Source organism: Aquarana catesbeiana, linkage group LG02 (assembly GCF_042186555.1).
Source record: "Aquarana catesbeiana isolate 2022-GZ linkage group LG02, ASM4218655v1, whole genome shotgun sequence".
In the NCBI taxonomy this organism is placed as follows: domain Eukaryota; kingdom Metazoa; phylum Chordata; class Amphibia; order Anura; family Ranidae; genus Aquarana; species Aquarana catesbeiana.
Window position 1 is genome coordinate 170,149,042 of NC_133325.1, and position 72,089 is coordinate 170,221,130.

A 72,089-nucleotide genomic window follows, 5' to 3' on the forward strand; every position below is an offset into this window, starting at 1 on the left:
ACTCATGGAAGGGGACAGAGTCTACCAACTGAAAAGGCAGCAGTTGAAGTGCTAGCAATTTTGCCAAGCTAGCATTCAACCGATGGGCATGTGGATGTCTGGGAGTGAACTTCTTTCGGCGGTGCAGCAGCTGGGGCAGGGAAATTTGCCTGGTACAATCTGACGTCGGTGTACCGAAAGCAGATTGCCCACAAGTACTTGGCTGTGACACACCTAATTCTACACTTTCATTCCTCTCAGTGCAGGTCTCAGAGAGGACTGAAGGTATAGTGGGGTTGGAGATCTCAGCTTCTGAGGAGCAAGGAGAGGTCCTCTTTGTTCTTTGGTGTGGGTCTTTTAGATACGCTTGCCAACGAAATGCATGGCAGGTCAACATATGTCTGGTCAAGCATGTGGTGCCCAAGCGGGAGATGTTTTGGCCACGCGAGATACGCTTGAGACATATGTTGCAAATAGCAGCGGTGCGATCTGATGCACTTGTCTCAAAAAAGGCCCACACCAAAGAACTTTTGGAATAACGCGCAGAGACAGCAGCGCCCTGCACATGCGGAGCTTTGGGGTGTGATGCAGTCAGTGTGCTGCCCTTAGGCTGGCCCCTGGAGGGCATCCTGCCTCGTTGGTGATGTGCCTCCTCCTCCTCCTCCTCTCTCCTATCAGGCACCCACGTTGAGTCAGTTACCTCATCATCCCCTCCCTCCTTATCACTGGAGCATACCTGGCAGTATGCTGCAGCAGGGGGAGCATGACTGCCAGATTGCTGTCCTTCTTGGGCACCCCCTCTGTCCGTGCTCATGTTACTGCCTTCATCTAGCTCAGTATCCTCATCAGAGCCTTCTAAATGCTGGGCATCCTCCTGGAGCATGTACCCAACACTGTGGTCAAACAGTTTGAGGGACTCCTCAGGAGGACATGATGGGGCTAGGGAAGGAGTCACTGATGCCATTGAGCCGAGGCAAGAGGTCGCATTGGCAGCTGCTTTGCCAGACAAAGTACCCTGAGCATGGGTGAGAGAGGTTGAGGAGGATGAGGACGGCTTGGTCATCCACTTGACCAAGTCTTCCGCATGTTGCGGCTCAACATGGCCAGCTGCCGAAAAAAAGGCCAAGCATGTCCCACGGCTACGTGCTGATGAGGATGCACCGTCTCCACGACCAGCACTGTTGCCTCTAGACACAGAGCCTGCTTGCCCTCTTTTATTGGCTTGTGACTGTCTGCCTCTCCTTGTTGGCCTTCCAGACATACTAATGGCCTGTAGCTGCACTAAGCTGGGATATATATATATATATATATATATATATATATATATATATATATACATACTGATACTGTAGCAAAATCAACTGCCTGCCTTTAGTATGAGAACACCACCAACCTTCTACAGGTAGCTTTAGCTGAACACTGTGCAGAGCTCGCAAAAAACCAACTTGTAGCTTATTTAGCTGCCTGCGGTAGTGATAGGATCAGGAAAACACCACCAACCTTCTACAGGTAGCTTTAGGTGAACACTGTGCAGAGCTCGCAAAAAACTAACTTGTAGCTTATTTAGCTGCCTGCGGTAGTGATAGGATCAGGAAAACACCACCAACCTTCTACAGGTAGCTTTAGCTGAACAATGTGCAGAGCTTGCACTACACTAACTTGTAGTTTTAGCTGAACACTGTGAGGAGGACGCACTACACTAACTTGTAGCTTTAGCTGAACACTGTGCAGAGGTCGCACTACGCTAACTTGGAGCTTTAGCTGAACACTGTGAGGAGGACGCACTACACTAACTTGTAGCGTTAGCTGAACACTGTGAAGAGGACGCACTACCCTAACTTGTAGCTTTAGCTGAATACTGTGCAGAGGTCACACTAAACTAACTTGTAGCTTTAACTGAACACTGTGAGGAGGACATACTACACTAACTGTAAATAGTCTAGCTGCCTGACTGTGGTACGAATAGGATCAAAAGAACACCGGCAATTTTCTTCAGGTAGCTGTAAATACTGTAACAAGACAAGCCTGCCTGTCAGTAGGAAGATAACAGGAACGGATCTAGCTAAACTGAATACAGTGTGTATATGTATGTATATATATATATATATATATATATATATATTCAACACCTAGGATACATATATATATACACAATACACTGTAAGTGCAGCTAACTCACTGACTGTCCTGCCTAATCTATCTAACTTAAATCAAATGACACTGTCTCTCTGTCTATCTCTTTCAACGCCGGAACACACACTACACAGGGCCGCCGTGCAGGCGGCCTTATATAGTGTGGGGCGTGTACTAAATCCCCTGAGCCATAATTGGCCAAAGCCTCCTTGGCTTTGGCCAATTACGGCTCTCTGTTCAGACAGCGCTGTGATTGGCCAAGCATGCGGGTCATAGTGCATGCTTGGCCAATCATCAGCCAGCAATGCACTGCAATGCCGCAGTGAATTATGGGCTGTGACGCGCCACACGAATTTGGCGTGAACGGCCCATATCGTTCGCAATTCGGCAAACGGGCCAACAGACAATGTTCGAGTCGAACATGGGTTCGACTCGAACACGAAGCTCATCCATAAGTGGTAACAAAGGAGATGGGGATTCTCCTCCCATGGTTCCCCATGCTGCATGTTGGAATACACCTGCGTACTACCTGGAATGAGAAGAGGGGCGCTCCAAAACTATAGCTACACTAACAATGCAACTCCCCCCCCGAGCGCTGTACATTTCCAGCGTGATAAGTGGGGAAGACAAAGAACAGTTTAAAACCTTCTCGCTGAATGTTATTCCTACGTATCATCATAAGTTCTACAGTATATATTGACAGTCGTCCCCCCCCTTTCTTTTTTCTTCTTTTTTTTTCTCCCTTTCTCTTTAGTTTTTTCGGTTCAGGTTTGACCATACTATATAAATCTAATATGAGGATGATAATACATAAAACCTCACATAAATATAAGATAATTTGTGATGCAACCGAATCATAATCGATTTGTTAAATGTACAATTACTTCCTACTAGGATGGTAAATGTTGATCTTGTACTTGTTAAAAAAATTTCTGAATAAAAATATTAGAAAAGAAATGTGATTAGTTGGGTTATGGTGTGTTTGTTTATTTTATGTTGAAAAACGCCTTGTTTGTGTTTGTTGACCCATTTAGAGGCAAAGCCCATATCATGTGCATATTTGTCCCATGAATATTTATTTTCTTTATTGTTTATGATGTTGATCGTGTATTTTTCAGTGTGTTCCTTTACTTTGCATTCCTTGCGAGTAAAGGAAGGAAGTGATGTTAGTGTTCAGTATTCCAATTACCAATTTGTTCATCCACCTCAGAAAGTTCAGCCCCATACTGATAACACAGTAAGGACATAATTTCCGAGGAGCATGATTGTAAGTTTGATTCCCATTTGTTTTTAAGATTATCATCTATCTTTTTGAGATTAGGGAAAATCTGAATCCTCAAACCTCATGACGATAGTTTGGTTTCAATGTATTTCTCAAAGTATTTTTTTGTGCCAAAAAACTCTAACCTTCTTTTCCAACAAATGTTGAAGTTTGACAAAAGATTTGTGCAAATTGACCTCCTTAACCCCTGAGGGATCGTGTGATGTATGAATTTTGGTCATGAAACCCTCCCATTCCTCCCCGCAAAATTTGGCCATAGTGGAGAAGTTATAATAGAAAAATGAAATGAAGTAATCAATAAACAATACTATCAATATAGTTTATATAACAATATATACAATGATTCAAAATTATTGTATAGGATAAACTGTTTAAAAGCTGCTATTTTATTTAAAGAAGGTAGAAATTCTCCAAAGCAAAATGGTGTGGTAAAACACCCAATAAAGGAAAAAAATCAGCTTCTGGACAATATACCAACAGTATAGTTTGTATATTGAAGATTTGTGGGATTTTTAAGGTGCATATGAAATCAATAGAAAAAAAAATATTAAAAAGTGTAAATTTTATTAATGCATAAAAACAATGCAGTTGCATGAGAAAAGACTCATACAGTACAATCCTTAACCTGCTCCTGACCAACTGTAGCAGAATGGCACAGGCAGGCGAATCGCCGTTATGTTACAGCAGCTGCGACAATCAGATTCGATCCATAACTGATCAGTCCCCAGGCACAGGCTAATGAAATATGGCCTGGACCTGGTGATCGCTCCTGGCGAATGAGATCCTTCCCCTGCATGTGTAAGTGTAAACACAGCAGAGGAAGTGATGTCATCTCTCCTCGTGTCGGTCTTTTCCATTCCAGACCGAGGAGAGAGAGCATCTCAGAGTAAGTGCACCAACACCACACTAACACCAGTTCACGTAGGCACACATTTCACCCCCCATTAACCCCTTCACCCGCTGTCACTGTGTCACCCAGTGCAGCATTCAGATTTTTTTTTTATCGCTGTACTGCTGTCATTAGTGACACTAATCAGTGTTAGGGTAATTAGTGGTAGGCCCAGATAGATCTAGGGACCCCCCCTAACCCCCCCAATATAGGTTTAACCCCTTGATCACCCCCCTGTCACAGTGATGACTGTATAAGTGTCACGGTTGACGCAGGTTAGCTAGATTTTTTTTTTATAGCATCAGAGTACCCGCTGTATTTTACCCAATAAAGGTTTAACCCCCTGATCACCCGGCAGGTGATCAAAGTTAGGTTTTAGTGTCAGATAGGGTCTGCGTCGCCCCAGGCAGCGTCAGATTAGTGCCAGTAGCGCTATCACCCTCGCACGCACCATACGCCTCCCTTAGTAGTATAGTGTCTGAACAGATCAATATCTGATCTGATCAGAACTATATTAGCGTCCCCAGCAGTTTATGGTTCTCAAAAACACAGTGTTAGCGGGATTAGCCCAGCTAACTTCTAGCACCTGCGTTTAGCCCCTCCGCCCAGCCCAGCCCAGCCAAGTGCAGATCAATTGATCATTGTCACTTACAAAAACACAACACACATAACTGCAGCATTCGTAGAGTCAGGCCTGATCCCTGTGATCGCTAACAGTTGTTTTGGTAGCGTTTGAATCAGTTGCTGACAGTCAGGTGCTTTTTTTCTTGTGAATCTCACTACTGTACCAGTAAATTTGGAGACCAAAATGTCAAATCGAAGGTACAGTAGTGAAGAGGCCTACATGTTCCTGAGCATGACAGATAGTGAAGAGGAAGTCACTCATCTGTCAGATTCAGGTTCAGAATACCAACCTGTAGACAGCAGCGGCACCCTGACAGATAGCTCTGATGACGGAGTTGTGGTCCCTGCCAAGGTCAGGCTTACCGGACCCCGTTCTTGTGCTGTCATTGAGGTGCAAAGACCACAGGGCTCTTCTATGGAGCAGAGAGCCAGGACTAGTGCTGCTCATCCTTCTGGTGAACTGGCAAGCACCAGCGGCCTAGTACATCTTGGTCATACATCCAGCACTGCAGTATCACGTGGTGACATGGCGAGTCCCATAAGTGCAGTTCAAGCTGGCGAGGTTTTAGTGGTGTCCCGCTGCCACCAAGAAGAAGACAAAGACAGGCCGGTCAAGCCCATAGTGCCCTTCCTGCTGCATTTGCCAATCCTAATTGGGAGCCCACCACTTCTGCAGCACCTGTACTTCCCACATTCACTGGCCAACCCAGAATTCAGGTGAAAACAGTTCATTTTACGTCACTTGATTTTTATTCACTGTTTTTCACCAAAGATCTCTATAGATCTATTGTAACCAAAGCAATTTATATGCTGGTCAGTTCATCACGGCTAATCCCCAGCTGACCCTTGCCAGAGATTGGAAACCAATTACGGTTTCCAAATTTAAGACCTTCCTGGGCCTATCCCTCCTCATGGGCATAACTAAAAAGTGAGTTGCGGTCATATTGGTCCACTGACCCAATTCGCCATATGCCCGTGTTCTCTGCCTCCATGACCAGGACACGATACGAGCAGATCTTGCAGTTCATGCACTTCGATAATGAACTCCGTCGTGCTCGGGGTGACCCTGAATTTGATCGGCTCTACGAAATTCGGCCCCTCGTAAACTACTTCAACCAACGCTTTGCAGCTTTTACTCCCCATCAAGTTGTCTGCGTTGATGAGTCCCTGATTACGTTTTCTAGCTGCTTGTCATTCAAACAGTATCTTCCCAGCAAGCGTGCCAGATATGGGGTCAAGTTGTATAAGCTCTGTGACAGGAACACAGGCTATACTATTGTTTTATGGTTTATGAGGGAAGAGATAGTTATATAGAGCAGGAGAACTGCCCAGACTACATAGGGAGCGCTGGTAAGATTGTGTGGGACTTGGTATCACCCTTGTTCGGAAAGGGGTATCACTTGTATGTGGACAATTATTACACAAGCGTGCCACTTTTTAGTCACTTGTTTGATCACCAAATTGGAGCATGTGGCACTGTGCAATCTAATCACTGGGGCTTTCCTCAGCGCCTTGTAGATTCCCATCTTATGCTGGGGGAGAGAGCTGCTTGAGATGTAATAATTTGCTCGCTGTGAAGTGGAGGGATAATAAGAATGTTTTCGTTCTGTCCTCCCTTCACACAGAAACGACGGTCCAAATTCCTACGGCGACTGGTGTTGTGGAGAAACCCCTCTATGTCCATGAATATAATCTTAATATGGGAGGGGTGGACCTCAATGACCAGTTGTTGGCACCGTATCTAATTGCCGTAAGGCCAGACGCTGGTACAAAAAAGTGTCTGTATACTTATTTGAATTGGCTCTGCTGAATGCTTTTGTGCTAGGCTCCCAAAAAGTCTCACACGTGTGGTATCCCCGTACGCAGGAGAAACAGTAGAATGTATTTTGGGATGTAATTTCACATTTGCCCATGGCATGTTTGAGCAATAGATCATTTAGTGACAACTTTGTGCAAAAAAAATGTTATTTAATTTTCCCGCAAAATTTGTGGCAAAATATAAAATATTCCATGGACTCAACATGCCTAGCGGCAAATAGCTTGGGGTGTCTACTTTCCAAAATGGGGTCATTTGGGGGGTTTTGTGCTATGTTGGCATTTTATGGCCTTCATAACTGTGATAGGCAGTGAGGAGTGAAATCAAAAATTTATACCCTTCGAAATCCTGAAGGCGGTGCTTGGTTTTCGGGGTCCTGTACGCTGCTAGGCTCCCAAAAAGTCTCACACATGAGGTATCCCCATACTCGGGAGAAGCAGTGGAATGGATTTTGGGGTGTAATTCCACATAACCATGGCATGTGTGAGCAATATTATTTTTTGTCATTTTTCAATCACTTGTGACAAAAAAATTAAATATTCAATGGGCTCAAAATGCCTCTCAGCAATTTCCTTGGGGTGTCTACTTTCCAAAATGGGGTCATTTGGGGGGGGGGGGGTTGTGCTACCCTGCCATTTTAGCACCTCAAGAAATGAGATAGGTAGTCATAAACTAAAAGCTGCGTAAATTCCAGAAAATGTACCCTAGTTTGTAGACGCTATAACTTTTGCGCAAACCAATAAATATACACTTATTGACATTTTTTTTACCAAGGACATGTGGCTGAATACATTTTGGCCTAAATTTATGACTAAAATTGAGTTTATTACATTTTTTTATAACAAAAAGTAGAAAATATCATTTTTTTCAAAATTTTCAGTCTTTTTCTGTTTATATCGCAAAAAATAGAAATCACAGAGGCAATCAAATACCATCAAAAGAAATCTCTATTTGTGGGAGAAAAAGGACGCAAATTTGGTTTGGGTACAGCATTGCATGACCGCACAATTACCAGTTAAAGCAGCTCAGTGCCAAATTGTAAAAAGTGCTCCGGTCATTGAGCAGCCAAATCCTTCGGGGCTGAAGTGGTTAAAGGTACAGCACGATCGTGTAGGTCCCAACATGTTTCACCCTATTATCACAGGTTTATAGTTAAAATATCTAGTTTATTCAATATTTATCATGTGTGATACATATCTCAAAAATGTTCCCACTTACCCCAAGATATATTGCAATTGATAATGGTTCAGGGGGTCAGGTGAGTTCCCTACAACCTCCCACAATGTCCACCCCTCCACCATTCCCCCAACCTCCCACAGTGTCCAACACCCCTCCACCGTTCCCCCAACCTCCCACAGTGTCCATAGTTCCTCCAACCTCCCAACAGTGTCCAACTCCCCTCACTATTCCCCGAACCTCCCACATTGTCCAACACTCCTCCACCATTCTCCCAACCGCACACAGTGAACCTCTCACACACACAGTTGTATCTCTGTTAGGACTGATTCACAATATCACACTGCAGCAATGCATGTTATGTACAGTATGTAGTATTGTAGTATGCTCTGTGGTGCAATTGATTTTGAATGGTATCCTCATGCTTCAAGCCACAACTGTGCTGCCATGCATTGCATTCCAGAAAAATGTGTGGTTTTGCTTGTGATGGGTTGAATTGGCAGCACATTTAAAATGAATGTAAGGAAAAAAGAGGGAGGGGGGGCACCGACCTGAGTGTAGTATTAAAATGATGACTTTAATAGGATAATATTAAAAACACTTACAAGATGATAGAAGATGCATGCTCGTCAAAGTAAAGTGCAGTCCTGGCATTCCACATGGTTTCCTGTTCCACGGTCCACGCTGGTCACTGTTGAGCTTCCTGGTTCCTTGCCTCTTGGAAAAACACTGTGATCCATTCCAGCCAGCTGCCCAATCCTTTCCAGCTATCCAGAACAGCAGTAAGACCCGCAGAGCCATGTGGAATGCCAGGACTGCACTTTATTTATTTATTGCAAGCGTGTAAAATCAATGCGTTTTGCTGTATTAGCTTCCTCAGGATTTACGCTTGAAGATGGCAACTGAAAAGATAAAGAAAAACTGGTTGACGACAAAATCCTGCTTGCAGAATGTGGCTGCCTTGGAAACTACTTACAAGGTACTCACTTGGTGGTACTTGATCCCAGCTAGGTGTGCCAAATTTGTCTCCAACTATATAACCACATACTTCTGGGGCTGCAGCAGTATACGCACTCATCTCTTAATGTGATGGATTTGCTAGGCAATTAGTAAGTACTGGCCAAATTATTTTACTACTCTTTCCAAATTAATTAGCATCATTATTCCCCCAACCCAATGATAGCACCCCTGAATAAGTGCATCACCAATGCCCAGGTTAAGTTCCTGTTACAAGTCACAGATGCCTGTAAACAAACTGTAGACAAGGCCTGGAAAACCCTTAGGCTTAGTCTTACCGAAACCAAAAATAAAATCACTCAAGCTATGATTCATGGAAAAACTGAAGCCACATTGAAGGATAAACTCCCCAAATACATCAAAATATGGCAACTTTGGATGGACAACTTTCTTTGCCTCTTTGCATTTAGAACCCTGACAAGGCCCACTATTACAGTTCTCCATTGCAAAGCTGACAGTCCACAACCTTCTTGAACCCCACTTTACCACCCATCCCCACCATCACATACCCAGCATTTCTTCCTTTCCCTACCAAGGCATGCTACCTTTTTATTTCAAAACCATACATTTGTGCAGGTTTACATACAGTATATACAACTTTCATCTGTGAATCTCCACTCAAAATGTTACAATCTACAGTATGTTCATACATGCTTCATAATAACCTACTGAATTATTTTTGTCTGTACTATATGACTTGAGTTGTACCTGCTAACAATTTTCAATAAAATATTGAACAAAATGCTTTAATGCAATTTGCATACCTATAGGCCATTTTCTCAATTAGTAAAGCCTGCCCCAAAACCTCCTAAAAGTTTTCCAAGCTCTATTCTTTCCTGTTTTTTGGTATTTAAGGACTGTGTGTTCTTTTTTTATATAAAAGTGAATCAACCCTTTAAAGCAGGGGTGTCCAAACTTTTTTCAAAGAGGGCCAGATTTGATGAAGAGAACATGCTTGAGGGCCGACCATTTTGCCTGACATTCTTTAAACCATTAAAATTTGGTCTAAGTGTGTTCGTCCGAGCGCTAATACACGGCTCAACAAGAATTCTCTTGCCTTGCTGTGCTGTGTGTGGTGAATAGATGAGCACGGGCGTGCTATTTGGATATACCGTATTTAATCGGCTTATAACACGCACCTTCACTTTAAAAAGGAAGTTTCAGGAAAAAAATCTTAAATTTTAAATAAAAAACTGTGAAGCAAAATAAGGGTCAGTGCCCATCAATGCAGCCTAATCAGTGCCCATCTGCAGCCCCCACTACATTGCCATGAATGCAGCCCCCCACCGTATTGCCATGAATGCAGCCCCCATCCTATTGTCATGAATGCAGCCCCCATTGTATTGACATGAATGCAGCCCCCATTGTATTGACATGAATGCAGCCCCCACCATATTGACATGAATGCAGCCCCCACCGTATTGACATGAATGCAGCCCCCACCGTATTGACATGAATGCAGCCCCCACCGTATTGACATGAATGCAGCCCCCACCGTATTGACATGAATGCAGCCCCCACCGTATTGACATGAATGCAGCCCCCACCGTATTGACATGAATGCAGCCCCCACCGTATTGACATGAATGCAGCCCCCACTGTATTGACATGAATGCAGCCCCCACATTGACATGAATGCAGACTCACCATTGCCATCAGTGCAGCCTGATTCATGTCCATCTGCAGCCTTGGAGGAGACAGGGAGGGGGCGGGACGAGCGCCAACAGACATACAGGAGAAACTCTGTTTTTTATCGTCAGCCTCTTTAATTGAAAGTCCCGCCTCCTATGATGGACAAAACAATTGTCCAATGGCAGCGCAGGAGACGGGACTTCCTTTTACACAGGACGCTGTGTAAACAGGAAATTCTCCTGTACGGCGCTTGTCCCGCCCCCTCCAAGGCAGCCAGCATATCTATCTTTTGTGGCCCCCAGCGCTCGGGGATTCGTTGGGGGCCACAAAAGATATATATGTCAAAATTACCAGGCGGGCCGTGCGAAACCGGACCGCGGGCCAGACTTTGGACATGTCTGCTTTAAAGTAAACAAAGATCAAGTGCCTTGAAAAAGGATAGCAGGTTCAGCTGAGGTGCCTTCTACTGTGAACTTTGAGGATTAATTTCTCCAAGTGCATGCAGCTGCAGAGGTCAGTGAGAGCTTGTTTTAAAGCTCATTTACTGCTTAATAAGAATATGTAAATTCCTGAATGTCCGTAGCCTGGCCACAGCTTCCCGTTACATTACTTAGTTAATGTGGTTGAAAAAAGACCACCCGGGGGGCTGGAGGCGGAGCCTAGCGGAGCAGACATGCATTGTTAGAGCTCCACACCGCTGAGGAGAGAAGAGAAGGACAAAGCGGAGCCTGCAGGCTCAAAAGGTATCCATTTGAACCTTTTTGCCCCTGGGAACAAACTGTGAAAGTTTGGGCAGGAAATATGGTACTGGGAGGAAACCGTGGCAGAAATAAAAATCACCTCACAAAGAGCTCACAGGCACTCACTGCAGCTGAAGCAGCTCTAGTCACCTCACAAGATACAGCATCAGGGCGCTCTCACAGACAGAAAATGTCACAGCAAGACTCTCCTTTGAGTCAGATACAGAACAAATCCTCTCACAAACTTCTCCACAAGCCTCCTCAGCATCCCCAGTAATATTATTACAATTTGAAAAGATGCTTCATAAGGCTTTAAAACAAACCACAGACCAAATAACAAAAAGCCTAACCAAAGAAATAAGAGAGCTGGGAAACCGCACCGCAGCCCTAGAAATAAAAATGGATGAAATTGAAATTACAACCCAAGAAAATATAACAGAATTGGAACAATTAAAAAAAGAGAATTTAATACTTCAAACTAAGCTCGAAGATTACGAAAATAGAGCCAGACATTCAAACTTGCGCATAAGGGGAATACCTGAAACTGTGACAGACCTGCAATCTACTATTACTGCTCTATTACAAGAACTAAAGCCAGATATCCCTATTGAACGTTTAGAACTGGACAGAGTACACAGAGCCCTCACAGCCAAAAAGAAAGATGGACCCCCACGTGATATAATCACAAAATTTCATTATTACAGAACGAAAGAACAAATACTAATTGCTGCAAGAGAAAAAAAGGAACTTAATTTTCAAGGACACAATTATCAAATTTTTGCTGACCTATCCCAACTTACTATTACTAAAAGACGATCCATGAAACCCCAACTAATGGAACTGCAACGCCACAACATTATGTATCAATGGGGCTTCCCCTTTTCAGTCAGATTTTACTACCAAGGTACAATTTACAGAAGCAGATCAGCAGATGAACTACAACAAACCCTTTTAAAATTAAATCTGACAGAACCCACAGGCAGCAACTCTCCCACACGCAGAAGAATGGCATCATCTTCACCTTCAGGCAGCACCCAGAAAATTTCAGAACAAAATGGGAATCATCATTCTCACAAAAGAGGCCTTTATGCCACATCATCCATGGACCAAGAAGATTCAATGGACTGACATCCTAATTCCTGATATCTCTTCATTTATTATACTAAGAGATGGTTCTCTATAAAAAAAACCTATATTTATAACTGAATGTAACTGCATTCTGATAGTCACACACTGTGTGGGATCATGTTACATTCCAGTTATATTTCTTATTACTTCTGATTCATATAGCCTTAGAATATATAAGTGAAATAAGGAAATTCTTGTTCAGTTATATATTATCAGGTAATAACAATAGATTTATTACTTTTTAGGACAAATATGTTCAATAATCCAGAAGTAATGGAAGCTTTTTCTTTCTTTTCTTAAAACAAATATATTATTACCTAACTAGTTCCTAGAATTATGTTTTTGTTTATTCTAATCTGAAGCAATACAACCTCAATTTTATGAGTTAACATATCTAAACAGTTGCATAGGAATAAAATATGTAATTGTTTACTCTAAAAGGGTTAAAATCCCAAAATAATTCAAACTATCTTCATCAATACCAAAGTTATTAACAGTACCTTTCTAACTGAATTATTTAGCCTAGGGCAAGACTAACCATATACAACCACCCTGGAATAAATAATTTCAACAAAAACAATATTCTGCACTCCAATTAATGAAACATCATTTTGATGTCTTTTGACATAGCACTTCTCTCCTGTAAGCGGAAGATCCGTGTACCCCCATTAGCCCTCCTCATTCTCCCAACCATATTATGTGGGAGTGTGATGAAGGCACTTATTCTCCTGAGAGAGATATTTATTCTCTTTCACGGGTAAATTGTGATTACTTGCAAAAAATAATTTATACAATGTATCATCTAATCTCATATGTTTTTTGTTTACTCTTTACTCCAGAATTCACTGGTTTCTTTTCTATCTATTCATCTCTTCAGTCCACACAGGTTGATCTGCGCAGTCAGCTCTGCATAACAAAAAGTAAGTCAAAACTATTTGATCTATTGCCATGGCACCACTGAATATACTTTCCCTGAATGTTCAGGGAATAAATGTCCCTCAAAAAAGGACCAAAGCCTTCCGTACTTTCCATAACAAGAAGGCTCACATAGTATGCCTCCAAGAAACACACTTCACCAAAGATTCTACTCCAAAATATATTTCTCCTTTTTATCAACAAATTTACACGGCTTCTGCCTGTACCAAGCAAAGGGGAACTCTAATTGCATTTCACCGATCCACACCATTCACCTTATCATCAGAAATTAAAGACCCAGAAGGTAGATACCTGATACTCATGGGTTATATAATGGATACAGCAATCACGGTGATTTCCTACTACGCTCCTAACAAACAACCTACACCATTCCTCTCACATATATTACAAGTGATTAATACACACAAAATAGGAACAGTGATAATGTGTGGGGATTCGAACCAGGTCCTCCTCCCATTTCTAGATAAATCACCTTTTACACCATCCAAAATAACCTCTAGATTACCTTTTTCTCAACTTCTTTCCAAATACAATCTGGTAGATTCGTGGAGAGAAAGTAACCCAATCAACCTTCTCGCACCCTCATCAAACCTTCACCAGAATAGATCATATTTTTCTAACAATAGGAATGATACCAGAAATTATTGCATCAGATATAATTCCGATTCCGTGGTCTGACCATAATGCAGTATACACTACTATAGCCTCAGCCATACCAAAAGCGCATGACCCAACGTGGTACTTACCGGACATAATGCTCAAACACCCACTACATCAGATGGCCATTGAACAAGCTTTAAAGGAATACATATCAATTAATAATACAACAGACATCTCCCCAATAACACTGTGGGAAGCTCATAAGCCTGTCTTGCGTGGTACAATACAAAGACAAATGGCACTATTTTAACGGGAACGCAAAAATCTAGCAAAAAAACTAGAACTCAATTTTAATGCAGCCTACATATCATTTCAAGATAATCCATCTCAGAGTACAAAATCTCATCTGGAAAAATCTAGATTGGAATACGATCTATTTCTCACTGAGTCAGTTGATAAATCCCTCAAACGCTCCAAACACAATTTCTACATGAATACAAACAAACCAGGTACATATTTGGCTCGGGCATTAAATTCAACTAACAAATCTTTCAAACCAATACGTTTGAAATTATCAAAAAATGTTTACACTTGTAATCCAGTTAAAATAGTCCATAAATTTCACTCACATCTCGCAACTTTATATAAGACAAACAATGAATTTAATCCTACAGAGGCTGAATCCTTCTTCTCAAAAATAACCTTACCTGAGTTATCTCAGAATCAAAAAAGCAGTTTGGATGAGCCTATAACTATAGATGAAGTTGCTAACGCCATAAAAGACCTAAAACTTAACAAAAGACCAGGCCCAGATGGCTACTCGGCTTTATACTATAAAACATTCTCAGAAATACTCTCTCCCATTCTCACTGAAACGTTTAACAAACTTCTAGATGGACATTCTTTTCGGCAAGAAACACTAATGGCAATTGTTTGTATGATCCCAAAACCCCTTTCTGATGATACTTCCTGTGTGAATTATCGGCCTATCTCTCTGTTAAACCTCGATATTAAATTATTAGCAAAAATAATAGCAAAACGCCTTAATAGCTTTATAGGAAAATTAATACATAGAGATCAAGTAGGCTTCATGCCAAATAGACAGGCAGGCGATAATATACGCAGGGCAGTGTTATTGGCACATATTGCTAAAAAACGGAAAATCCCTTTATGTTTTCTATCTCTCGATATTAAGAGGGCATTTGACACAGTATCCTGGCAATATATGCAATATTCATTACAAAAATGGGGTTTTGGACCCCACTTTTTAACATGGATCAAAGCATTATATAATAAACCCAAAGCCTATATAAAATATGCTGGATACAAATCTGAAGCCTTTAATATCGAAAGAGGTACCCGACAGGGTTGCCCATTATCTCCCTTATTATTTGCCCTTATACTCGAACCCATGGCCCAATACATCAGAACAAACCAAACTATAACTGGCATTGAAGTAGGAGGTATTACACACAAATTATGTATATTTGCAGACGATATATTACTTTTTCTATCATCACCACAGGTCTCTGGTCCTAACTTAATACCAGCTCTTGATGGATTTGCAGCCCTATCCGGCCTTATGATTAATCCTAAGAAATGCCTAATGCTTAATATTTCACTCACAAACATGGAATTGATCCCGGCTAGGGCTGCACTCCCATTCACATGGGCAGAAAAATCAATCCCATATCTTGGAATTCATTTAACAGCATCTCATTCTGACTTATTCTCAACCAATTATCCTCCTGTATTAAGACAGATCACAAATCTAATAAAACAATGGTCGCAACTTCCTTTATCCTGGATAGGGAAGATTAATGCAATCAAAATGACTATTCTACCCAAATTGCTTTATCTATTCAGAGTCCTCCCTATTCCAATTCCTTCCTATTTTTTGAGAATAGTACAAAAAAGAGCAACTTCGTTTATATGGGGCTCTTCTAAACCACGTATACCTATACACACACTACATCTTCCCAAAAATAAAGGAGGCCTGGGATACCCTAATTTTACTAACTACTATAGAGCAGCACATTTGGCCAGTCTGTCCAAATACCATGCAAAACAGGAAATCCCATTATGGGTATTTATAGAGGCTTCAGAAAATGACCCACTATTAATATCAAATTTATTATGGCTTGATCCTAAAGACCGCTTTAAAATTCATAATCCCATAACTAAACACTTCTTATCTCTCTGGGATAAACTAAAAACCAAATATCAGTTACAATCTCCACACAATCCTCTCCTTTCTTTTATCAGAAATCCGGCCTTTTATCCGGCATGGATCTACCCAAATTCTTTTAAAGCTTGGACAACATCAGGCATTCAGACACTAAATGACTTCATAGCATCTAAATCATTCCTTTCATTCTCATCGCTTAGAGAAAAATATGATCTACCAAACTCTGAGATATTTAGATATCTCCAAATCAAAAATTTCTATACACCATTCCTAAAGGGGGATACACCATTATCCCAATTATCCATTTTTGAATCAATCTGTACAAAAGATCCATTTGCTAAAGGTACAATTTCATCACTTTATAATCAATTATATGGAGTAGCAAATCTTAATAGACCCTCTTACGTTCAGAGGTGGGAGGAGGACCTGGGACGAACTTTAGAAGACACAGACTGGTCTAACATATGGCTCACATCTAAGTCATCTTCACCCAACATCTTAGCACTGGAGACAAATTATAAAGTCCTAACTCGCTGGTACCTTGTACCCGTTAGAGTGGCAAAATATTCACCTAATACCTCAGCTCTTTGTTTTCGAGGATGCCCAGAAATAGGCACATATTTACACATATGGTGGACGTGCCCAGTAATCCAAACCTTCTGGAAGGAAGTCTTCGTGATTGCATCTAAAATATTTAAAAAAATAATACAACCAGATCCATATTTAACTTTACTTAATCTAAAACCGGAATGGTTAACACTCTCTCAATTCAAACTTATGATCCAACTAATAACGGCTGCAAAACTACATTGGTACTAGCAGAAACAATTCACAGAATGAATAATACAATGTCCCATGCTAAGATGGTAGCCATCGATCAAAATCAAATTCCAAAATTTGAAAAACTTTGGCATCCTTGGATAAAACAACAGTTCCTGTCAAACTTCAATGACTCTGTCCTGTTGCTATGGTAACAGATTAAATGACTTACAGAGACACCCATTCTAAGGCTTCAAAGAGAACTAAAAAGAATAATAAACTGACGAGCGGGACAACCTTGTGGACCATACCTCTACCTTTCAACCCTTTTTCTTCTTTTTCTTTCCTTTTCTCCACCTTACGATTAAAGCTCATTATCAGAATTTATTTGACCTATATACACTCTACTTGTAAACAATATGTATAGTAGGTATAAATCATTTAAATACCTACAAAAGTAACTAAGGAAATGATATATATCTTTAATTTAGGTTTACGTAAACCCAATGTTTAATATTTGAAATTTCATTATATTTACCTATAGAAACCCTACTGTAAAACAATGAGCTTACTTTATAGATCCTTGTAAACTTACTTTATGTATCTTTATAACATTGTATACTCAATAAACTTCTTTTGACAAGGAAAAAAGACCACCCAGTTCAACCAAGAGACCAACTCATGAAATTATAATGTTTACATCTAAAATAACTCTTCCACATACTGTTACATTCTATAGGGGCCTCTTTATGATCCTAAGAGGCCTTTTGCTAAGAAGTTTGAAGATGAATTACTCCAAGTGCATGCAGCTGCATTGGTCAGTTACGTTTACTGTCATGCCTTCGGCCTATAAAGGAAAAATGATATCTTCTGGACTTGCAATATCAACATTGCCCACTAGATGCCACTCTCAACAAAGGACTATTGATGGGTAGTGTTCTATGGTCAATAGACATTTCCTGTCATGACACTAAACTAGCCCACTCTTTCATCTTCACCATGAGGAGAACAGACAGCAATGGAGCCAGCTAAGCCTGTACTGCATGTTCTTAGAGTTCCTAACCCTTCTAGGGCACCATCGCTGGTATGCTAAAGACTGTTTATTTGTATATCTAGTAGACATTTGTTATGTTCATGTAATTCTTATATATGTTCATTGTCTGTTTATTCTTAGTTTAACCGTGTGTACCACATGTGTACATCCTATTCTTATATGACCACCACCTGTTCATCGTAATAAAGATCCAAAGTTACAGACAGTCTGGTTATTGTAGGATTCAAGGTTTAAACTGTATGTTGAGCTACATACATGCCAGGGGCAAACGTGTAGCGAGAACAGAACATTTACTAAGGTGTAGCTTCCAATGTCACTCCTTTCAGCTCGACCAATGGATTTCAATCAATAAGGTATCTGTAAACGCAGTCAAACATGGTTTAACTATTGACTAATGACTATGAAGACTGAAAAGTTTTGCAACCAACAAAGTTTGTTTCTGTTTTCTTAATAAACCTGTGTTTAAAATTGAAATAATAATTTGTACCTTCAAAATATTGGTGTAAATGAAGTGGTAAAAAAGCAAAATAAATCAATTTAAATATCTTGTAACACTACCATATGTTGAAAAGTCCAAGCTGAATATGCAAGCTGCTGTATATGTCTGTATAGATATTTATACTGGACTGTCAGGATAACTAACCAGTTACACGTACTCTGGAACTTTATTTATGTATGTTACAGGCAATGTGTGAAATTAGGCATTCTATAGAATGCCTCGGAAATCTTTAGAATACTGTACTGGTTATATACTTTGAGCTCCCCCTGGTGGCAATTTTCTTTATTGCAGCACCACATCAGTTGCATTTTTTTTTGTAGTTAGGAAATAATAATGGGTAATATTATTATTATGATGCCAACGGACTGAGATACATCTATGTGTAGTGAAGGGATGTAGTTGGTTACTTGGTGTTACGTTTGAAGGTTCATATTTTGTAATATTTCCCTGTCATACCCTATGTACCCTAATATACTTGAAACTATCTGTGGCATTTTCGCTGTAAATCCTAGAGATACAATTCCTTTTCTTTTTAAGCAGCCTTCCTATGGAGAAAGAGTAATAGAATTGTTGTCAGCATCTCAAAAAGGAACTGATCTCCTTGCTTCTCTTTATTCTTCAGTTTGCCCCCTTACATATACAACAAGCTATTAGCTATTGAAGTTGTTAAAACGCAATTTGGTGAATTAAAAAAAAAATCACCTTTGCAGTAGGCTCTTCTGCACTGCAAGAGTTAAATGATCATTATGTCAAGAGTTGCACCGTGCAGGTCCTATCACTTACCTTATACTCCGCTCCAGCCTTCTCTAGCGCCCTCTTTCTTCCCCCAAAACTTCAGTCTGTGGGCACAGCATCAGCTTCATTTGTAATATTGGGGCATTAACCTTGTATTGTACTTTGCGGAGGCAGCAGTGCGACTGGAGCCGGTCCCAGATTACAGGCTGCAGGGGGGGTGGGGGGGGGAGAAGTGGTACTCCCTTTTTCTGCATCTCTTGATATATAATAAGCATATAAATGCAGTGCAGGAGAGGGGGGATTTAGGGGGTTATACTGCAATAGTGAATTTTTTTAGGTTAGGCATTTAAAGAATTGTATGCCTCCTTATTTCCTTGCACAGAAAGTTAGCAGAAGTTTGCTCCTTACAGGGTAGGTGCACATTTAGGAAGATGTTACGGTGTAACCTGTAACTGGGGATGGGAGAATGGTTCGGCGTGAGCATAAGTTCCACGAACACCGAACAATATGCGGTGTTTGGGGCAAATTCGAAAGCTGCCGGAACACCGTTAAAGTCTATGGCACATTAACATGAAAAATCAAAAGTGCTCATTTTAAAGGCTTATATGCAAGTTATTGTCATAAAAAGTGTTTGGGGACCCGGGTCCTGCCCCAGGGAACATGTATCAATGCAAAATATTTTTTTAAAAACTGCAGTTTTTTTGGGAGCAGTGATTTTTTTAATGCTTAAAGTGAAACAATAAAAATTAACTATTTCTTTAAATATTGTGCCTGGGGGGTGTCTATAGTATGCCTGTAAAGTGGCGCGTTTTTCCTGTGTATAGAACTGTACCACAGCAAAATGACATTTCTAAAGTAAAAATTGTAGTTCAAAACTGATTGAGGCTGTAATGAATTGTCGGCAATATAGTTAAAACTCATTGAAAAAAAGGGCATGGGTTCCCCCCAGTCCATCACCAGGCCCTTTGGGTCTGGTATGAATATTAAAGGGGACCCCGAACCAAAACTTTTTTAAAAAATTGCGTGGGGATCCCCCCAAAATCCATACCAGGCCCTTCAGATCTGGTGTGGATTTTAAGGGGAACCCTGCACCAAAATTTAAAAAAAAATGGTGTAGGGGTCCCCCTAAAATCCATACCAGACCCTTATCCAAGCACGCAACCTGACAGGCCGCAGGAAAAGAGGTGGGGATGAGGAAGCGCCCCCCTCCTGAACTATACCAGGCCACATGCCCTCAAGATGGGGAGGTTGCTTTGGAGTAGCCCCCCAAAGCACCTTGTCCCCATGTTGATGGGGACAAGGGCCTCATCTCCACAACCCTTGCCCAGTGGTTGTGGGGGTATGCAGGCGAGGGGCTTATCGAAATCTGGAAGCCCCCTTTAACAAGGGGACCCCCAGATCCCGGCCCCCCCTATGTGAATTGGTAACGGGGTATTGTACATTGTACTCCTACCATTGTAACCCTACCATTTCACAATGGCGTCAGAGGGGGGTGGGGTCACCCATTTACGTCACCGGGTGGCGTGAATTTACATTGCTGGACATTTTTTTTTTTAATAAAAGACTTGTCCCAAGCTGCCTCTTGTCTTTTTTACCATTTTTGAAACTTTTTTTTGTGAAATGGTAGGGGTACAATGTATCCTGTTACCAATTCACATACGGGGGGCCGGGATCTGGGGGTCCCCTTGTTAAAGGGGGCTTCCAGATTCCGATAAGCACCCCCACAACCACTGGGCAAGGGTTGTGGGGATGAGGCCCTTGTCCCCATCAACATGGGGACAAGGTGCTTTGTGGGGCTACTCCAAAGCACCCTCCCCATGTTGAGGGCATGTGGCTTGGTACGGTTTAGGAGGGGGGTGCTCTCGCGTCCCCCCTCTTTTTCTGTGGCCTGCCAGGTTGCGTGCTCGGATAAGGGTCTGGTATGGATTGTGGGGGGGGCCCTACGCCATTTTATTTTTAAATTTGGCACAGGGTTCCCTTTAATTTCCATATCAGACCTGAAGGGCCTGGTATGGATTCTAGGGGGACCCCCACGCAATTTATTTTTAATTTGGATTCGGGGTTCCCCTTAATATTCATACCAGACCCAAAGGGCCTGGTAATGGACGGGGGGGGGGAACCCATGCCCTTTTTTTCAATGAGTTTTATCTATATTGCCAAGACCCGACAATTCATTACAGTCGCAATCAGTTTTGAATGACAATTTTTCCTTTAGAAATGTCATTTTGCTGTGGTACTGTTCTAAACACGGGAAAAATGTGCCACTTTACAGGCATACTATAGACACCCCCAGGCACGACATTTAAAGTAATATTTAATTTATATTGTTTCACTTTAGGCATTAAAAAAATCACTGCTCACAAAAAAACGGCCTTTTTAAAAAAAAAAATTGCATTGATACATGTCCCCTGGGGCCCCAAACACTTTTTATGACAATAACTTGCATATAAGCCTTTAAAATGAGCACTTTTAATTTTTCAAGTTCGTTTCCCATAGACTTTAACGGTGTTCGTGTGTTCTTCCGAATTTTTTGCCTGTTCGGGGGGTGTTCGGCTCATCCCTACCTGTAACATAACATGTTCCTAAGCACTATCCCCCCTCACCCCCTGTGCCCCCCCCCCCAACCCGTGGAAGTAGTTGGGGGTTTTTAGCCATTGTCACATTTAAAATTGGTGTGGCTGTGCAGGGCCGAGATTTGTAGATTAAAGAAATTCCCTTTGCCACTGTGGCAGCCAGACTTGTAGTTTTCCATAGACTATTCACTCCTCCCACTTTCTAATTGTAAAAGCCCATACAGAGATAGGGGCAGAGAGTTGGAGGGAGACTATGCAGAAGCCTGACATTGCACCTGCCCTCCACTGATCACAGGTGCAATGCTTTGCAGGCTCCTGTAAAAGAAAAACTTAATATTAATAAATGCACATTTTTTTTACCTGCAAAATCATGTGTTTTTATTGTTCTTTATTAAAGTGCAAAGAACACTGTGAAAGTGTGTACAAAATTATATGAGCATCAAATACCCTAGGGGATATTGTCTTAGATAACGCAATATAAAACACTGTGTTGCACCTAAAAGTAAAAATGCTGTGCTGTGTGCAGAAGAGGTGTGCAGGGACAGTCTTCCAGGCTCCTAACAGCCCCGCCCTCCAGATACTTGTATATTGTTCCACTGGGCAAAGGTTAGACAGGAGCTGTACAGTAGTGAGACCACATTGTTATTTAAATTATTTTGCACTATGCATTATAAGGGTATTTTACCTGCAATTACTTGCAGTAGCAACTGTTAGTAGTGTGTTAATGTTATTCCCTTTAACTTGCCTAGTGAATTCTTGCAGGGCCATTTCACAGGCAGCAATAGGCAGCAAACAGTGCTAAACTTGTTGCATTTGTCGTGCTCTCTTGTGTACATAGTTTGCTAGTGTAGAAAGAGGCTTGTTAGCAGCCTGGGTGTTAGTCAGAGGGTTTACTTTAGGTCAGGCTAGAGGACTCTACAAGGCAGGCCTCTGTTGCCTCCCCCTGATTCTAGAAGCTTGGAGAAGTTTCTAGAGACTAGTGGGCGGAGGCCAGAAGGTGCTGAGCTGAATATTTAGGGCCTGGCAGGGTGGCTGAACCAGCCCATAAATATTGTGGAGCCTGGTCAGTAGGGGAGTCGGGTGGAAGATTACTGAAGTGCTGCTCTGTGTAACTGGGGAGGAGGCCCCAAAAAAGGGGGGTCTGTCTTCAGGCTGGAGGAAGGAAGCTGAAAAATGGATCTTCACTGAACTGCAGTCCACCAGGGAAGGACAGCCTGGGTAGCCAGGAAAGAAACTAGCCCAGCGAAAGGCCTGAAAGCAGTTTCACCTACAGCTACAGGACAAAGACAATGTGAGTATTTCTACACCCCCAGGGCCTACAAGGGAGAGGGCTGCTAGGTGCTATACCCAACCAGTTCTCCCTGGGTAGTGCTGAAAAACACGTCTGCCTTACTCTGGGATACTCTTTAAGAGAGCCAGGTGGATGGGTAGTTTCTAGCTGGGGTCTGAACAATGTTCATTTAAAGGGGATCAAATGCTCCTTACAAAAACTGTGTTACTGATCCATTAGAGTGTAGAAAGTCCAGGATCCATTTTTGTGTTTTAAGTCAAGTTGGGCATCTTATATACCCTTAAGCCCTATCCAAGTTGTTTACACAAAAAAAAAAACAACAGGCCCATGGACTGATTACTGACTTTGGATACAAGTTGCAAAATGTGTGTTACCTGGCTATGGGAGAAATCTTAAGTGATAATTTTAAAGGTTAATATGCAAGGTATTGTCATAATAAGTGTTTGGGGATCTGGGTCCTGCCCCAGGGGACATGTATCAATGAAAAAAAAAGTTTTAAAAACGTCCGTTTTTTCGTGAGCAGTGATTTTAATAATGCTTAAAGTAAAACAATAAAAGTTTTATTCCTTTAAATTTCGTACCTGGGGGGTGTCTATAGCATGCCTGTAAAGTAGCGCATGTTTCCCTTGTTTATAACAGTCCGAGAGCAAAATGACATTTCTAAAGGAAAAAAAATCATTTAAAAGTGCTAGCGCTAGTTCTGGCTATTATTGAATTGTCGGTCCCGACAATACACATAAGTCATTGAAAAATTTTTTAAAAAAAATGCGTGGGGGTCCCCCAAAATTCCATTACCAGGCCCTTCAGGTTTGGTATGGATTTTAAGGGGAACTCCATGCCAAAATTAAAAAAAAAATGGCGTGGGGTTCCCCCAAAAATCCACACCAAACCCTTAGCGGGGGGCTTATTGGAATCTGGAAGCCCCCTTTAACAAAGGGGACACCCAGATCCCGCCCCCCCATGTGAATTTGTAAGGGGTACCTTGTACCCCTACCATTTCACAAAAATAAAGTGTCAAAATGTTTAAAAAAACACAGGAGATGGCTTGGGACAAGTCCTTTATTAAAAATAAAAAAAACAATAAAAAAGAGATTTCAGTGATGTAATCCAATAAATCCATGCTCCTACTCCAGCGATGTAATCCAATTCTCGATCTCCAGAGATGGATGATCTCCAGCGACTCCAACAAGGAACACGCAGAGGATCCTGCCTCCACCGGAGGCACCCAGCCAATGACTCGGCGCTAGCTTGACAGCTCTTATGTAGCTGAGGGCGGGGCCACCCGTCACGTGACCCCTTCCCCCTTTGACAAGAGGGAACGCTGGGGTTTCCCAGTGGCGTGTACGGGTGACCTCGCCCCCCTCTGATGCAACGGGAATCCTGTTTCCCTCAGCGTTTCCTCTTGTCAGAGGGGGCAGGGTCACGTGATGGGTGGCTACATAAGAGCTGTCAAGCTAGCGCCGCATCATTGGCTGGGTGCCTCTGGTGGAGGCAGGATCCTGTGCGTGTTCCTCGCTGGAGTCGCTGGAGATCATCCATTGCTGGAGATCGAGAATTGGATTACATCGCTGGAGTAGGAGCATTAATTTATTGGATTACATCGCTGGAATCTCTTTTTTATTTTTTATTTTTAATAAAGGACTTGTCCTAAGCCATCTTCTGTGGGTTTTTAACATTTCAACACTTTCTTTTTTGAAATGGTAGGGGTACAATGTACCCGTTAACAATTCACATGGGGGGGGCCGAGATCTGGGTGTCCCCTTTGTTAAAGGGGCTTCCAGATTTCGATAAGAAAATAACCTTGATAGAAATGGAGCAGAATGCCTAGGAAAAAAATGCAGGTGTAAATGGAAGTAAGAATGATTACAGATGGAATTGGCGTTGGCATGGAAAACAAAACGGCAGCATAGTGGCCAGTCCATAGTTTATAGAGCAATGATATTTAACAGCATAGCACAACAGAGCCTCAACTTCTCTATAAGTTTTGATGAAGTCTAATGCCCCTTACACACGATCGGACTTTCCGACAACAAAACCGTGGATTTTTGTCGAAGGGTGTTGGCTTCAACTTGTCTTGCATACACACGGTCACACAATGTTAGCCAACAATTACAAACGTAGTGACGTACTAGACGTACGTGTTATCTCCATTACGAACGCTAATTTTACAAGACTGAGCGCTTCAGGCTCGTACTTGAGTATGCGTGGACTTTTGTGCGAAGAACTTGTGTACACACGATCGGAAAGTCCGCCATCAAAAATTTGTTGGCGGAAAATTTGACAACCTGCTAGCCAACATTTGTTGGCGGAAAGTCCGACAACAAATGTTTGGTGGAGCATGCGCACGGTCGGACTTTCCGCCAACAATCTCGCATACAACATTTGTTGGCGGAAAATCCGATCGTGTGTAACACCAGAGCCACAGCCTGGAAGTAAGTGTGGAAGCAAGTCAGGAAGGAAGACAAGAGTGTGATGGCCTGGGTTCAGTCTGGTCTGACAAAAGACGCAGGCTGTTGTATGACCACAGCCTTGGGACATATATGTCATCTGCTGCTTTTCCTGATCTCTCGGAGTCCTGAGCCGGATTGTGCTCCCTATTAAATGGACTCCTCAGGCTACCAATTTTGCCTGTCAAATAGTTGATCTCTGCCCTGGGGTACAATTTCACCAGTTTACCCAGCTTTGCTTTCCTGGATAAACTGATAATAAATGTCTATTTTTTTCACAAATCCTTGGCTATGTGTTTTACTTCAAAAAGGACAGTTTGTTTGTGAGTAGGCAGGTACATTTAAAAAATACAATGTCAAATTAACAAGGGACACCAACCAACCTCTTTGAGGTTAAAAAATACAAGATAATAATGATGTTGTGGTAACTTGACACACAAAATGACAACAAATATTATAAAGATCACTACAAAAAAAATCAGGAGATCTTGATTAAAAAAAAAGAAATAGATCACTATAAACAAAAATTATAAACATTCTAGAGATCTGGTGAATAAAAAAAAAAGATTATTCAGGAGATCATGAGAAATAATAAAGAAATATGTTTGTCAGAACTCTGTGTGAACATCAGCAGCAAAACAACTTCATTATTCTGGCATTATAAAGAAGAAGAGAATGCGCTGCATTAAAAGATTAAAAAATTTGCACCATGACGAATGTGCTATCTCCATTACGAATGCTAGTTTTACCAGACCGATCGCTTCCGTCTCATACTTGATTCAGAGCATGCGTGGAATTTTGTGCATTGGAATTGTCTACACACGCTCGGAATTTACAACAACGGATATGGTTGACGGAAAACCAGCTCTCAAATTTTTTTTGTTGAAAAATTCAACAACAAATGTCCGATGGACATGGTCCGAATTTCCGACAACAAGCTCACATCGAACATTTGTTGTCGGAAATTCCGACCGTGTGTACGCGGCATAAGACTCATCTGATACTAAGCTTCACCCTCTGTTAGTTAATTTTCAAATACCAGAGTATCCTCGGCAGTAGAAAATTTGGCATTTAACATTCGAAGGACAAAAGTGGAGCTTAGTATTAGAAAGGTATGGGGTTTTATGTTGATTGGGAAAATGTGGTGTTTACAGCAGGGTTTAGGATTAAAGTGGCTACAAAGGGAAAAAAGGATCAATATGAAGAGTAGCAAAGTTAAAGCTTGCAAAGGAATCAGATGGGAACCAACTGTATACCTTCTGTGATCTCAGTCTTATGGAAGCAGACTTTCCTGATGTATCTAAACAGGCTGTGCGCCATACTGCAGACATTATTGCTGCTGAAGTATATCATTTACCTTTACACTTTAATGCCCCCTTTACATTTATTTCCTTCCTTCACAGCATAAAATAATCCTGTCTGTTCAGCTGTAATGGGTAGAAATCAAATTTATCAAAGCAACTTGGAGCTGACCAGGGCTTTCTTTTAATTGCTCCAGGCAGCCAAAATGAATGGTGGGGGTGCAAAGGAAAGGTATGGGCAGCTGGGGATAGGGGTTTTGATCTATATGGACGTCTAGTTTTGTTTTATCACAATTTAGAAAAAACTGTCAGCATACTGGACTGCACAGTGTATTTTAAACATGACTTTTGAAACTGCAAGATTTGATTTGTGGAACTGCTGTTACAATATTTTGATAAAGTACGTTTTACCTCTGCACTGTAAGGATAGTTGCTTTTTTGCAAAATTCTGTGAATGCTCTTCCCCTCAATGACACTCTTTAAATCTTACCTAGCCATCTGATCTGTATATAATTATATATATCTGTATATAATTAATTGTAGACAGGTGCAGGATAAAAAAATTAGTTTGGTTTTGTTTCATTTCGTTATTTAACTAAATTCATTTAGTTAAATTCGTTGCATTCGTTACATTCGAAAAAATTTGCCCGCATTCGAAAAAATTCGACCGCATTTGAAAAAACTATCAAATTCAAAAAAATTCTACAACATTCGAAAAAAATTTAACTGAATTTGAAAAAGTAAAAGTTGAAAACTATATATAACCATTTTGCGAAATTCAAAATTCGTATAGAATGTAATCGAATTCCAATAGAAAAGATTAGAATTCATTCTGTACCAAATTCCAATTTCGGAAGATGGTTTTATATATATATATATATATATATATATATATATATATAATTTTTTTCTATTCTGTTCCATTGTTTTTCTATGCTATTCTTTTCTATTCTAAACTTTTCTATTTGAATTCATTCTATACGAAATTCTAATTTCGGAACATGGCTTCTGAAATTCGAATTTCGTATAGAATGAATTCGAATTTGAATAGAAAAGATTAGAATAGAAAATAATAGAAAATAATAGACTAGACAAACAATAAACAATAGAACAGAATAAAATATAATATAATATATTTTCTATTCTAATCTTTTCTATTCAAATTTGATTTCAGTCTATATGAAATTCGAATTTCGGAAGATGTTTTATATATATATATATATATATATATATATATATATAATAATTTTTTTTCTATTCTGTTCTATTGTTTTTCTATTTTCTATTCTAATCTTTTCTATTTGAGTTCGAATTCATTCTATACGAAATTTGAATTATTTATATATATATATATATATATATATATATATATATATATATATATATATATATATATATATATATACTGGTCTATTGTTTTTCTATGCTATTATTTTCAAATTTATTCTAATCTTTTCTATTTGAATGCAAATTCATTCTATAAGAAATTAAAATTTCGGAAAATCGTTATATAGAAATAGAATGAAATCAAATTTATAATATATATATAACCATCTTCTGAAATTGGAATTTGGTACAGAATGAATTTGAATAGAAAAGATTAGAATAGAATAGAAAATAATATAAAAGAATAGCATAGTAAAACAATAGAACAGAATGGAAAAAAATATAATATATTCTATTGTAATCTTTTCTATTCAAATTAATTCTGTACCAAATTCCAATTTTGGAAAATGGTTTTATATATATATATATATATATATATATATATATATATATATATATATATCATCTTCCAAAATTCAAATTTCGTATAGAATGAAAAGATTATAGATGATAGAAAAGATTAGAATGGAATAGAAAATAATAGAGAAACAATAGAACAGAATAGAAAAAATATTTTATATATATATATATATATATATATATATATATATATATATATATATATATATATATAAAACCATCTTCCGAATTTCGTATAAAATACTTTGAATCTAAATAGAAAAGGTTAGAATAGAGTAGACAATAGAGTTGGGGTAAAAAATGCTTTAAGGACATATTTTTGGGATTAGATTAGGTTTTAGGGGTTTGGTTGTTGGGCAGGCATGTCTAAAGAATGGGGCAAAGGACAATTGCGGCCTGCCTGGTAATGTGGACATATAGATCTTTTGTGGCCCCCAACTAATCTCCGTGCGCTGGCCCACAAAAGATATATATTCTGGCTGCCTCGGTGGGGACAGGAAGGGGGCAGGACGAGTGCCGTACATACAGGAGAATTTCCTGTTTACAAGGCAGCCTCTGTAATAGGAAGTCCCATCTAGACATGTGCATTCCGTTTCATTCCGAATCGAAATTCGGAAGAATTTTTCATTATTCAGAAATTCGTATGCATACGAATTTCCGAATTACAAAAGTAACAAATTTAAACTGATCTTAAAAAAAACAAACAAATTCTAAAACAAATTCGAATCGAATTAGAAAAAAATAGAAAATGATTTTCTAAAAAATACAAAAAATAAAATATAAAATAATAAAGCAATAGAATATATATATATATAAAATATTTTTTTTAATATTCTGTTCTAATGTTTTTCTATGCTTTTCTTTTCTATTATTTTCTATTCTATAATAGTCTTTTCTATTCAAATTCGAATTCATTCTATACAAAATTCGCATTTCGGAACATGGCTTCTGAAGTTCAAATTTCGTATAGAATGAATTCAAATTTGAATGGAACAGATTAGAATAAAAAAAGAAAAGAAAAGAATAGATTAGAAAAACAATAGAACAGAACAGAATAAAATATAATATAAATATTATATATTTTTTCTATTCTGTTCTATTGTTCTTCTATGCTATTCTTTTCTACTCTATTCTAATCTTTTCTAATCAAATTCATTTTATATGAAATTCCAATTTCGGGAAGATGGTTTTATATATATATATATATATATATATATATATATATATATAAAACAGTCTGACCCCTCTAAAGCCTCAAGGACAGTAAACTGGCCCTTTGTTCAGAAAGTTTGGAGACCACTGCTGTAAAGTACAAAAGTGTAATCCTTCTTTCTATAATTAAATTATACCAGGAAGATGTATTTATAGACACTTCCTTTTGTACGGTAACAACTCCTAATCATAGAGATGCAGTGTTGTCACCCTTCCCTGTGCACTATTGAGTTGCTGTAGTCTTCTCACTAAAACCATGATATTCAGCTGCTGCTTGAGTTCACATACTGTACATCCACAGGATATTCCTAAAAAGAGTCTGCAGGGTGTACACAGGACAGGGAGAAAAGTCATGAACAAAGTATGAACAAAACTGTATTTGTATAGAAAAAAATAATGCAATTATGTTTTAGTTACAATAATTTACATAACTAATTCTTGTTTTGTAAGGGTCCATCTTTACCAACATACATTTTACTGGCATAAATTAAAACCATATTTAGCTACTGTTTTTCTTTTTATTTACCATTTAAGTACAATAATGCAATTGGGCTACCCAGCAGAGAAAAGAAAGATTTAGCAAGCAGTTTGCTATTTTAAAATTGTATATGACAAGCTCTCATGAGAAACTGGGGAAGTGAGATAGTTATTAGGTACAACCACAGCTCTCCACTATCATATCAGGAACGTCTGCCTTGACAATAGTGTTATTTACATCATAGTAAAGAATGGATAGACTTCTTCGCTTTGTCGGCACACAACAGAGGCTGAGATTGGAATAAATGTTGTTTGCCTTTATGAGACTGAAAACAGCAGTATGACTAGATGCTGAAATCCCCGGTGCTCTGCCTAGGTGGACAGGACACCTGCCTTCACAAAGGTTCATAATGTACCCCTTTGGGCTAATGATCCAGTCACTCCAGCCTATATCTTTAAAAGAAATATAAAACCTTTTACGACAACAAATATCTATGTCACCAGTGCATTCAGTCACGTGTCTCCGAGTTCGCGATTCCTCTTGTTTATTGCGCACTTTTAGGGCAAGGAATGGGCGACGGTTATGAATGATGTTATCCATCACAAATAGAGTCTGGCAGTCCTGACACTTCAGTTCCAGGTATATATTTTCTTCTCCCACTGATAAAGCTTTACCTGTGAGCATGGGCAGGTATACCCTAAACCACCCTCCTTTGAAAACTTTCATGTTGACTGTTTCTCCTTCTACTGACGGGTCATCTGGATGGTGCTTACTAGTCACTGAAAGTGTAATCTTATTGTGAAATGTCGCTTTCATATGGAGCCACAAATATGCCTGATATATCTCCTCATGTTTGTCTTTGTCAACAGAGAGACGAAAGTGAAGAACACATGGAACATCTTGGAAGTTATCTAAAAAAAACAAAAACCATTATAAATTGAATACTTTATTCCCTTTCAAAAAGGACATTAGGATTCTCAGAGGGGTACAGTGATCAAATAAATGCCAAGTCCGAAGGCCAAATAAAGGTCTTTCAACTCCAGAACAAATCTTTATATCTTCTTTAATTAAATAAACCAGGTAATACTCATTTAAAATACAGGTACCTATATATCTGAACTGTCTGACTCATTAAAAGATGTGTAATTCTGTTCAGTCAGTTTTTGTGATTCAGACACCCATCACTCACAGCAAGGCCAGTCATAGACTACACTTTTTCCACTGCAGTTAAAGTGGTTGTAAAGGCTGAAGGTTTTATACCTTCAGGCATTCTATGCCTGAAGATAAAAAACCTTCTGTGTGCAGCATCCCGATCCAGCGATGTGCACGAGAGCAGCAGCTCTCCCGAGTCTCTTCCTCCTCATTGGCTGAGACTCAGCAGTGGGAGCCATTGGCTCCCATTGCTATCAATCACAGCCAGTAAGGAGGGAGCAGGGGCGGCACTGAGCCACACTCTGTGTGTTTTATGGACTCTGGAGCGAGCATGCATGAGTGCCCCCAGAGCAAGCAGCTTGCTCTGGGGACACTCGGCAAGGGAAAAAGGCCAGGATCCACAGAACAGGTAAGAATAACATGTTTGTTATTATTTAAAAAAATAACATTTAATATCATTTTAAGCAATATAGTTTTGTTAATAATCTGATCCAGCCTACATAATAAATCATGAAGGGACACTATACACATATGAGGTCATCCTTCTGCTCTGTCTTGTAAGCAATCTCATTGTATTAAAGTGATAGCATTGTGTTGGTCTGAGTTAATTTCAAGACTAATTTAACCACTTATGTCAGTTTTATGTAAAATATATATAAAAATATATATATAATATATATAATATAAATTATAATTTAAAACCAGATTAGGATTTTATTTTTGTGTACCTACCTAGAATTCAGCTTCAATCATAAAGCACATGGTTATGTTATTCTTCATAATACGTTGTACACAACTCACACAGAGTCTAACAAAAATAGTCAAGCAGACATAGCTGGCCACAAGTTGTGATCAAACTCTCACTGACCTTTCTGGCCAGAAGGGCACCCTAATTTGGTGGAGTGGGGAAAGGTGAAAGTTGGTTGTCAGGCTACCAACACATCTTATATACATTAGGCTGTAATGGAAGTGGCCAATTTCTTTCTCATGTACCACAGATGGTAGTGAAGTAAAACAAATAAATAGAAAAATATACAGTGGGGACGGAAAGTATTCAGACCCCCTTAAATTTGTCACTCTTTGTTATATTGCAGCCATTTGCTAAAATAATTTAATTTCATTTTTTTCCTCATTAATGTACACACAGCATCCCATGTTGACAGAAAAACACAGAATTGTTGACATTTTTGCAGATTTATTAAAAAAGAAAAACTGAAATATCACATGGTCCTAAGTATTCAGACCCTTTGCTGTGACACTCATATATTTAACTCAGGTGCTGTCCATTTCTTCTGATCATCCTTAAGATGGTTCTACACCTTCATTTGAGTCCAGCTGTGTTTTATTATACTGATTGGACTTGATTAGCTGTAGAAAGCTACACACCTGTCTATATAAGACCTTACAGCTCACAGTGCATGTCAGAGCAAATGAGAATTATGAGGTCAAAGGAACTGCCTGAAGAGCTCAGAGACAGAATTGTGGCAAGGCACAGATCTGGCCAAGGTTACAAAAACATTTCTGCTGCACTTAAGGTTCCTAGGAGCACAGTGGCCTCCATAATCCTTAAATGGAAGACGTTTGGGACAACCAGAACCCTTCCTAGAACTGGCCGTCCAACCAAACTGAGCTATCGGGGGAGAAGAGCCTTGGTGAGAGAGGTAAAGAAGAAACCAAAGATCACTGTGGCTGAGCTCCAGAGATGCAGGGGAGAAAGTTGTAGAAAGTCAACCATCAATGCAGCCCTCCACCAGTCGGGGCTTTATGGCAGAGTGGCACGACGGAAGTCTCTCCTCAGTGCAAGACACATGAAAGCCCGCATGGAGTTTGCTAAAAAACACCAGAAGGACTTCAAGATAGTGAGAAATAAGATTCTCTGGTCTGATGAGACCAAGATAGAACTTTTTGGCCTTAATTCTAAGCAGTATGTGTGGAGAAAACCAGGCACTGCTCATCACCTGTCCAATACAGTCCCAACAGTGAAGCATGGTGGTGGCAGCATCATGCTGTGGGCGTGTTTTTCAGCTGCAGGGACAGAACGACTGGTTGCAATCGAGGGAAAGATGAATGCGGTCAAGTACAGGGATATCCTGGACGAAAACCTTCTCCAGAGTGCTCATTAGATAACTATAAAGATCCACCAAAAGGAGGGCCGGAGATTGCCAATCCTAAATTCAATATATAAAGGAGCAGATCTCCAGAGTGCTCAGGACCTCAGACTGCAACAACAACTCCGTGACTGTTCTTGAATGGCCCAGCCAGAGCCCTGACTTAAACCCAATTGAGCATCTCTGGAGAGACCTAAAAATGGCTGTCCACCAATGTTTACCATCCAACCTGACAGAACTAGAGAGGATCTGCAAGGAGGAATAGCCGAGGATCCCCAAATCCAGGTGTGAAAAACTTGTTGCATCTTACCCAAAAAGACTCATGGCTGTATTAGATCAAAAGGGTGCTTCTACTAAACACTAAGCAAAGGGCCTGAATACTTAGGACCATGTGATATTTCAGTTTTTCTATTTTAATAAATCTGCAAAAATGTCAACAATTCTGTGTTTTTCTGTCAGTATGGGGTGCTGTGTGTACATTAATGAGGGAAAAAAATTAACTTAAATGATTTTAGAAAATGACTGCAATATAACAAAGAGTGAAAAATTTAAGGGGGTCTGAATACTTTCTGTTCCCACTGTAAGTCACTTTAAAGTCCTATTATTTTATACATGTGCAATGGAACAGTGTGGGCTTTTGTGCACTTTAGAACTGCATCTCTCCCGCAAGTCTTTTGAAATCCAGAAGCAGCTGAAGCAGGTAAAATGCAGGTCAACTGCACCTGCAACAAAGTGTACATGATCTCAGAAGCATATCAAACAGATGTCAAAGCAATTTGCTCACATGCCCTAATCAGCCAGTCAGTAAGGGAGTATAACATGCAAATAGGCTAGTATTATTTGTGTAGTTTTTGTAATCTTGCCTCTGGGGAGTTTTCACTAGTTACAGGAGCGCTAGTGTGATGTGGGCCTTATTTAAATGGGCAGAGCCCAATTGTATGGGCATGTTCAAAATGCAGAAGACAAAATCAACACATAGACATCTTTCTTTTATTCTGAAAGCTCCAAAACCGATGAGAGTTAAAAGCTGATTAGTTGGTATGAGATATTGTATACCACTTCAATAAAACATACCTATTCCAGCAAAGCTGATAACTTCATAACTTTGATCATGGTCTTCTTTGTCTTCCACATCATTTTCTGCATGCAAATCTGTTGACAGGTCTTTATCTGAGTTTATTCCCAGCTGCTGCAGAGCCAGTTCCAGATTATCCTTGGAGATTGTGTTTGAGATGTTTGGCGGATGATGCAAGTGAAGTTTTTTCAGAATGTTCTGTTTGGCTATTTCCAGGAGTATTTCTTTCTCAGCCTTTTCTATGGTCTGGGTGAATACTCTGCATGATGAGCAGGACAGTTCTGTCAGTGATGCCTGCAAAGCGACCAGCAAGAGAGGCAAAATAATTCCAACTGTCATGATGTTATCTGCAGGGAAGAAAAAAAAGCCAAACAGAATACAGGTAAATTAATACAAATGAAGGATGAGTGAATCTGCTTGGTTTGATTTGCAGAGGGTTAATCGAATCCGGCTTGAGATCTGTGGAAGAAGAACAAGTACCCGAACTTGGCTGCAAACCCCATGGAAGTCTGTTGGAAGGAATCTCAATTCTAAATTCTGGCAATTTGTAGGACTAATAGGTAAGCCATTGTCAAAAAGGCATGGTGGATAATTACCTAAAAAAAAAAAAAAAAAAAATTAAATACCGTAAAGTGGAGAGAGGGTCCTTTTATGCAACTTCGGAAGTAATATTAAAGAAACAGCAATCCTTTAATTTGCATGCTTGGGAGACGTCTTTACGTTTTATGTGGTGTTACAGAACAGTACAATGTTTACAGACAGTGTCAGTGACACCATGTTGTGGTATGACATATATTGGATCTATATTTGTTTTTTTTTACTTTTACATTTAGCTATGCTTAACCACATTTTCAGCTTTCAGCGCTGTCACTTTTTAAATGACAATTGCGCAGTCATGCTACACTGTACCCGAACAAAATTTTTATCATTTTGTTCCCACAAATAGAGTTTTCTTTTGGTGGTATTTGATCACCTCTGTGGTTTTTATTTTTGCTAAACGGATAAAAAAAGACCGAAAATTTAAAATAAAAAAACGTTTTTCTTTGTTTTTGTTATAAAATTTTGTAAATAAGTAAGTTTTCTCCTTCACTAAGGGGCACTGATAAGCTGCACTGATGGGCACCGATGAGGCAGCACCAATGAGGCGGCACCGATAAAGTGGCACTGATGGGCACTGATAGGCGACACTGATGGGCACTGATAGGCGCACTGATGGGCACCGATAGGTGGCACTGATATGCGGCACTGATGGGCATTGATATGTGGCACTGATGGGCACTCATAGGTGGCACTGGTGGGCACTGATAGGAGACACTGATGGGCACTGAAAGGATGGACCGATGGGTACTTATGGGTGGCACTGATAGACGGCACTGCTGGGCACTCATAGGTGGCACTGATGGGCACTGAAAGGATGGACTGATGGGTACTTATGGGTGGCACTGATAGACTTCACTGCTGGGCACTGATGAGCACTCATAGGCGGCACTGATGGGTACTGAAAGGTGGCATGATGGGCACTGATGGCTGGCACTGATAGATTTAACTGATAGGCATCATTGGTGGCACTGGCACTGGCAGGCCTTTTTACTTTGACACTGATTGGCATTTCCCTGGTGGTCTAGGGTGGCATACCTGGTGGTCCAGTGTGGTGGCCATCCCTGGTGGTAGTGGCGGCATCCTGGTGGTCCTGGGCGGGCATCTGAGGGGGGCTGCGCTGATATACAATCAGCACAGACCCCCCCTGTCAGGAGAGCAGCCGATTGGCTCTCCTCTACTCGCTCTACTGTCAAACGCGAGTGAGGAAAAGCCGATCAACGGCTCTTCCTCTTTACAACGTGATCAGCTGTGATTGGACACAGCTGATCACGTAGTAAAGAGTCTCTGTCAGAGACTCTTTACCTAGGTCGGAGTTGCGATGTGTCAGACTGACACACACCGCAACAACGATCGCCGCGATGTGTGCCCCCGGGGGCGCGCAGAGGCTTGATATCCTTGCGAGGTCATATGACGTTCGGTCAGGGTATCACAACCACTTTGCCGACGTCATATTGCTATATGGCGGGCGGCAAGTGGTTAAATACTTTAGCAGCTACCCAATCTAAATAATTTCATCTTGGAAAAAAAGCAGTAATAGGCCAGGTCTGACCAGTGGAAATAGCAGTTTCAGCAGATCTTAAAGCTAAAGAAAATGTACTCTTATAAAAATAACGCTAACGTCCTCAAAGTAATACAAATTGTCCAGCAGCACAACAGTTTGTTAACACTGTTTGTGAACATCTTTTCTTTTCTCACAGTACCACGCTGCATTGTCTTAAACATTTAATAAAATGTCAAAACAGAGTACACAAAAACACTTCAAAACCACAACCCAAACCCCCTCCTATTCCTATCATCAGGACAGTACACATCACTTAAACAGGCGAAAAATAAAAAGAGACAAAGAAGGTTTTATCTTGCAAAAAAAAAAAAAAAAAAGAGTATTATCTGTGAGACAAAGGCCACAAATATTGTTCAGTGGCTGTAGAGTATGTTTAGGTAGATTGGTTAAGCTTCAATATGAGAGGGCTCGGAGATAAGGCAGATTGTATCCTGAAATAAACATTAGAGTGTATTTTTCAAGGTGCAATAGCCACAAATATTGTACAGCGGCTGGACTGTATGTATGTAAGCAATTTGAATAGGCTGTAATATAAGGAGGAGAGATGAGGCAGGTTTTATGTTATACAGTGGCTAATCGGTGCAGCTCCAGAAGGCATCAACATCATCTGGAATTGCTAAAACAGCTATATTATAACCACCCCCATGTCTTCCTCTCTTAAGCCTTGTATACACTACTACCAGCGGGTGGAACGAAAAAAAAAAAAACTGCTCAGGTCGGAGCTGCTGTACTTACAATCCGATGTTAGTGCAGCAATCTCCCCTGTTGTACTATTGTCTTCTGACACACATCCCCCCGCCAGAACACTACAGTCAGGGCTCTCAGCCATTGGCTGAGAAGAATTCTATGGTCAAAGGACGGAAAGCAGCAAAAATCAACATTATTTTGGCCATAGGCTGCCCAACTTTCCCCAAATAATGAACATTAAAGTAAACAAAATTACAGCAAACCTAAAAATAGAGTTATACATAGATTTTGAGGTTATATGGGGAGAATAGAGAACACGGAATCATACATGGTGAAGAACTGGTGAAATCCCCTTCCTACAGTTTGTGGCCTGGGACATCTTTTTTTTTTTTGATGTGTTACAGTTTTTTTACTGATTTACTTTACATTTATGTTATGTTATTAAGTCAAGCAAACATGATTAGGGATGGCAATGAAAACTGGGTAAAAATAATGACAGCTGGGAAGGGGGCCTTAATTGGAATATGTGGGGCTTACATTTTAGTGTCAGACTCATTTAAGTCCCCTTTTGCCTTTTCCTGTGAGTCTTTCTCCAGGAACAAGAGGAGAGGGGCAGGCAGCAGCAAAAATTAAGCATACACATACATCCCTTGAGAGGGAAAAAGAGGGTAGCCCATTTTAGGGCCCTCTTTCCCTCATGGGATTGTGGCAGTGGCATTTTCAAGTTCCCCCTGGGCTTGTTTCTATTGGGGGAACCTGATAGGTCAGCTGGGGTCTGTCCCTGAGTGGCCTTCTGGTGGCTTTGAAAAGGTCAGCCAGGATAGGTCAGCAGAGGTTAGCTGACCTTGGACAACCTTACAGAAGGTCACCAGGGCCTATATAAGGAGCTATCTGAGGGGATTTTTTGCCAGTCTCCAGAGAGGGTTTTTGGAAAAGCTCCCCCTCCCCACCCCCAATCGCTCAAAGTTATGATGGCTTGAGTCTCAGTGGCTGAGCTATGTTAATGTTATTGTTATAATTCTGCTGGTTAAATGATTTAAAGTTGTCAGTTTTAATGTGAAGTTATTGAAACCAATAAACAAGGCCGTGGCCTATTTTAGCTAAAAAAAAAGTTGTGTGTTGTATTCTTTATTAATAAAGAAAAAACATGTTTGGAGTTTGTTAGTACCTGCTGCCTACAATCTTAGGTTATCCACCTTTTTCACACTGAAGCCTTGAAACTCAAAGCAGCCAACACTCACCCCCCACCTTCTGTAACAACCTTTCCCATGCCAAGTTTTTGCCTGACCAGAAAAAAAGTGTCCTAAAACTCCCAGTACCTATAATGCCAGCTTGCCAGTTCGACTGATTTCATACTAGTTGGCAAAAACAGCCCCCTTCCTCTAGTTCATGGCCTAGGAATGTCCCACATTAACATTTTTCCACCTGTCATTTTTTTTTTCTAAAACAGTATTTACAGATTTACTTATTTTTTTCATTTTTGATTTGTTTAATTACCTTTCTTTAAATTTGTATCTACTAAATGGCCAAATATGCACTTGAGGCACTAGCCTGCCATGTTGAACACTTCATGTCAGAGAGGGCCTTGAGTACAACAGGGGGAAATTGCTTTTAATATAGCGTATCAGACCTGTATCACAGAGGGCTACCAAACACCGACTGTAGATGTTACCGATAAAATCAATATATTTATGTTATATACTGTACATTTAACTAATGCTGGCTGTACATGGCTTGAATGTTGATGGTTCCTGCTGAATGGGCCAAAAATGTAGCATTTGGTGGCCGCATTGGCACCTCCTGTCTCAACAAAGTTTGATCTGAAAACTGAAGTTACAGGAGGAAAATTCTCAGCCAAACAGTGACTGAAGCCGTTCAGATTTAGTCACTGTTTGGATAATTTGATAGCTGTAGGAGCAGAAGCTGTCAGATTACAATAGACAGCAGGAGAGATTCCTCCATTCACATTTATGTTGATGGGGGAATCTATCGATTTCCATGCTGAACAAGAGAAATAATAACATGCATGGCTAGCCTAAGAAAAGACCTAAAGCAAGTGCATCCAGAAGTGATCACCACAGGTAATCACTGGCTGTGCAGAGAGTTGCGAATAGCTGCAGTTGCCAGCAACCTGTTATTATAGTGAATGGGGTTGGCAGCCGCACCTACCTGTTCAGAGCTGCACAGGAGATTACTGCCTCTACAATTCAGACCGCCTTAACTCGCTGGTGTGAATGTAGCCTTAAAGAGCTAGCTATTAATCAGTTGTTGCAGAAACATATTAGCCCTTAAAAGGATTTATGAGTGTGCAGATCTATAAACAGAGATAGGGTACATAAGAGAATGTATCCCAGCGTTGCAATTCAAAGATCTCAAGCATAGTTTGATCTTAGGGAGCTAACAGCTGGCCCAGGCTGGGGGAAAGGTTTAAGTGTTGTAAGCTCATTTCTCTGTCTTTTTGGTCCTAGCCTGCCCACTTGTGCTATAAAAAGAGGGAAGGCTGAGATCTGAGTCCATCTTGTTGGTTCTGTTCCTGCTCACGGCTCAAAGTACTGGGACTGCTGCACCTTGCAGTCAGCTAGAGGCACCGGGATTATCAGAAGACATCCAAGCCATGGAGAATTCCGGGATAGACTATCTCCTCGTGCAGGCCCTTCATGTCTGGTATAACTTTTAAGGGAAATACCATGCAAAAAAAATGGCATGAGCAATTTTAATTTCAGGGGGAACCCGATGCACAAATCGAGAAAAAAAATGATAGATCCAACAAAAATCCATATCAGACCCTTATCCATACATGCAGCCTGGCAGGCTAGAAAAGAGGGGGAAGAGCATGCGCTCCCCCTTCCTAAACAATACCATTTTATTTATGTATTTTAATTTTTGTTTTAGTTAGGTTTATATGCAGACAGCCAGCAGGTGGAGCTCTAGGTTCCTTTTCACATTTACATTTACTTTCAGACTGGGGCATTGTGGGCGTCGGCGGTAAAGCGGCGCTATATTTAGCGCCGCTTTACCGTTGTTGTAGCAATGCTATTCGGCCGCTAACAGGGGGGGTTTAACCCCAGCTAGCGGCCAAAAAACAGTTACAACCACCCACAAAGCGCCACAGCAGCGGCGCTTTGCCGGCAGGTTTGCGGCAGCGCCCCATTGTTTTCAATGGGAAGCGGTGAATACACCGCTCCTAAAGCTCTGCAAAGATGCAGCTTGCAGGACTTTTTTGACCGTCCTGCAAGCGCACCGCTCCAGTGTGAAAGCCCTCAGGCTCTCACACTGGAGACACAGGAGAGGCTCTTTACAGGCGCTACACAGGTGCTATTTTTAGCTCTCTAGCACTTGTAAAGCATCTCAGTGTGAAAGTAGCCTTACTGAATATGTGCTTTTTACTGGTTTTTAAGCGTGCAATGGGCTTTGAAGGACATATTTACTTCTAGATATTTGTGCACTGTGGGTTTCATTTTTGTTTTCCTTTTCGTTTTTCCATTGTCTGAGAAATAATGAGGCTAATAAGGTCCTGGATAGATTCTTTGAAATTGCCCCCACCCCACTCAGTGGACGTGACATGTGACTCCAGAATACCTGTTCTTATGTAAAAATATTTGCCCTTAATAAGCATCATAGAGAACCAGAGGCATTACGGAGGTTACAGGAACTCAGAGAACTATTTTTGGGTTTGCTAGACCATAAAGTTAGCAGACAGCTTTGTTACCTTTCTCATACATATTATGAGCATGGTTATAAGTGTGACAGGATGCTCGACAGGGCCATCCGGAAACGCAGGGCTCAGACATATGTACATAAACTTCAATCTCCTTCTGGAGTGGCTGTCTCTCCTTCCTCTAAAATTGCCTCGCTGATTGTTATGTGAGCTTTACGCCTGAGGCATGAGCCGCTAGATTGTCTGGTATTCAGGAATACTTGATTACCTCTGGCCTCCCACCCCTGTCTGAGGAACAACGGACGACTCTGGAATCCCCCATCATACCCTCCAAATTCGAAGCGACGGTGAAGTCCCTGCCCAGTGGGAAGAGTTCCAGCCCGGACGTGTATACTAAGGCTTATAATATCACTTTCCTTCCCTTATTACTCGGCCCTATGTGTAGTTATTTTAATGCAATAGGTAAGGGGCACAAGATCCCCCCTGAAGCATTGTTAGCTCACATCACGGTACTCCTGAAGGAAAGTAAGGATCCCACTTTAGCGCAGAATTACCGCCCAATCTCCCTATTGAACATAGATGTAAAAATTCTGGCAAAGATCTTGGCAAACCGCATTAAACACCTAATACCTGACATTGTACACCCTGACCAAATGGGATTTATTGAAGGTCGCGAAACACGGGACAATTCCCTTAGGGCTATTTACCTTATCCATTGGGCTCGCACCCGCCCGGAGCCCTATTCCTTATTTTATCTACGGATGCGGAAAGGGCCTTTCACCGCATAGACACGGGTGCCCCCGTTCACCCTCTTTTTTTCTCCTATCCTAGAATCATTGCTGCGATCGATCCGGGATAACCCAGATATTAGGGGTTGACGGTCGGGAATACGGAGCATAAATTGTCGGCTTATGCTGATGATGTGTTATTCCACCTCACGGAGCCCCTGGTCTCGTTGCCAAACTTAATGAAGGAACTCCAAAGGTTTGGAGCACTCTTTAACTTTAATATTAACTACTCTAAATCTGAGATTTTTTCCCAGGTCATGAATAGGGTGAAACAAGAAAGGATCTAAGTGCTCACTGTTTGGCTAATAAAAACGCCTTTATTGTATTAAAAGGGTTACTCACAAACATCCTTATAAGGAACGTATTACAGGATACAATCCAGCAGTGTGTGAGATGCAGGTCGGCAGCAGGTGACGTCAGCGTGTGGCTCCTCCCCCGTACACGTTACATTCAGAGAACCTTGTCCGCGGGGCGGACAAGTTCTCTGAACGTAATGTGTGCGGTGGAGGAGCCACGCACTGACGTCACCCGCTGCCAACCTGCTGGATTGTATCCTGTAATGCGTTTCTTATGAGCATGTTTGTGAGTAACCCTTTTATACAATAAAGGGGTTTTTATTAGCCAAACAGTGAGCACTTAGATCCTTTCTTGTTTCAGCCTATTCATGTCCTGGGGAAATCGAGTGAAGTTCCTAGCTCTTTCTGGATGACATACCCCATTCTTGGGACCCGTGCATTTGACCATCTGTTAACTCAGTGATCTATTAATAGAAGTGAGCGAAGCGAGTGCTCTGAAGGTGAAGGGTCTGTCACCATTGTTTCCTGATCTGTGCCTGCCACGTGGAAGTCTCTTGGTGTTTGCTGGGACCCTTAGTCCTCTCCTTTTTTCTGTTTCGGACCTTTTTATTGAACTTTGAATGAATTGTTCTTAGAATTTAATATTTTTCATGCACTGCACCATGTTTTTTGCTATTTACAGATGTTACCTGTGCCCTTACCCAGCACCTTTTTTCAACAATCACAAATATGCTAACCGAATTTGTGTGGGGGTGCATGGAGACCTCGAAAAGCCATGAGAGTGCCGAGGCGCTTAAAAAAGACAGGAGGTTTAGGTATACCCGGTATTAGGTGGTATAGAGCCATCGTTCTCCAGCGAATTCTAAACTGGCGGTTTCACACCTGGTCTAGGCTATGGGTTCCCTTGGAAAAGTGTTTAGCAGGCATGAACCTGGCATATGCCCCGTGGCTGCCGGGGGATCACAGGGGGTTGTCTGCTGCTACTTCTCCATTGAGGACCCAGGCTCTTAGAGTCTGGGATTGGGTTAATAATTTACATTCTTTTGCCCCCCCCCTTTGTCTGCCCTGGCCCCGCTTGGGGTTTTTTAGCTGGTTCCCCCGGGGGAGCAGATTGCCTTCTTTTGAAAATGGGTTGATGATACCAATGTCAGTTGTGATAAATTCCTGGAGAACGGTAGGCTTCCTTCATTTGAGGCCTTTCAGGGCCCACCACGGTAGTTTCCCCATAGACTTTGGTGACAACTCCGTCATTTTTTTGCTACACAGGGATGCTACAATGCTACACTAACACCATTCGAACGCCTTTCATTGCTGATGAACCTATTCCCCATATGGTCTCTGAATTATACCAGCTACTAGGTTCAGCTACCTCTGGTACTAAGCCTATTTACATTAGCGAATGGGAAAGGGACTTGGGGTTGTAATTGCAAAATACACTAGGAGCATCTCAAGTTAAAGGGCCGTCACACCAAAATAATTTCCAAAATAATACACATTGATTTATAAATTACATGTCGGTAAGAAAACAAAATAAAAAATATCTTATAGAAAAAGCAGTGACAAATTTTATATTATAGTTAATTAAACCCGGTCATCACAAGGTAAGTAGTTGATGGTATGAAAGGGCAAATTATAACTCAACAGATATATGATGGTGTTTACAGAAAGGGTTTGAAGCTGAGAGCTTCATTTAAGCCGGGGTGTTTAGTGGCCCACAGGTTGTGGATCCAGCGAGTTTCTCACTGTAACAACACTCTATCAAGATCACCTCCCCTCTCATGTTGTGATATATATTCAAGCACAAAAAAAATGCATCTTAGACAAATCAAATCAGTGATATAAACCCATGGGTTTATGGGGGGGGTCTCCATTTTTTTCTTGGAGACCAAGGACACATGGTCACAAATTAGATGCAAAAAAGGTCTTTTTGCTTTCCCTATATAGAAAGCCCCACAATCACAATATTTACTATACCTATGGATTGACAGTTAGCCAGGAAGTGGGGTTCGCATGGATGTCCATTTGGCAGAGCAATCTGCTGGGCCTTTAGAATACAGCCACAGAAGTTGTATCTGCCGCCATTGTCGACTGCGGCTGCACATATGAAGGGACCCTGTCCCCACTCTTGTGGGTAACCAGAGAGAGAGTGAGTCAGGTGAGACTTCCAACGAGGTGAATACATCTGGTGGGGACATTGTACTAATGTTGCCCCATGGGGAATTGAAGATCGCTTTCTGCCTTATCTCCTAGTGAATCGATAAGGTTATGTTGAGGCTTGTGTTGGGACAATTTTGTCTTTTGCTTGTTTTAGGGAGTAGGATTGGTCCTATCACAGCAGGGTTGTGTGTGGCGCTCCAGCTTGATTCGAGTAAGAGGGGAATCAGTATGACTATAAATGTTACTATTATGAATGATAATTGGGGTGTATTTACATTGTCCAAACCCACTTTCTATGGATACGTACTGACCTCTATTGGGACCAATATTGGTGCGGTGGCCTTCCCCTTCTCCTCCTTATGATCGGCCTCTTTGCTTCTAATTTTCCTCTTGGTACCCAGTTTGGAATCTGACATAATCCCCCAGGGAACTACAAGTGACAAACATACTCAAGCCCAATTAAGATAATTAACAGCCTTGTTTTTCCTCATTGGGATTACCAATGTGGGTATATACAATATGCAAATGTGGTTACATTTATGTATTATAGGAACAGAGTTTATGTCCCTCCTATGGTTACGAATACCTCAGGGGTTTGGTCCTTCATCTTTGGCAGCCTGACGCAGGTCCAGCTCTCCAAATTAAAAGTGTATATAAGTTGTTGGTGCACTTAAAGAGGAACTGCAGTCTGCTCACATAATTTGTAATAAAAACATCTTTGCCATTCTGAAGCTTCCCTCCAACCACTTTGCATGTTATTTTATATATACTGTGTTTCTGTACTTGCCAAATATGCTGCAGAAATCTCTCTCCACTGAGTCTGGCTGCAACCTTTTTAACTGTGGGCTGCTGCTGTTCACTTCCTGGATTTACACAGACACACAGAGGCACACCTCTAGCTCTGAAGCTCTCATTGGCCCTCTTATGACTCATCCCCCCCTTCCTTCTTGGAAAACACTCAGGAGAGTGAGAGAGAGAGCTGTCCATGATGTCGTAAGGCTAGGCTTTTTACCAGACAAGAAATAGGAAGTGGCCTGTATAAGGTGTTTACTGGCAGAAAAAAAATGTTTTACTATCCAAAGTTAAAACAACAAGGGCAGAGGATTTAATAGATGGAAAGATGAAAAAATGACTGAAGCTTCACTTTAATGAAATACGTCATGATTTTGATATGATATCTGACACATGTATGTATGTCACTGTCATTTGTTTAAGACTTGTTAGTACTTCTATTTATAGTACTAACAATATGCAGCATTCATAAGAATCCTGAAGAAGCCTATATGGTGAAACATGTAGAGCTGAAGCCAGACGTCCCAAGTCTCCCGCGTGTCGCGGGAGTCTCCCACATCTGGCTTCCAGACCCCCGCGAGCGTCGGGCGATCTCCCGGCTGGGCCTGTCACTCAGCCACAGACAGAAGACAGAGCAGCCCGAGCAGACGAATTGAGTATGGCCACAGTGGCCGCTCAGGCTGCTCTGTCTTCTGTATGTGGCCAAAGGAGGGGGCGGGATAGAGCTGGGAGCACTCCGCTGGTGGACACTGAGGCTGTGCTGGTGGACACTGATGAGGTGGCACTGAAGGACACTGATGGGCTGCACTAGTAGGCACTGATGAGGTGGCACTGAAGGACAATGATGGGCTGCACTGGTAGGCACTGATGGGCTGTACTGATGGACACTGATGGGCTGCACTAGTAGGCACTGATGAGGTGGCACTGAAGGACACTGATGGGCTGCACTGGTAGGCACTGATGGGCTGTACTGATGGACACTGATGGGCTGCACTAGTGGGCACTGATGAGATGGCACTGATAGACACTGATGGGCTGCACTGGTGGGCACTGATAGACACTGATAGGCTGCACTGGTGGACACTGATAGGCTGCACTAGTGGGCACTGATGAGGGGGCACCGAAGGACACTATTTGACACTGATAGGCTGCACCGATGGACACTGATGCACTGGACTGGTGGGCACTGATAAGGTGGGACTGATGGGCACTGATAGGCTGCACTGATGGACACTGATAGGCTGCACTGGTGGGCACTGATGAGGTGGCACTGAAGGACACTGATTGACACTGATAGGCTGCACTGATGGACACTGATGGGCTACACTGGTGGGCACAGATGAGGTAGCACTGATGGGCTGCACTGGTGGGCACTGATGGACACTGATAGGCTGCACTGATGGACACCGATAGGCTGCACTGGTGGGCACTGATGAGGTGGCACTGAAGGACACTGATTGACACTGATAGGCTGCACTGATGGACACTGATGGGCTGCACTGGTGGGCACTGATGAGGTGGCACGAATGGACATTAATGGTTACTGATAGGCTGCACTGATGGACATTGATGGGCTACACTGGTAGGCAATGATGAGGTGGCACGTATGGACAATGATAGGCTGCATTTAGTTGGGGGGGCGGCACGCGAAGTGTCACCTCCCTGAAATGAGTTTGCCACCTCCCTGAAATGAGTTTTTGCAGGTTGGGATGTCTGTGAAGCTGCTGCACTGTTGCTCAGAACCCGCATAGCAATTTGTATGATTTTAAACTTGATATGTCATAAAAATATGCTGTTTTATTCAATTTTATATATGATGTAAAGTCATTGTTTTTGGCACTTTTAAAGTCCCGTTTTGCTCTAATTCTTTATTCTACTCTACATACATCCCCACAAAAAAAATAAATACATAAATCAACACCCTCTAAATAAAAAATTTTAAAAAGTTGATTTTTTTTCAAGAAAATTTCACATAGCACTTAATTGAGCAAAACAGAGAGTTAAAATTATGGTGAGATTTCACCTATGACATAATCCGTAATTTTATCATTATTGCAAAAGTCACTTTAATCGCCCCTACTAAGGAAGCTGTAATATAACTGCACAAATCACCAAGCCTAATTATAATTTGTGCTATTTTCTTATTCATTTTTCCTTTACCATTCCATATATGTAATAAAGTGAAACATACAGTAAAACAACCAGGTTTAAGCCCGGGTTCACACCTATGCGAATTAGATGCGGCTTACACCGCATCTAATTCGCAGGACATTTTAAAATACATTCATATGAATGTATCTGGTTCACATATGTGCGTTGCATTCGCACTGCGCATTGCACAAAAAACGTGTGCGTTTTTTGGGCATTGCGGTGCGAACTACAAGCCTATTATCTCCTATGGGAACGCATCTGATTCGCAGATGCATTGCGATCTGAACAAGGATTTTCTCTTTCTCCTCACTACACCTCCCTCTCTCCCCCCCCCCCCCTCCCTCCCCCTCCCTCCCCCTCTCCCTGCTCTCTGATACTGAGCAAAAACGCAATGAATCCGTTGAACAGGAGATTGTTATCTCCCCAGTGAAACCTGAGCTTCAATTCGCACCGCACAAGTGTGAAACAGGGCTAAAGCTTTTGTCAAACCAAAAGTGATATTTTAGTTATAAGTGGAGCCTGGTGGGCTAAATCAGCCCCACTGTTTCTCAAATATATTTGATGGTTATTTAGAATGTCCACAAAAGATATTTTAACATCAAGATTTTCTAGCACTGTTTTCTGGCATTCTTCTACGTTATTATCTCCCCCACAGTTATTACCTTTTGTTTCTACTTGACCCTCCCTTCTAGATTATAAGCTCTAATGAGCAGGGTCTGATCCCTCCTGTATTGATTTGCATTGTAAGTGTACTGTCTGCCTTCATGTTACAAACTGTTGGCGCTATATAAATCCTGTATAATAATAATAATAATAATCCACCTGAGTATTGAGCGTTCCTGTTCACCTTTGTTTTTCCAGCTCCTCCTCCTACAATCTCCCTAGTATACAATAATCAACAAGTGGAAATCCTTCATAATGGTCACAGTAGGTGTACAGACCCAGGAACTCAGGCACACAGATGAGAGTCCCAAAGGTTATAAGACGGAGTGAACCTACTAGCATGAACTAAAAAATACATTTCATTTTTTGGTCAATGACTCTTAAAACAAATATCAATTCCAGTCACAAAAAAAAAAAAAAAAGATATTTATTTCGGTCAAAAAATGATTTTTCATGGGATTTGTATAACATTTCTAAAGCACACCAATAGATTAATCCAAAAGCACTGTCTGAACAAACAAAAGATTTTGTTTTCTTTGGAATTAATAGCTCTTATAAGATATATGGTGGTGGAGAACTGCTTAACTGAGAATAGAACTCTGCCCATTTAACCCTTGTATAAAAAAGTGATATATTATTAAATCAAATCCTACACAAAATAAAGCTGGTTAGAAATATTCACCACTCTGTTTTAATGATCTGCTGCAGAGGTCCTCTTCTTCTCCTCTCCCTTTCAGACAGCAGTGTTCTTTCAAACTGGCAGGCATCAGAATCCAAAAGTGCAAAGTTTCTCTTATCTTTCTTTTTTTTCATCAAATAAAACCAAAAATAAATAAAAGCTGTAGAACAAATGTACACACTTCTATGAACTCGGAAAGTAAAAATGAACACAGTTAACCCTTTTAATACTTTCAACTGTTCCATTGCCTTCTGTCTATTGTTTGTCAGTGTAACAGTTGTACTGTATTTAACCACTTCCCAACCAGTTTTACTGCAAAATGGCACGGGTGGGCGAAGCAACATTATGTTACAGCGGCCGCAGTGTTTGGATTAATTTCAGAACCGATCAGTCTCCAGGCTCAGGCCAATGATTTGCTGATCGGTCCTCACGAATGAAATCCTCCTATGCCTGTGTAAGTGTAAACACAGACAGGGGAAGTGATGTCATCTCCCCTTGTTGAACTCTTTTCTGTTCCAGAGAGAGGAAAGAGGACATCCAAATGTGAGTTGCACTAACTGCGTGCGATGTTGTACCCAAACAAAATTTACGTCCTTTTTTCCCCACAAATAGAGCTTTCTTTTTGTGGCATTTGATCGCCTCTGCGGTTTTTATTTTTTGCGCTATAAACAAAGAGCGACAATTTTGAAAAAAACACAATATTTTGTACTTTTTGCTATAATAAATATCCCCAATTTTTTTTTTAAAAAGCACATTTTTTCTCAGTTTAGGCGGATATGTATTCTTCTACATATTTTTAGTTAAAAAAAATCGCAATAAGCGTATATTGATTGGTTTGCGCAAATGTTATAGCGTCTAGAAAATAGGGGATATATTTATAGCATTTTTATTATTTTTTTTTTTACTAGTAATGGCGGCGATCTGCGTTTTTTATCATTACTGCGACATGGCGGACACACCAGACAAATTTAAAACATTTTTGGAACCATTGGCATTCATACAGCCATCAGTGCGATTAAAAATGCATTGATTACTGTAAAAATGTCACTGGCAGTGAAGGAGTTACCACTAGGGGGCGGTGAAGGGATTAACTATGTTCCCTGGGAGGTGATTCTAAATGAAGGGGGAGGGGACTAACTAGAGGAAGTCACGGATCGTGGTTCCTAGCTAATAAGAACTCACGATCTGTCACTCCTCTCAGAACAGAACAGGGAGGTGTGTGTTTACACACACTTGTCCCTGTTCTTTCTCTCCTGGTCACGATCGCTCGTGGCCGGCGGTCATCGCGACCGTCGGCCACAAGCATCGGCACCCCCGCTGTGCAGCTGGCGCGCACGCGCCTGCTATCCGGGCCCCGCGAGCCAATGTACAGCTACGTGGTTTCGCGCAGGGTAGCCAACCTGCCACAGTATAACTGTGGCGGCTGGTCTGGAAGCGGTTAAGTGGACTGACCTTTTAAGAAATTCTTAGTAAAAACCAGATTATTGTTAGATTAGATAGGGTCCAGTGTGTCTATGTGGCTCCTGTAAATGCAGCACAACTACACACTGGCAGACCTCTCACAGGAATAAAAGATGGTGTCTTCTTTAGAGAGACCTTAGGTCACTCCCAATGCTAAAGTCCCCCATTTAAACTGATATTAAAGTCAGACTTTTTTTATTTTAAATAACAAACATGTCATACTTATCTACTCTGTGCAGTGGTTTTGCATAGAGCAGCCCTGATCCTCTGCTTCTCAGGTCTCCAACCTGGCCCCTCCCTCCTGCTCAGTGCACCCATAGCAAGCAGCTTGCAATGAGGGCACCTGAGCAGGCTTGCTTCCGAGCTGCTGAACTGTGTGTCCATTCACACATGGAGCGAGGCTTGGCCCCACCCCCGCTTTCTCCTCATTGGCACACTGGCTGTGATTGCCTCAGCCAATGAGGAGGAAGAGGCCCGGGAGAGCCGCTGCTCTCGTGCACATCGCTGGATCGAGATGGGGTTCAAGTAAGTATTAGGGGGGCTGGGGGGGCTGTTGCACACAGAAGATTTTTACCTTTATGCATAAAATGCATAAAGGTAAAAAACCTTGATCTTTTACAACCACTTTAACCATCAGCCTATAAGCAGATTGAAGGCAGGGCGGTGGCTTTCATATAACGTTGTTCAGAACAGGATGCTCATGCACACCCCCAGTCCACGCAACACAGCGATCTGTGGTTCAGTGTGTCCTTTGGACACACCGCATTACTGATCACTGGAAAGAGCCTATGACGTAAGATTTTTACCATGTGATCGGCTGTGTCCACTCACAGCTGATCACAGAGTAAATAGTAAATGAGAGGCTTTCCTCAGTGGGTACATGCACACAGATAATCAGTGCAGTGATTATCAGTGCAGCCCCATCAGTGTTGCCTGCCAGTGCCCACCAGTGATGCCCACCAGTGCCAATCAGTGATGCCAATCAGTGTCCATCAGTGATGCCTGTCAGTGCCTCCTCATCAGTGCCGCCTATCAGTGCCCATCAGTGCTGCCTATCAATGCCTATCATTGCCCATCAGTACCACCTATCATTTCCCCTCAGTGCCGCCTATCGGTGCCCATAAGTGTTGATTATCAGTGCTGCCTATCAGTGCCCATCAGTGCTGAATTGAAGTGCTGCATATCAGTGTCCATCAGTGCCGCCTATCAGTGCCACCTCATCAGTGCCGCCTCATCAGTGTCCGTCAGTTATGCCTGATCAGTGCAGCCTATCAGTGCCTATCAGTTTAGCCTCATCAGTGCACATCCGTGGAGAAAAAATACTTATTTACAAAAATTTTATAACAGAAACTAACTTTTTTTCAAAATTTTCGGTCTTTTTTCATTTTATTTTCAAAAAATAAAAAACCCAATGATGATTAAATACCACCAAAAGAAAGCTCTATCTGTCTCAAAAAAATGATAAAAATTTGGTTTGGGTACAGTATTGCATGACCACGCAGATGTCCTTCAAAGTGTGACAGTGCTGAAAGCTGAAAATTGGCCTGAGCAGGAAAGGGGTGAAAGTGCCCTGTATTGAAGTGGTTAAAGATTGTTTGCCCTTTTTTGGATTCCCTCCAGTGCAAGAATATCCTTCTATCAATTGATGATTGCATACTCAAGACCTGGCAAAACCAGAGTTTTGTAAAGTGGTAGAATTATAGTTTTATCTCTTGAGTAAATGCCCTTTTTAATGAATGCTAATAGTCTGCTAGCCTTGCTTGGCTTTGCATGCTATTAGCTGATTCTGTGGTCTAGAAGGACCCCCTGATCCTTTTCCATCCTTGATTCCCTCAGAGGTTTTCCCCTAGTGAGTAACTTGCATTATTATTTTAACTCCTAAGTGCATTACTTTACATTTTTCAATATTAAAGTGAATGTACAGTCAGGTCCATAAATATTGGGACATCGACACAATTCTAATCTTTTTGGCTCTATACACCAACACAATAGATTTGAAATGAAACAAACAAGATGTGCTTTAACTGCAGACTTTCAGCTTTAATTTGAGGGTATTTACATCTAAATCAGGTGAACGGTGTAGGAATTACAACAGTTTGTATATGTGCCTCCCACTTTTTAAGGGACCAAGAGTAATGGGACAGATTAACAATCATCCATCAAACTTTCACTTTTTAATACTTGGTTGCAAATCCTTTGCAGTCAATTACAGCCTGAAGTCTGGAATGCATAGACATCACCAGACGCTGGGTTTCATCCCTGGTGATGCTCTGCCAGGCCTCTACTGCAACTGTCTTCAGTTCCTGCTTGTTCTTGGGCCATTTTCCCTTCAGTTTTATCTTCAGAAAGTGAAATGCATGCTCAATCGGATTTAGGTCAGGTGATTGACTTGGCCATTGCATAACATTCTACTTCTTTCTCTTAAAAAAGTCTTTGGTTGCTTTCGCAGTATGCTTCGGGTTATTGTCCATCTGCACTGTTAAGCGCCGTCTAATGAGTTCTGAAGCATTTTGCTGAATATGAGCAGATAATATTGCCCGAAAAACTTCAGAATTCATCCTGCTGCTTTTTTCAGCAGTCACATTATCAATAAATACAAGAGAATCAGTTCTACTGGCAGCCATACATGCCCACGCCATGACACTACCACCACCATGCTTCACTGATGAGGTGGTATGCTTTGGATCATGAGCAGTTCCTTTCCTTCTCCGTACTCTTCTCTTCCCATCACTCTGGTACAAGTTGATCTTGGTCTCATCTGTCAATAGGATGTTGTTCCAGAACTGTGAAGGCTTTTTTAGATGTTGTTTGGCAAAATATAATCTGGCTTTCCTGTTTTTGAGGCTCACCAATGGTTTACATCTTGTGGTGAACTATCTGTATTCACTCTAGTGAAGTCTTCTCTTGATTGTTGACTTTGACACACATACACCTACCTCCTGGAGAGTGTTCTTGATCTGGCCAACTGTTGTGAAGGATGTTTTCTTCACCAGGGAAAGAATTCTTCGGTCATCCACCACAGTTGTCTTCCATGGTCTTCTGGGTTTTTTGGTGTTGCTGAGCTCACCGGTGCGTTCTTTCTTCTTAAGGATGTTACAAACAGTTGATTTGGCCACACCTAATGTTTTTGCTATCTCTCTGAAGTGTTTGTTTTGTTTTTTCAGCCTAAGGATGGCTTGCTTCACTGATAGTGACAGCTCTTTGGATCTCATATTGAGAGTTGACAGCAACAGATTCTAAATGCAAATAGCACACTTGAAATGAACTCTGGACCTTTTATCTGCTCCTTGTAAATGGGATAATGAGGGAATAACACACAACTGGCCATGGAACAGCTGAGCAGCCAATTGTCCCATTACTTTTGGTCCTTTAAAAAGTGGAAAGGCACATATACAAACTGTTGTAATTTCTACACCGTTCACCTAATTTGGATGTAAATACCCTCAAATTAAAGCTGAAAGTCTGCAGTTAAAGCACATCTTGTTCGTTTCATTTCAAATCCATTGTAGTGGTGTATAGAGCCAAAAAGATTAGAATTGTGTCTAAGTCTCAATATTTATGGACCTGACTGTAAATGATATATGCTAAGCTCACAACCCAGCCTGTGAGAACAGGGAGAAGGGAGAGAGCTTCTACAGACAGGCACAGCGCTGGATCAAGTAAAGACTGAAGGAGTTAGGGAGTATACTGCTACCTAAACGTAATTTGCCTTAATGCAAGATAGGCATTGAGGTAAAAAATGTTTATTATTTAGAACCACTTTAAACTTCATTTTGTTAAGGTCATCTGGTAAAGTTGTTATATCCTGTTGTGACGTTATTGAGCTGCTTAGCTTTCTATTATCAGCAAACACTGAGACTGAACAATTTATTTCCAACCAACATATCGTTTATGAACAAGTTAAACAGAATTGGTCCCAAGTGAAGGGTTAGTGTGTGGGTGTGGCGCTGTCCTAATTCATAGAATACTCGGTAGATCGTGTGTAGCCAAATCCCATATGTAAAGTATAGACCAAAATTGCAAATAAAAAATTCAACGAAAATAAAACCAAACATAAAACAGCAAAGTGACCCCCTTTGGAGTGTGTAGGTGTAACGTTGTCCTAGTGGAGAAAAAAGTGGAGAAAATGGAAAAAAATGGAAACAATGGAAGAAATCGCATAAAGGACTGCTGCCTCCACAGATGTGATTTCCACCAAGGTGGAAAAAACAGAAGGTAAGTGAAGGGTTAGTGTGTGGGTGTGGCACTGTCCTAATTCATAGAAATACTTGGTAAATCGTGTGTAGCCAAATCCCATATGTAAAGTCGCATATAAAGTATAGACCAAAATTGTAAATAAAAAATTCAACGAAAATAAAACCAAACATAAAACAGCAAAGTGACCCCCTTTGGAGTGTGTAGGTGTAACATTGTCCTAGTTTAAAAAATACTTTATAAGTCGTGTGTAGCCAAATCCCACATGTAAAGTCGCATGTAAATTATAAACAAAATATAAACAAAATCGCATATAGCAAATTAAACGGCTAGGTTGGCCCCCTTTGAATTGGGGGAGGGGGAAGGGGAACAGGGGATGAAATAAAAAAATGACTTTAGCCAAAACTATTCCATCCGCATAAAAACCCCATATAGTGATTGATTTCAAAGTCTTTGACAAACATACTTTGCTGAATAATTACATAGGTTAAATCGTGACTAGTGCTCAGTGCAACTTAAGTGAAAAACTTGACATCTTTGTAAAACAAGGCAGGTATTTGTATTAATCTTGGTGACCAGGTGCTCGTGTCTTGCGATCATGCGGACACTCACCAGCTTCTTTAACCCCTGCGGGGGTAATGCGCAGTTACAGTGTATGCCACTGTGCGGCAATCCACAGGCTGTTTCTGGGTCACGGTGACGTTTTAGGCAGCTTCTTTAACCCCTGCGGGGTAATGCGCAGTCACAGTGTATGCCACTGTGCGGCAATCCACAGGCTGTTTCTGGGTCACGGTGACGTTTTAGGCATAAGAGAAGAAAGAGCAGATTCCATAGCGTAAAACCATAAAACACTCTTTATTGAATGCAGATGACAGAATGGTACTCACATTTAAGCAGTTTATAATAGGCAACCAAATGTCATCAAAACAGGAGAGCGTCAGATTTAAGTTGGTGATCCTCTGGGAGATGATGCAAAAGCGTCAAAATAGGCCACGCCCTACGCGTTTCATCATAGGGACGTCAACTGGAGCGTGCCCCTATGATGACGTCCCTGTGATGAAACGCGTAGGGCGTGGCCTATTTTGATGCTTTTGCATCATCTCCCAGAGGATTACAATTTTGGTCTATACTTTATATGCGACTTTACATATGGGATTTGGCTACACACGATTTACCAAGTATTTCTATGAATTAGGACAGTGCCACACCCACACACTAACCCTTGACTTACCTTCTGTTTTTTCCACCTTGGTGGAAATCACATCTGTGGAGGCAGCAGTCCTTTATGCGATTTCTTCCATTGTTTCCATTTTTTTAATTTTCTCCACTTTTTTCTCCACTAGGACAACGTTACACCTATACACTCCAAAGGGGGTTACTTTGCTGTTTTATGTTTGGTTTTATTTTCGTTGAATTTTTTATTTGCAATTTTGGTCTATACTTTATATGCGACTTTACATATGGGATTTGGCTACACACGATCTACCAAGTATTCTATGAATTAGGACAGCGCCACACCCACACACTAACCCTTCACTTAGAATTGGTCCCAAGACAGAGCTCTGGGGTACCCTGTTGACAACTGTGGAACATTCAGAAAATACGCCATTAATCACCACCTTCTGGACGCGCTCCAGCAACCAGTTTTCTATCAAGGTACATACAATATCATCAATGCCAAAAGCCAAAACCAATACCTTGTTTAGTAAATTAAGCATGTATGGAGTACTTCTATCAAATGTCCCAGCAAAATCTATATACAATATGTCCACAGGCCTTCCTCTAGCCAAATTACAGCTTACCTCCTAATAGAATGTTAAAAGGTTGGTCTGATAAGAAAAATCTTTCATGAATCCATGTTTGTTAGTAGTAATGATACTATTTTCATCAGCTATTTTTTGGATATCATACCCTATCATACCCTATCATTCCTTCCAATAGCTTACATACTATTCATGACAAGCTGATTGGTTTGTAGTTTCATGCTTGCTTTTCAGTAATCTGCTGGTACCATTCCAGTCAGTAAGCTGACCTTAAAAATTAGGAATAATGGTCTGGCTTTGAGAACTCTCAAGTGTAAGCCATTTGGCCCTAATGGTTTATTCATATTAACCACTTGAGCCCCGGACCATTATGCTGCCTAAGGACCAGAGGTCTTTTTCCAATTTGGCACTGCGTCGCTTTAACTGCTAATTGCGCGGTCATGCAATGCTGTACCCAAACGAAATTTGCGTCCTTTTCTTCCCACAAATAGAGCTTTCTTTTGATGGTATTTGATCACCTCTGCGGTTTTTATTTTTTACGCTATAAACGGAAAAAGACCGAAAATTTTGAAAAAAAATGATATTTTCTACTTTTTGTTATAAAAAAAATCCAATAAACTCAATTTTAGTCATACATTTAGGCCAAAATGTATTCGGCCACATGTCTTTGGTAAAAAAAATGTCAATAAGCGTATATTTATTGGTTTGCGCAAAAGTTATAGCGTCTACAAACTAGGGTACATTTTCTGGAATTTACACAGCTTTTAGTTTATGACTGCCTATGTCATTTCTTGAGGTGCTAAAATGGCAGGGCAGTACAAAACCCCCCCAAATTACCCCATTTTGGAAAGTAGACACCCCAAGGAAATTGCTGAGAGGCATGTTGAACCCATTGAATATTTATTTTTTTTGTCCCAAGTGATTGAATAATGACAAAAAAAAAAAATATATATTTACAAAAAGTTGTCACTAAATGATATATTGCTCACACAGGCCATGGGCCTATGTGAAATTGCACCCCAAAATACATTCAGCTGCTTCTCCTGAGTATGGGGATAGCCGCGTATGGGACCCCGAAAACCAATCACCGCCTTCAGGATTTCTAAGGGTGTAAATTTTTGATTTCACTCTTCACTGCCTATCACAGTTTCGGAGGCCATGGAATGCCCAGGTGGCACAAACCCCCCCCCCAAATGACCCCATTTTGGAAAGTAGACACCCCAAGCTATTTGCTGAGAGGCATATTGAGTCCATGGAATATTTTATATTTTGACACAAGTTGCGGGAAAGTGACACATTTTTTTATTTTTTTTTTGCACAAAGTTGTCACTAAATGATATATTGCTCACACAGGCCATGGGCATATGTGGAATTGCACCCCAAAATACATTTAGCTGCTTCTCCTGAGTATGGTGATACCACATGTGTGGGACTTTTTGGGAGCCTAGCCGCGTACGGGGCCCCGAAAACCAATCACCGCCTTCAGCGTTTTTAAGAGCGTGAATTTTTGATTTTACTCTTCACTGCCTATCACCGTTTCGGAGGCCATGGAATGCCCAGGTGGCACAAAACCCCCCCAAATGACCCCATTTTGGAAAGTAGACACCCCAAGCTATTTGCTGAGAGGCATGGTGAGTATTTTGCAGCTCTCATTTGTTTTTGAAAATGAAGAAAGACAAGAAAAAACTTTTTTTTTTTCTTTTTTCAATTTTCAAAACTTTGTGACAAAAAGTGAGGTCTGCAAAATACTCACTATACCTCTCAGCAAATAGCTTGGGGTGTCTACTTTCCAAAATGGGGTCATTTGGGGGGGGTTTTGTGCCACCTGGGCATTCCATGGCCTCCGAAACTGTGATAGGCAGTGAAGAGTGAAATAAAAAATTCACGCCCTTAGAAAGCCTGAAGACGGTGCTTGGTTTTCGGGGTCCCGTGCGCGGCTAGGCTCATAAAAAGTCTCACACATGTGGTATCCCCGTACTCAGGAGAAGCAGTAGAATGTATTTTGGGGTGTAATTTCACATATTCCCATGGCATGTTTGAGCAATATATCATTTAGTGACAACTTTGTGCAAAAAAAAAAAATTTGTCTCTTTCCCGCAACTTGTGTCGCAATATAAAATATTCCATGGACTCGACATGCCTCTCAGCAAATAGCTTGGGGTGTCTACTTTCCAAAATGGGGTCATTTGGGGGGGGGGTTTGAACTGTCCTGGCATTTTATGCACAACATTTAGAAGCTTATGTCACACATCACCCACTCTTCTAACCACTTGAAGACAAAGCCCTTTCTGACACTTTTTGATTACATGAAAAAGTTTTTTTTTTTTGCAAGAAAATTACTTTGAACCCCCAAACATTATATATTTTTTTAAAGCAAATGCCCTACAGATTAAAATGGTGGGTGTTTCATTTTTTTTTTTTCACACAGTATTTGCGCAGGGATTTTTCAAACGCATTTTTTGGGGAAAAAACACACTTTTTTAAATTTTAATGCACTAAAACACACTATATTGCCCAAATGTTTGATGAAATAAAAAAGATAATCTTAGGCCGAGTACATGGATACCAAACATGACATGCTTTACAATTGCGCACAAACGTGCAGTGGCAACAAAATAAATACATTTTTAAAAGCCTTTAAAAGCCTTTACAGGTTACCACTTTAGATTTACAGAGGAGGTCTACTACTAAAATTACTGCCCTCGATCTGACCTTCGCGGTGATACCTCACATGCATGGTGCAATTGCTGTTTACGTTTGACGACAGACTGCCGCTTGCGTTCGCCTTAGCGCAAGAGCAGGGGGCGACAGGGGTGCTTTTTTTTTTTTTTCTTTATTATTTTTTTGCTTTTTTATCTTATTTTTAAACTGTTCCTTTCATTTTTTTTTTTTTTAATCATTTTTATTGTTATCTCGGGGAATGTAAATATCCCCTATAATAGCAATAGGTAGTGACAGGTACTCTTTTTTGAAAAAATTGGGGTCTATTAGACCCTAGATCTCTCCTCTGCCCTCAAAGCATCTGACCACACCAAGATCGGTGTGATAAAATGCTTCCCCAATTTCCCAATGGCGCTATTTACATCCGGCGAAATCTAAGTCATAAAATGCTCGTAGCTTCCGGTTTCTTAGGCCATAGAGATGTTTGGAGCCACTCTGGTCTCTGATCAGCTCTATGGTCAGCTGGCTGAATCACCGGCTGCATTCTCAGGTTCCCTGTTGAGACAGGAGAGCCAGAGAAAAACACGGAAGACGGTGGGGGGGGGCATTCCCTCCCACGGCTTGTAAAGGCAGTCTAGAGGCTAATTAGCCGCTAGGATTGCTTTTATATGAAAGCTGACCGCTGGCTGAAAAGAATGATACCAAGATGATACCTAAACCTGCAGGCATCATTCTGGTATAACCACTCAAAGTCGTGAATGGCGTACCTGAAGACAAAAAAATGGTTAACAATAAAGCACAGTAAACGGTAAAGTATAAAAAATTGCAGACCTGAAAAACAAACATGGTAAAACATAATAACAATAAAACATTGCAGAATAGAATACAGTAAAAAAGAGCAGAACAATAGAGAGAGAATAGAGAGAGAGAGAACAATAAAACGACAACTATTTTATTTTATTTTATATTTTTGTATGTGTTTTTTTTTTTTGTTTACACTTTTTTTTGTAACTAACTTTTATAACTGTAAACGGTTCCAGGTTCGGGTCTCTCAAAATGCGATGGCATCTTGGGAGACCCTGTGAAAGTGTGTCTAGTCTGTGCAATGCTGTACCCTACGCTAATACTCAACTAGTGAATGGTAGCATTCAAAACATTCACCAATGCAAAGACCAGGATTGTCAGGACAGGAGGAACAATAATAGCGGGTGTCACGCCTATATCCGCGCTTGCTGCAGACACTACATCTTTTTTGGGGGGGTTCGTTGGGTAGGGGTACTCGGGAGGACATAAAAATGCCTCTCATGCAGCCGACTGCATTTGGTTGGGGATGCGAATGGGGGAAGTACGGGCGCTGCAGAAGCGGTGGGTTCCCAATTAGGATTGGCGAATGCAGCAGGAAGGGCACTATGGGCACAATGGGCCTGTGTTTGTCTTTTTGGTGGCAGCGGGACACTACTTTTGCTTGCCACCTCACCAGCTTGAACTGCACTTATGGGACTCGCCACGTCACCAAGTGTTACTGCAGTGCTGGTTTGACTACGACCGGGGTGTACTAGGCCGCTGGTGCTTGCCAGTTCAATAAAAAGCTTCCAAAAAAACTATTAGCGATCGCAGGGATCAGGCCTGACTCTGCGAACGCTGCAGTTATGCGTTTAGTGTTTTGTAAGTGACAGTGATCGATCGATACTGCACTTGGGTGGGCTGGGCTGGGCCGGGCGGAGGGGCAAAACGCAGGTGCTAGCAGGTATCTGGGCTGATCCCGCTAACACTGCGTTTTTGGGAACCCTAAACTGCTGGGGACGCTAGTATAGATCTGATCTGATCAGATATTGATCCGTTCAGATACTATACCACTAAGGGAGGTGTACGGCGCGTGTGTGGGTGTTAGCGGTACTGGCGCTAACCTGACGCTGCCTGGGGCTGGTGCTTGCTAGTTCACCAAAATGCTACCAAAAAAACTGTTAGCGATCGCAGGGATCAGGCCTGACTCTGCGAACGCTGCAGTTATGCGTTTAGTGCCTTGTAAGTGACAGTGATCGATCGATACTGCACTTGGGCTGGGCCGGGCGGAGGGACAAAACGCAGGTGCTAGCAGGTATCTGGGCTGATCCCGCTAACACTGCGTTTTTGGGAACCCTAAACTGCTGGGGACGCTAGTATAGATCTGATCGGATCAGATATTGATGCGTTCAGATACTATACCACTAAGGGAGGCGTATGCTGCGTGCGTGGGTGTTAGCGGTACTGGCGCTAATCTGACGCTGCCTGGGGCGACGCATATCACCGCCGGGCGATCGGGGGGCTAAACCTTTATTCGGTAATAAACGGCGGGTTCCCTGACACTATAAAAAATAAACGAACTAACCAGCGTCACCCGAAACGGTTATACGGTGATCAGTGGTGAAAGGGTTAACTAGGGGGCAATCAAGGGGTTAAAACATTTATTAGGTAGTATATGGGGGTCCCTGTCGCTATAAAACGCTGACGGCGAACCTAAATATTTACCTCACTAACTAGCATCACCAGCGACACTAATACAGCGATCAGAAAAATGATCGCTTAGTGACACTGGCGACAGGGGGTGATCAAGGGGTTAAAACTTTATTAGGGGGGGTTAGGGGGGTATCCTAGACCTAAAGGGGGCTAACCCTAACTGTCCCAACACTGTAACTGTCACAAACTGACACCAATGCTGTAATCAGAAAAAAAAAACTGCTGGTGTGAGTTTTTTTTTTTTGCTGTGACAGGGAGGGGGGGGGGGTGATTGGGGGGGGGATCGGGGGGCGATCGGGGGGGGGATCGGGGTGTTTTGTGTGCCTGGCATGTTCTACTGTGTGTGTAGTGTTGTGTACTCACAGTGAAGTCTTCTCTCCTCGGCGCTGCAACGGAAAATACCGAGCCGAGGAGAGATGACATCATTTCCTTTGCTGCTGTTTAGCATATAGCAGCAAAGGAAGTGATCTGATTGGCCGGCGGCGATCGCGAGGGGGGGGCCACGAACGGATGGCCTCCCCCTCACCTCCAATCGCCGGGGGACATAACAGGACCGCCTCAGTCACCGGGGGGGGTCCGATCGGACCCCCCACCCGCGGGAGGCAAATCACGTATATGTACGTGATTTTGCCTGCCCGTGCCGCCTTGCCGACGTACATCAGCGTGAGGCGGTCCTTAAGTGGTTAAAGGAGAAGTACAGCCAAAGCTTGTTTGGCTGTACTTCTCCTGTGGATCACAGGAGTGCAGTTCACTTTGCACTCCCATGACCTGTTTTCAGCACAGCAGGCAGAAGCCCGCTGTCGGCTGACATCACAGAGCTGGTCCAGGCTTGGGAAGGATCGAGACCATATGGTTGGGATCTGCCCACATGCCTGGACTGGCACCCGGTTTAGTCTCTCAGCAAGCCGTTGAGAGTCTGAGCTTACCGCTCCTGCCCCCTCAACAACTCAACGCTCCAGTGACAGTCACCAGCTCTCTGCTCAGGGAGCTCTGAGAACTGAGTGATCAGCGGGGTTTGATCACATGGTTCTCAGTGTTAGAGGCGGCGGGGGACAGATACAGCATGGGAACGCTGTTGCATCCACCTAGGTAAGTATGATTCCCCCCCAAAAAAACATACTTCTCTTTTAAGTTTTCCTAGTCTTGCTTGTACACTGGTTCCTGTCTGGAACAAGGGTACGTTCAATAATATAATATCATAATGTTTTTAACATTACTGTCTTGTTTATTATACCCCTCCTTCTCTTTTATATAAACTGATGAGAAGAATGTATTTGATAGACTAGCACCTCACTTCATTATTAGCCCTGTAAGCAATGATATCCCTCATATTCACTATTCCATAATTGCTCTTGACATACAGGCACATCCCTCCCCCTCTTCTACCTAGCCTGTCCCTCCAAAACAAGGACTACCCCTGGACAGTAACAATTCTGTCACGTGAGCTGTCAAATCAGGTTTTTGATATTCCCACACAGTCGAAATCCTCCTCATGAATCTCAAGTTCTAGTTATTTCATTTTATTAACCAGAATTCTAGCATTTGTGTTCATGCCTTTTAATTTTGTACAAGTGCATATTATGTTAGCCTTGTTCACTTTGGGGTACAGTACGATTCAACCAGCCTACAAGCATTGGTCTTAGATAGTTTAGTTTCATTATCATCTGTTTTGAGACCCTTATCCAAACTTTACACATCTGCACACTTTGACTCTTATTTACTGACTCTTATTTATCACCCCCCCCCACACACCCACATATCCTAGTTTAACAGTTCATCCAGCCCTCTGGCAAAGTCATGATCAGGGGTCAGGCTCAGAGACCAGTAGCTATAGCAGTAGGGATACTCCCACTGACCAGCAGGATAGGGGTACAAGCAGGTCACCCTGGTGGATGACGCAGGATCACCTGTGCAGAGTCTAAGTATTAACCAGTGTTCACCAGAGCTCCTGATGGTGGAGATGGGTTTTACTGCATGTTAGTACCAAGTCGCTGCCCTCAGGATCACCCCACCAGGAGGTGAGCAAGCCGTGGTCAAGTAGCGGATACAGCAGGTAAGGATCAAACAGAAGCTCAGTCAGTAAACAAGCCAAGGGTCAGTAACAAGTGGTTGCAGGTTGGGATCAGGCAGAAGCGCAGTCGAGGAACAAGCCAAAGGTCGGTAACGAGTTGTGGCAAAAATAAGGACGGCAGCAAGGAAGACAAGAACGAGGGAGCACAATAATCTGGCAAACAGGAAGTGCAGAGACATGGCTTAAATCAGGAAGTTCATGGGAGGAGCAAAGAGTTCAAGGTTCAGCAGAAGTCAAGACAAAAGGCAGGGTTGTCCAATAGTTTAGACAGGGTACTGCCCAGCATCTCAGGTAGCTCAGTGAGAAGAGTCATTGTAGGGCCGATCCTGGACGGGGTGCACAGGGTGCAGTGCACCCAGGCGCCACAGAGGTGGGGGCGCTGCAGCGCCAGAGTGCTCTCCTCCCTCCTCCTCCTCCTCTCCTCATCCATAGGCGGCTCTCTCCGCTGATCACTGCAGCCGCCGCCACTTTGTTTTTTGCCGAAGCCCATCCCCCCTCCCTCCTCCTGTCAGAGGAGGAGAGCGGAGATAGCTGGAGATCGGAGTGGCTGTGTCTCTGTGTGCAGAGAGACCAGCCACGCAGTGATGTCACGGAGGGGGTGGGGGCGGTCCGTGCCTGTGTTGCAGACAGTTCTCCTCCTGTGTGCAACTCCCGCCTGCTCTCAAAACCTGACACGCTCTGGTCTCCACCCGGGCGGTGCGGCCGCACACTGTCCTCTCCTCTCCAGCTGCCACTCGGGTGTTTTTAAATTAGCTCAATGGAGGGGGGGTGGTTTGTCGGGGGTCTATACTAATGGAGGGGGGTTGTCCTGGGGGGTCTATACTAATGGAGGGGGGGTTTGTCCTGGGGGGTCTATACTAATGGAGGGGGGTTGTCCTGAGGGGGTCTATACTAATGGAGGGGGGTTGTCGTGGAGGGGTCTGTACTAATGAAGGGGTGGGTGGTTTGTCCTGGGGAGGTCTATACTAATGGAGGGGGGGTTTGTTCTGGGGGGGTCTATACTAATGGAGGGGGGGTTTGTTGTGGGGGTGTCTGTACTAATGGTGGGGGGGTGTTTTTTTCTGGGGGGTCTGTACTAATGGAGGGGGGTTTGTCCTGGGGGGTCTGTACTAATGGAGGGGGTGGGTTGTCCGGGGGGGTCCGTACTAAGGGAGGGGGGGTGGTTTGTCCTGGGGGGTCTGTACTAATGGAGGGGGGGTAGTTTTTCCCGGGGGGTCTGTACTAATGGAGGGGGGTGGTTTGTCCTGGGGGGTCTGTACTAATGGAGGGGGGTGGTTTGTTCTGGGGGGTCTGTACTAATGGAGGGGGGGTGGTTAGTCCTGGGGGGGTCGGTACTAATGAAGGGGTGGGTGGTTAGTCCTGGGGGGGTCGGTACTAATGAAGGGGTGGGTGGTTTGTCCAGGGGGGGTCTATACTAATGGAGGGGGGTGGTTTGTCCTGGGGGGTCTGTACTAATGGAGGGGGGGCGGTTTGTCCTGGGGGGTCTGTACTAATGGTGAGGGGGTGGTTTGTCCTGGGGTGTCTGTACTAATGGAGGGGGGGTGGTTTGTCCTGGGGGGGTCTGTACTAATGGAGGGGGGGTGGTTTGTTCTGGGGGGGTCTGCACTAATGTAGGGGGGTGGTTTGTCCGGGGGGGTCTGTACTAATGGAGGGGGGTGGTTTATTCTGGGGGGTCTGTACTAATGAAGGGGGGGTGGTTTGTCCAGGGGGGTCTGTACTAATGGAGGGAGGTGGTTTGTTCTGGGGGATCTGTACTAATGGAGGGGGGGTGGTTTGTCCAGGGGGTCTGTACTAATGGAGGGGGTGGTTTGTTCTGGGGGTCTGTACTAATGGAGGGGGGGTGGTTAGTCCAGGGCGGTCTGTACTAATGGAGGGGGGGTGGTTTGTCCTGGGGGGGTCTGTACTAATGGGGGGGTTGTTTGTCCCGGGGGTCTGTACTAATGGAGAGGGGGTGGTTTGTCTGTACTAATGGAAGGGGGTGGTTTGTCCCGGGGGGGTCTGTACTAATGGAGGGGGGTGGTTCTGTACTAATGGAGGGGGGGTGGTTTGTCCTGAGGGGGGTCTGTACTAATGGAGGGGTGGTTGGTTTGTCCTGAGGGGGGTCTATACTGATAGAGGGGGGTGTTTTGTCCTGGGGGGTCTGTACTGAGGGAGGGGTTTATACTTAGTGGGGGGTCTGCACTGACGGAGGGGGGTCTATACTCAGTGGAGGGGGGTCTGTACTGAGGGGCGACTATAGTTGGTGGAGGGGGGATGATACCATGTTTTACCGCACCGGGCGACACACCTCTCCCTCTCCTCTTCACGCGCTCTGCTGTACTAGTGAGTGGCACACTATGTTTCTTTCCCCGCCTTCATATCGGCCAGGGAAGAAAAAAAAATGGAGCAAAGAAGAGGATTGTGGGATATGTAGTCTCGAGGACTGACAGCCCCACTGTAACACGAAACTGCAGCCCACACAGCATGCTCAGCTGAATGGGAGAGAGAGAGAGCAAGGAGCCTGGGAAAGCTTTCAGGGAAGTACACCCAGGACTCCAGAGGGAGAGGACAGTGCTGAGGGAACACCATCAGAGAGAGAAAACCGCTGCCCTGCGCCACCAGAGGGAAGGCCACACAGCCTAGCGCCATCCCAGGCGGAGAAAGGAATGGAGTCATTGCCAGAATACAGATCTGGGTGCTACCCAGCAGAGTCGCCATGGGCAATTCAGAGTGAGCAGACTCCTGATCAGAGGAACCGTTGTTGCTGTATCGCTGGGTCAGGTGAGAGGGCCGGTCGGCCATTATTTACTAACGTCCATAGGAACTGCAGTCTCTGACCATCTCTTGTAACATGTCTGCAGTCTCTGATCATCTCTTGTAACATGTCTGCAGTCTCTGACCATCTCCTGTACTATGTCTGCAGTCTCTGACCATCTCCTGTACTATGTCTGCAGTCTCTGACCATCTCCTGTACTATGTATGCAGTCTCTGACCGTCTCCTGTATTATATCTCCAGTCTCTGACCATCTCCTGTATCATGTCTGCAATCTTTGACCATCTCCTGTAGTATGTCTGCAGTCTCTGACAATCTCTTGTAACATGTCTGCAGTCTCTGACCATCTCCTGTGTTATGTCTGCCGTCTCTGACCATCTCTTGTAAAATGTCTGCAGTCTCTGACCATCTCTTGTAACATGACTGCAGTCTCTGACCATCTCTTGTATCATGTCTGCAGTCTCTGACCATCTCCTGTACTATGTCTGCAGTCTCTGACCATCTCCTGTACTAAGTCTGCAGTCTCTGACCATCTCCTGTATTATATCTCCAGTCTCTGACCGTCTCCTGTAGTATGTCCGCAACCTCTGACCGTCTCCTGTAATATGTCTGCAGTCTCTGACCATCTCTTGTAACATGTCTGCAGTGTATGACCATCTCTTGTAACATGTCTGCAGTCTCTGACCATCTCTTGTATCATGTCTGCAGTCTCTGATCATCTCTTGTAACATGTCTGCAGTCTCTGACCATCTCTTGTATCATGTCTGCAGTCTCTGACCATCTCTTGTATTATGTCTGCAGTCTCTGAACATCTCCTGTACCATGTCTGCAGTCTCTGACCATCTCCTGTACTATGATTGCAGTCTCTGATCGTCTCTTGTATCATGTATACAGTCCCTGACCATCTCCTGTAATATGTCTGGGGCTCTTTCTAACAGACTCTCTAACAGACAGCCCTCTCTGTGTGCATCAGAGAGACTCCCCTCCAGGTCTCATTAGTGTAAGCTCTTCCAGAGTAGGATAAGAAGTCATAGTAAAAATACTCAGATATCTGATGGAGTCTCCTTGCCATTTAAAGAGAAAGTTGGATTTGCACTGGTAGAGTTGAGATGCTACCACATGTACTGTAAAAATTGGGTCTCTATATTCATTCTCTTTATAGCCTGAAAAGAAGCCATATAAATGCAATTCTTTGTGTAGATTACGGAGAGAAATGTGAAGGCTGGTAAGGAATAATAAAACATCGTCTGCAAAAAAGGAAATTTTATATTGAGAATCCTTAATAGTAATCACATGGAGTTTAGCATTCAGGTATATTCTGGCAGCAAGGGATTCAATAGCATGTGTAGCGCTGGTAGATTTGTGATCTACCATCTGATAGGTAAATTTGGTAAATTGCTCGTTAGGGGAAGTTAGATGTGCCTCTGTTCCAGCTTGGCTGACGTTGCATGTGTTTCCATACTGGGCTGATGGGTGTCGCTGTTACTACTGGCTAGTGTTGGGAAGGCAACGTGTCAAAGCGTATGGATGCTCTTCTGTCCTGGAGACAACTCGGTGGAGGTGGTCCTCCGAGTGGGATTCTGGGAGAGGGTATTTATGGGACAGTCGCCATGTTTTATGCCGCGTACACACGGTCGGACTTTTCGTCTACAAAAGTCCGACAGCCTGTCCGACAGACTTCCGACGTACCTTCGGCGGACTTGCGGCAGACTTTCTTACGAACGGACTTGCCTACACACGACCACACAAAAGTCCGACGGATTCGTACGTGATGACGTACACCGGACTAAAATAAGGAAGTTCATAGCCAGTAGCCAATAGCTGCCCTAGCATGGGTTTTTGTCCGTCGGACTAGCACACAGACGAGCGGATTTCGGGGTCCGTCGTACTTACGACGTAAAGATTTGAAGCATGTTTCAAATCTAAAGTCCGTCGGATTTGAGGCTAAAAAAGTCCGTTGAAAGTCCGGAGAAGCCCACACACGATCGGATTACCAGCCAGCTTTAGTCCGTCAGCGTCCGTTGGACTTTTGTAGACGAAAAGTCCGACCGTGTGTACGCGGCATAAGGGTCATTTTACAGCCACCTGCTGGCCCTCCTGGTCGACAGGTATGCGTTAGAGTGCTACCTCGTGGTCCTCCATTCCGGAGGCCCGTGTTGCTGCGGCGCATGGGTGGGCCCAGAAGCTTGTCTGGGGCCTACCACAGCAGCCGAGGAATGGTCCTGAGCTGTCTATCCAGAGTGAAGAAGCTGGACAACCAAGGAGATCCCAGGGGGGGACGGAAGGATCATGCAGAGTGCTGGTATGGAGAGGGGCCTGGTGACTCGGTTGGAGGACGTATCTTAAAGTAACTTTACAGCATAGTGTTGCCGGGTTTGGCTTAAAGGTTCAAGCACTGTGACTGACATTCACCACAAAACCAATACATCCTGTGGCAGAGGATCGTACGGGTTCATCCCAAACAAGTCTGTGGCAGAGACTTTTGTTCGTGCTACGTACTGGCTGCTAGGCAAGTGAGAGAGGCCTATCCAGGCAAGCAAAGAGTGTGTCCCACGAAGGGAGCGCATTCTACTGAAATATTCAACTTTAACCACTTGACGACCGCCTCACGCCGATGTACGTCGGCAAAGTGGCACGGACAGGCAAAATCACGTACAGGGTACGTGATTTGCCTTCCGCGGGTGGGGGGTCCGATCGGACCCCCCCCCGGTGCCCGAGGCGGTCGTCTTTTGTCCAGCGGCGATCGGTGATGAGGGGGAGACCATCCGTTCGTGGCCCCCCCCTCGCGATCGCCGCCGGCCAATGAAAACACTCCTTTGCTGCTGTATGCTAAACAGCAGCAAAGGAAGTGATGTCATCTCCCCTCGGGTCGGTATTTTCCGTTCCGGCCCGAGGAGAGAAGACATCAATGTGAGTGCACAACACACTACACACACAGTAGAACATGCCAGGCACACAAAACACCCCGATCCCCCCCCCGATCGCCCCCCGATCCCCCCCCAATCACCCCCCCCCCCCCCTGTCACAAACTGACACCAGCAGTTTTTTTTTTTTTTTTTTTCTGATTACTGCATAGTGTCAGTTTGTGACAGTTACAGTGTTGGGACAGTGAGTATTACCCCCCTTTAGGTCTAGGGTACCCCCCTAACCCCCCCTAATAAAGTTTTAACCCCTTGATCACCCCCTGTCACCAGTGTCACTAAGCGATCATTTTTCTGATCGCTGTATTAGTGTCGCTGGTGACGCTAGTTAGTGAGGTAAATATTTAGGTTCGCCGTCAGCGTTTTATAGCGTCAGGGACCCCCATATACTACCTAATAAATGTTTTAACCCCTTGATTGCCCCCTAGTTAACCCTTTCACCACTGATCACCGTATAACTGTTACGGTTGACGCTGGTTAGTTTGTTTATTTTTTATAGTGTCAGGGCACCCGCCGTTTATTACCGAATAAAGGTTTAGCCCCCCGATTGCCCGGCGGTGATATGCGTCGCCCCAGGCAGCGTCAGATTAGCGCCAGTACCGCTAACACCCACGCACGCAGCATACGCCTCCCTTAGTGGTATAGTATCTGTACGGATCAATATCTGATCCGATCAGATCTATACTAGCGTCCCCAGCAGTTTAGGGTTCCCAAAAACGCAGTGTTAGCGGGATCAGCCCAGATACCTGCTAGCACCTGCGTTTTGTGCCTCCGCCCAGCCCACCCAAGTGCAGTATCGATCGATCACTGTCACTTACAAAACACTAAACGCATAACTGCAGCGTTCGCAGAGTCAGGCCTGATCCCTGCGATCGCTAACAGTTTTTTTGGTAGCATTTTGGTGAACTAGCAAGCACCAGCCCCAGGCGTCAGATTAGCGCCAGTACCGCTAACACCCACGCACGCAGCATACGCCTCCCTTAGTGGTATAGTATCTGAACGGATCAATATCTGATCCGATCAGATCTATACTAGCGTCCCCAGCAGTTTAGGGTTCCCAAAAACTCAGTGTTAGCGGAATCAGCCCAGATACCTGCTAGCACCTGCGTTTTGCCCCTCCGCCCGGCCCAGCCCAGCCCACCCAAGTGCAGTATCGATCGATCACTGACACTTACAAAACACTAAACGCATAACTGCAGCGTTCGCAGAGTCAGGCCTGATCCCTGCGATCGCTAACAGTTTTTTTTGTAGCGTTTTGGTGAACTGGCAAGCACCAGCCCCAGGCAGCGTCAGATTAGCGCCAGTACCGCTAACACCCACGCACGCACCGTACACCTCCCTTAGTGGTATAGTATCTGATCGCATCAATATCTGATCCGATCAGATCTATACTAGCGTCACCAGCAGTTTAGGGTTCCCAAAAACGCAGTGTTAGCGGGATCAGCCCAGATACCTGCTAGCACCTGCGTTTTGCCCCTCCGCCCGGCCCGGCCCAGCCCACCCAAGTGCAGTATCGATCGATCACTGTCACTTACAAAACACTAAACGCATAACTGCAGCGTTCGCAGAGTCAGGCCTGATCCCTGCGATCGCTAACGTTTTTTGGTAGCGTTTTGGTGAACTGGCAAGCGCCAGCGGCCTAGTACACCCCGGTCGTAGTCAAACCAGCACTGCAGTAACACTTGGTGACGTGGCGAGTCCCATAAGTGCAGTTGAAGCTGGTGAGGTGGCAAGCACAAGTAGTGTCCCGCTGCCACCAAAAAGACAAACACAGGCCCATCGTGCCCATAGTGCCCTTCCTGCTGCATTCGCCAATCCTAATTGGGAACCCACCGCTTCTGCAGCGCCCGTACTTCCCCCATTCACATCCCCAACCAAATGCAGTCGGCTGCATGAGAGGCATTTTTATGTCCTCCCGAGTACCCCTACCCAATGAACCCCCAAAAAAGATGTCGTGTCTGCAGCAAGCGCGGATATAGGCGTGACACCCGCTATTATTGTCCCTCCTGTCCTGACAATCCTGGTCTTTGCATTGGTGAATGTTTTGAACGCTACCATTCACTAGTTGAGTATTAGCGTAGGGTACAGCATTGCACAGACTAGGCACACTTTCACAGGGTCTCCCAAGATGCCATCGCATTTTGAGAGACCCGAACCTGGAACCGGTTACAGTTATAAAAGTTAGTTACAAAAAAAGTGTAAAAAAAAAAAAAAAATATGAAATAAAAAAAAATAGTTGTTGTTTTATTGTTCTCTCTCTCTCTATTCTCTCTCTCTATTGTTCTGCTCTTTTTTACTGTATTCTATTCTGCAATGTTTTATTGTTATTGTTATTGTTATTATGTTTTATCATGTTTGTTTTTCAGGTGTGTAATTATTTACACTTTACTGTGCTTTATTGTTAACCATTGTTAACCATTTTTTTGTCTTCAGGTACGCCATTCACGACTTTGAGTGGTTATACCAGAATGATGCCTGCAGGTTTAGGTATCATCTTGGTATCATTCTTTTCAGCCAGCGGTCGGCTTTCATGTAAAAGCAATCCTAGCGGCTAATTAGCCTCTAGACTGCTTTTACAAGCCGTGGGAGGGAATGCCCCCCCCCCCCACCGTCTTCCGTGTTTTTCTCTGGCTCTCCTGTCTCAACAGGGAACCTGAGAATGCAGCCGGTGATTCAGCCAGCTGACCATAGAGCTGATCAGAGACCAGAGTGGCTCCAAACATCTCTATGGCCTAAGAAACCGGAAGCTACGAGTATTTCATGACTTAGATTTCGCCGGATGTAAATAGCGCCATTGGGAAATTGGGGAAGCATTTTATCACACCGATCTTGGTGTGGTCAGATGCTTTGAGGGCAGAGGAGAGATCTAGGGTCTAATAGACCACAATTTTTTCAAAAAAGAGTACCTGTCACTACCTATTGCTATCATAGGGGATATTTACATTCCCCGAGATAACAATAAAAATGATTAAAAAAAAAAATATGAAAGGAACAGTTTAAAAGTAAGATTAAAAAAGCAAAAAAATAATAAAGAAAAAAAAAAAAAAAAAAAAAAAACACCCCTGTCGCCCCCTGCTCTCGCGCTAAGGCGAATGCAAGCGGCGGTCTGTCGTCAAACATAAACAGCAATTGCACCATGCATGTGAGGTATCACCGCGAAGGCCAGAT

The 72,089-nt window shown here is 42.7% G+C and overlaps 1 protein-coding gene across 3 annotated transcripts; it reads right to left on the minus strand.

The window, feature by feature from the left end:
• Positions 1-30,255: 30,255 nt before the first annotated feature.
• On the minus strand, positions 30,256-48,753 carry LOC141127409 (inhibin beta C chain-like). 3 transcript variants are annotated; one of them, XM_073613805.1, is made up of 4 exons: positions 48,606-48,743; positions 35,051-35,166; positions 34,570-34,917; positions 30,256-31,146 (listed from the first exon to the last, which is right to left on the minus strand). In XM_073613805.1, exons 3-4 carry the CDS (start codon positions 34,907-34,909, stop codon positions 30,407-30,409), a joined length of 1,080 nt encoding a protein of 359 aa, XP_073469906.1. In that variant the 5' UTR covers positions 34,910-34,917; positions 35,051-35,166; positions 48,606-48,743; the 3' UTR covers positions 30,256-30,406. The 3 variants fall into 3 exon arrangements, with proteins under 3 accessions (XP_073469906.1, XP_073469905.1, XP_073469907.1); XM_073613804.1 differs by lacking the exon at positions 35,051-35,166 and having other exon boundaries at positions 48,606-48,753; XM_073613806.1 differs by lacking the exon at positions 35,051-35,166 and having other exon boundaries at positions 48,577-48,696.
• Positions 48,754-72,089: the final 23,336 nt, after the last annotated feature.

Excerpts from the sequence above, each read along its gene's own strand:
- LOC141127409 (XM_073613804.1), bottom strand. The coding sequence starts at position 48,690 with ATGCCTGCCAGTTTGAAAGAACACTGCTGTCTGAAAGGGAGAGGAGAA. Across the intron at positions 34,918-48,605 it reads CAGATCATTAAAACAGAGTG|ATAACATCATGACAGTTGGA; the intron begins GTGAATATTTCT and ends TCTTCCCTGCAG. Across the intron at positions 31,147-34,569 it reads TATCAGCTTTGCTGGAATAG|ATAACTTCCAAGATGTTCCA; the intron begins GTATGTTTTATT and ends TGTTTTTTTTAG.